Genomic DNA, 60948 nt, shown 5'->3' with positions numbered 1-60948 from the left:
TCCCTTTGTGACTTTGTAATATTTTCTAAGCATACAGAATCCATGCTGCTCATGAAAAATGTTTTAGTTTTTATTTGCTCCCGTAGACTAATACCATGCACTGATTGTATATGCATAAACGTTCTCGTTTGCAATATGGTCGGACATACTAATGCCTTTTGAATTTTTTATGAATATAGATAAACTAAAATGAGAATCAATAAAATTATTGTATGATGACAAGTGACATTTTCAATTAGTGACATTACATTTACACTTCTTACATACTAAAATGTTAACAGCTATAAATTGTGGATAATGTAAATCCCTTGAACGGATAAAACTTTATTAGTGACAATTAAATTGGAAACAAATAGCAATTGATGGATTTCTTAACGAGACTAACAGTCTGTTGTTACAAATTCTGAGTAGCGATATGCAAACACACATAATTGTTCTTTAAGGGGCACTAGCTGTCAAATTCATGTTCCCTGATTAGATTCAAATTATCATATTCAATTTATTACATACTAAAACGTTTATCCAAACTACAATTAGTCTGAAATAAACAGTTTACAAAGCATGTACTCTATTATATATATCAAAATTTCGTTATATATTTAATGGTCCTCGGTAACCAAGCGGTCTAAATAGTTTTACTGCTGTATTCAGTAGCCAGTCAATACTGAGGTTGTGAGTCTGGCCACAACCCCGCCGGGTGCACTCGACTCCAATCTTTAATAATTGACTGAGGTTGTCAGTTTTCCCACACCAATAAAACTGGCCACCGAGAAATAGACTAGAAATAGCGCTTAAAAGTTGCGTTAAAACACCAAAAATCCATCATCTAATTAACAATCGAGAAGGCCTCCGAATACTACCGACGGTCACAAAACCCGTTTGAATTATAAATATAAATAGATTGCGACCTCGTGCAGTTAGATTGTTTTTAGGTCTGTTTAATGTCATGTAATCGGTAAAAAATAAGTCAATTAACGCTTTAACCAGCTGTATAAGAATGATGTTTGTGTGAATCGAATCAGTCAACGAATTGATTTATTTTTGTTTCAATTTCAATGTTGATATTATTTTCTTTTAATGGCTGAATGGGTTTAATTAAAGGTCACATGAATAAGGATTTAATGAGGTCAAATTTTTCACTTGCAAGTGAATGATTGACCAGCGATATTTCTTTGTTTATTTTGACAAAATTGAACTGCTAAAACGAGGTATTACTTCATTATTTCACCATTTTCAATGATGGAACCAAACGAAATCATATTCTATTTTAATTTTTTTCATATCTTGTAGCTAGTGTCCCTCTAAGGTGGTCGTTTTCTTTTTTTTTACAATCAATGGTGAAAAAGGGTTTTTTAAAAGTTTAACTAGCTTTTATGTTTCCACCTCTAACTTTTAATTTGAAAAAAATCAAAGACACAAAAATCACTGAAAATAATGATTTGGAAATTCTTGAATACATTATACGCGAAAGCATTTGTATAATTAGATTGATCTGACCCCAAATAATTAATTTATAATACTATGATTTGAAAAAAGAATTATATATAAATTGCAAAACAAACTAGAAACACCAAAGGAGTTAGTATCATACATTTGAATTTGCACTCATATTATATTTTTTTAAGTTAAACTTAAAGTTCGTCCTGAACATGCATGGAATCTTTGCCACTGGACGTTAAGCAATCAACAATAAATCAATTAACTTTAAGTTCATGCTGATATTTTCAATGTTTGTTTTTGGTTTGTCAGATTATAAAATACTAATGTGTGATACACCTCCTTTTCTATCCCACTGATGATGTAAACAACCACAGGCCATCATCTGGCTTTCAACCATAAACAACATCGATAACAAAGAATTCCATGCCCATGACTTCGAACCAGTCATACAGAATGTGCTAACATTACGTCATTTAGTCTCTGGAAGATATCATAGTTGTCTCATTTTCAATCATATCAAAATATTTACTCATCAATTCAGCAAGATACGCAACATAGCAAATTGACAACATCCAAGATACGCAACATAGCACATTGACAACATCCAAGAACAACAGTCTAAAACGGGGTATTTATTTAACACACAGACGAACGAACAAAGCGATCACTACATGGTTAAATTTTCTTGAGGTGTGTACAAACTTTGCATGTTTGTAACATGAGTGGTGCCACGTGTGGAGCAGGATCTTCTTACCCTTCGGGAGCACCGGAGATCACCCCCAGATTTTTGGTGTGGTTCGTGTTACCAAGTCTTCATTTTTCTATGTTGTTACTTGTGTACTATATTTTATTTGTCTGTTTGTCTTTTTCATTTTTAGCCATTGCGTTGTCAAGTTATTTTCGATTGATGAGTTTGACTTTTCCTCTGGTATCTTTCGCCCCTCCTTTGTAAAACGCGTAACGTGTTATTGTGATGAAAGTAAAAAAGTGAAAAGTTGAACGTCAGCTTCTTTCGAGATATCAACACAGACAAAAATACATGTTTTAAAGTAAAATACTTTTCCAATTGATTTAAAGTTACAATTGAATATTACATCATCAACACTGGTCATATAATTTGATTGTGTTTCTATTAAGTCAAAATTGACTGCTTTTAAAACTCATACGTGCTGAAATTGTACAAAACAGTTGGTATGAAAATGAAAATGAGAAAAACAACTATAATGCAGTGATAATAAAAGTTCAAACAGGCACAGGCGTAATGTGAGCATAATAAATTGAAATTAGGAAAAAAATAGTACAAGTTTAAGAATATGAAGATTGGGTATGATTGGCAAATGACATCTCTACACAAGAGACCAAAATCACAAACAAATATTCTATGTAAACACAAACACAAACAAATATTCTATGTAAACACAAACACAAACAAATATTCTATGTAAACACAAACAAATATTCTATGTAAACACAAACAAATATTCTATGTAAACACAAACAAATATTCTATGTAAACACCAACAAAGATAAATATCAACTATAAATGAATAGTTAACTACCGAACTAGGCTATTTACCGGATTCGAAATAACATAAGAATCACGACGGGTGCCGCATGTGGAGCAGGATCTGCTTACCCTTTCGGAGCACATGAGATATCTCATTTTTTGGTTGGGTACGTGTTGCTTAGTCTTTAGTTTTCTATGTTGTGTCTTCTGTACTATTGTTTGTCTTTTTATTTTTAGCCATGGCGTTGTCAGTTTATTTTCTATCTATGAGTTTACCTGTCCCTCTGGTATCTTTCGTCCCTCTTTTTAAACTAATAAGAGGATATAAAGATGTCCGTCATACAGTGGCTGAAGCTGGTTGCTGTCCATATATATGTTTTGTCATATATTAGACATCCGGGTTTTTGTTGTTGATTTTTTTACATTTTCACATTTTGTCAGTCGGGGCTTTTTATATGCGATGGGGTTTTCCATGGTTAAAGGATGTACCAGACCTTTTGTTGCTTAAATCAGTGTCATTAGGACTCTGTTGGATATAGCTGTCTCATTGGCATTCATGTCACTTCTGTTTTTTTATGGCATGTGATTTGTTAGATCATCATGAACATTTACACTTTGTTTCAACTTGATAGAACAACAACTAAATTACTGCAACAAAAAAGTAACCCGATAACGGGATAGACTAAAACAGGAATGTGTCCTTGGTATACGGATGTCCCATCCGCACTATCCTTTTCTATGTTCAGTTGACAGTGAAAATGGGATAAAAACTCTAATTTGGCATTAAAATTAGAAAGATCATATCATGGGGAACATGTGTACTAAGTTTGAAGTTGATTGCACTTCAACTACATCAAAAACTACCTCGACCAAAACCAACTGACAAACAAGATACAGGTAGTGTCTTCTAAAGCCATTTATTTGAATGTTATTAAGCCAATAAAAATCCGAAGATTTTAGATTCATAAATAGATTGCAACACATACGAACATACTATCATGTTGTCCATATGACATACCTTGCCTTTTCTCTTTCTTTTTAGTACATCCCTCCACTATCTGTAATCAGAGCAAGGTAAAACTTAATGCCCCTCCACTACGGTGGGGGCATAAAAATATATATAAAACGTCTTCTACATGTGTGTGCCTACATTTATTTCGTTGAGACACACAATAGAATTAGTCTGTACATCGTCATATAAGTAGTTATATACACACATAACCCATCACCTATGAGAACATGTTATGTACTATACTGTACACTACATGTTTCCATGTTAAGTGAACTGTGGAATTTAAGTCAAAACTGTAATTTCGCAAACAATAAAATAGTTCACATCACAGTGAACATGTGTACGTCTATGTAACCATAACCTCATTGTAATACACAGGCACTTGTATCAGAATTTTTTTCCTACAAATTTTTTTATGAGTGGTAAATCTACCTGAACCAAAAACTTTAACATGAGAATGAACCTAATGAATCGATCATTTTTCTATGGCCATTAAACCAGGGAGACCAGGATCAAAATTGGCAACTGGGATATAATCAGAAGTACAAATGTGTCCTTAGTACGTGTACACGGACGGATGTCCTACTCACACTATCAATTTTTATGGTCAGTGAACTGTGAAATTGGAGTAAAATCTCTAATTTGACATTAAAAATAAGACTCATCATAAACAAGCGGTTTCACATGTACATCTACTTATATTCTTTTAACTCCCATAAGAACGAATGAATTTAAATAAACAAGTTAGAAAGATTATATCATAGGGAACATGTGTACTTAGTTTCAAGTTGATTGGACTTCAATGTCATCTAAAATACCTTGACCAAAAAATTTAACCTGGATGTGACCTGTATTGAAAACAAATGATGAGAAAGCAATGATAGTGTAGTTTGAGATAATATTTCAAGAGATTTTTCATTTTTTATTTGACAAAAACATAAAAATAATAAATAAATTACAACATTAGAAAAACTACACAGTAATCTAATGCCTTTTGTAACATTAATGATTTATAAGTGAAAAAAACAAAAACAAGACAAAATACAGTAATGCTTATTGTCCTCAATACCGCAAAATAAATAAAGATTCAAGTCTACACCGTTTTGTTAAATATACTGAGTTAACAAAAATCAGCAACATCTATTTTGATAAAGAACTTCCAATAATTTCAAAAGTTGCCTCAATAAATTAAAAACATTGATTATATTTAAGTAAACATTTTATATTCTGTTTTATTGCATAGCAATATAATATTTCCCACAGAACGGAACCAAAAGTTAGCATGCAATAAATTCTAATATTGCACTAGTGCAATAAATCTTCAAAATTCATGACGTCATCAACGACAAAATCTTAGTTTAAACCAATTTTTACTCTCAAATATTATATTGCTATACAATAAAAGGGTTATTGCATGAATATTTGGGAATATTGTCCCTCGTAGAACATATATTGCACTCGCAAGCTCGTGCAATATAAAATTCTACTCGGGACAATATTCCCCAATATTCATGCAATAACCCTATATTATTTTCTTTATAAGTTGTAACAATAATTTATTTATTGTAATGTTAAGAAGTATAGATGTGTTTTTAAATATAAAGTTATAAATATTTGTTGCTTAAAATTTGTGTACACAGTGTACTTGTGTTTTCTTTTTATAAAAAAATGTTAACATGAAAACCAATAAAAAAAAACCAAATATTTACTTTTATAAAAAAAAGTATCATAAATAAATTAAAACAACAAGAATTTTTCAATTTATTTTTAATTTTTTTTAATAAACATGATTTAACATTTCTCTGGAAGCAGATATAACAGAAGCCTCTTTCTATAAATTATTTATCAAAGGGAGACAATTCTCTTTTTTCTTTATTTTTAGTGAGTCTGGGATTTCTTTAAATAGTTTATTTTCCAATTTTGATTTTATGACACAACTGTCCTTGTTGATTAGGGTCGTACAGGGGAAGTCCTTCATTGTAATAATTGTGACATCATGATATTTGTCTTTGACATCAATTTTTTTTTCACAAAATAGCACCAGTTGGAGGATTATGTAATACAAATAATTCAGGATAGTTTAGAAATGAAGTTTTATGTTCAATTATGGTTATAATTATGAACTACATGGATTGTTTGCTTCACATGTTTAATTAAATCAATTTACTTTGGTAGTAAATACAAATCAATACTAATCAATTCATTTAAATATCATTTTCACACTACCTGTAGTTTGTATAAAATGGAAATGACTTTTGCTGCTAAAGGGAGGTAATTTATTATTCCTAAATGGTAATTTGTGTAAAAAGGTAAATAGCTGATTATCATTTCCAGTAAATTCAACACAAATTGCCCTGATTATTTAGTATCATTTAAATATTAACAGATTAATACAGGAATTACTCTTTTTTACTATGAAAGGAAAATGAGGATGAACAAAAATAATGCATATCATTCATATAATTCTGTTAATTTTTGACTATATAAAAAAACCAGCTTGATTTTCTCTAAAAAATCTGTACTTTAAATGAACATCTGTAAATACATAAAAACAAATCAACTAATGGTGTATACATAAAATAATCTTTCAACAAAAAAGTAAAATACAACAAATCTTGAGATTCAAATAAATATATAAACAAATAAACAAACAAAACAAATAAGTAAAGAAGTACACAATGTAATAATATTGCACATATCAAGAAACAACAAAAATATTTGGCAAGAAAAAATTACAACATTATTGCACAATTCATGTTTATAACATAATATCATTAAAAACTTCCATTTCTACTATTGAAATTAACACAGAATTCTCATTCCTTTCTATAAGGATCTGTTTCAAAAGTTAAACACTGGCCCTAAGAACACACACTAAAACAACAGAACTTCAAAAAATAAAAATACAACATTGATAAAATTTCTAAGGCCACCTTTCACAATTGATATTTTTGTAGAAATAACATAAGTTTAAGAAAAGTTCATTAATAATATAACCCATTGATGTATGAATATGTAATAAAAAAATCCATACTTTGTAAAAAAAAATTCTAGAATGAATTTCAAATTAACTTTATGTTTTTTTCATCTGGCCACTCAAAAAATATGTAAAAGTGTATCCAATACTCACAACACGCTTTTCAATAAACGCTGTCATCCAGTTTACCCTAGACTATTGATAAATTTGTATTTCAATTTTTTGGCATGATGAAAGATTTTTGGGCTTGTCGTCCTCAAATTTTCTATCCCATTACATTTTGTACTTTAAAAAACAAACTGTACTGAAAATACTATAATAGCTATATAAGCCACTCATTAAATAACTATATTAAATCCAATATGGTCAAAGTGACCTGCAATCTGAGGTCTAATTTAAAAGGACCTGTCACCTTTAAAAATGTTCAAAACGAGGAATCAGATCCTTATACATGTATATAGTTTGCTTAAAAGTGACATGGTGACCTGAGGCAATTTTTTTAATTGACCTTGTGTCCTATAGGGTCCCCACTACTGACCATGGTATTTTAAGGTAAGAAAATGAAGCAATTATGAAGTGGAATAAGTATATCTAAAACAGTAATCCAACACTTAACCAACTATATCATGTATATAGAAGTCCATTTGGGGATTTTCTCAGGATAGTTTAATTTATTCCTTTGAAAAATTTAGGTATATTATATCGTAACAAAATATTAAAAGTGTTAATTTCAAAATTATTCTTTGTCATAAACAAAAATATACCATTGTTACATTCAGATAATAATCTTAAAATAACTGACACAAATGACACTAAATATCATGATTTTGACATGTAATGTAGTTTCTCTACGGAACAATGGAAAGCAACTGTCTGACCAGCAGACATGTCAATTAGTATCTGGTTATCATGGGATTGCAAAATTTACTGTGGATTATTTCAAGTTTTAAACTAGAACACATCAGTACAAATAAGAGTAGGTAAGGAAATCTAAAACAGACCAAACAAAGTTTTGGCAGAATGTAATTAGAACACACCTTTAAATGAAAGAGATTTTGTTGGTCCTCAAAATGATCAAGAAATCAAATTTCAACAGTTCTATCAATATATAAAATAAAACTGTTCATTTGTCCAGTAAATCCTGCTAACTGAACAATGATAGATAGATATCTGACATAATCTGTTAGTAATAAAATTCATAAAACAGTAAATAACAACATTAACAAGGGAGATAACTGTACAACTGACTGACTCATCTTCCTTTCTTGTTGCCCACAGTAAACTAGTGTCTGGATTTCCATGTCAAAATCTGGAAATAAACGTAAGAATTGATCAAATCTAAAGCTACTGTTTATAGCGATTCCCAAATGAGTTGAATAGATGATTATGCATTGCATCAGTTGATTTATGAAAGGAATCCAGTTTATTACACCATTATACAATGTATGTACAGTGGAGTTTATGTGATGTATGGTACATTGTACAAACATGTGAATGTTAAATTTGTTAATGCTACTGAATGATTATTTTTCAAGTCAATATATATTCAACAGTTTACTATTTAAAATCTCTATTGTTTTCTAAGCATATCTAACCTATTAAGTGGTGTTTGGTGCATTTGATGTGGTATTATTCACCACATTTGACTGTCCTGGTTTAAACGGTGGCATCGTTGTTGTTGATGTTTTCAGCTCTGGTTCCCATATAAAACTGTAGTAGATAGCCAGTACAATAGCTGCCAGGGATACAGCTAGAACGTAAGCAAGAACTGTAGCCAGTCTAACCCATTTCTTATTTGTCTTGGCGGCTGTTTTATTTTTGTTTTTATCTGCACTGAAACTTGTCCCTTTCCCATGACCTCCTGGTCCTGAAGCATTCCCACGATAAGTCGTGGCATTAGGTTCCTTCTCTAATTTGTCTGAATAAAAGAAAAACATCATCATGATCATACTACATTTAAATTTATATCTACATAATGACATTACATGTATGTATATAACTCAATGTGTCTGTCTTTCCTGAACTGTTGAGGCCACAATTAAAAATAGTTTGGTTTGCCCAAACCCTACCCAAGGTTGAGACAGTGGGTAGGTAGGTAGGCGTTTTCTTTTGAAAAAAAAATTGAAGCATCAGGTGTGTATTATTCTTCATGCCTATCTGACATGTCTGATTAAAAAAAAACTTCTTCAAATCAGGACAATAAAAGAATTTGAGTAGGCAGCTTTTTTCTGGATAGGTAGGGTTTGGGCAAACAAACCTACTCTTTTTTATGGCCTGAATTTGCTGTTGACACAGAGATGAACAAAATGCATGAAATTTTTTTATATATCTGTAAACATGGTAAAGAAAACCAACAAAATGACAATGTCACCCTTGCAACACTTGTATTAAAAGCATTTTAAGGTGCCGAAAGCTTCTTTTGATTTAAAAACTTATATGATATTATTAATGAAATTTATAGTTATAGCATGTATAATTTCAATATTAATTATTTTAAAATATGCAGCATGATTTTTTGATTTAGTTGGTTCTTATGTTTGCATGTACTGTTACACCACTATCCCAGGTTATGGGAGAATTGGGAACCTGATAACATGTCTAACCCTACCACATTCTGTATGTATGTATGTGACTGTCAAAAGTCAGGAGCCTATATTTCAGTTGTTGTTGTTTGTTGCTGTGTTACATTTAAGTTTTTTCTTTAATTATTTTGTACATTAATAAGGCAGTTAGTTTTCTCTTTAGAATTGTCATTTCAGGGCTTTATATAGCTGACTTTGCAGTATGGGTTTTGTTCTGACATTGTAAAAGGCGTACAGTGACTTATAGTTGTTAATTTCTTTGTCATTTGTTCTCTTGAGAGGATTAGTCTCATTGACAATCATACCACATCTTCTTTTTTCTTTTTTCTTACATGGCTTAATGTGTATTGTATTTTAAAAAGTCATATTTACATGTAAGCATGCTTTGCTTAAAGGCCAAAAAAAAAATATATGTCACAGTCTGTTTAAGGTTACATCATCAATATAAATAGGGTAGGTAGGTTGATATTTCCATTTATTATTTTTTTCCATTTTATTTTTTTACGCCATGATTTTGAGTTGTGCGGTCCGTCTTGCGGTGGGCCAAGTTTACCCTTATTTTTAATGATTGGATTATTTCCCTTTATTATTGATTGGTAAAAAAATGGCGGCAAAATGTTTATTTCATCACATGAGTCGCGAATTTCCTTAAAACAGCTATCATATTCATGATTATGAACATTTGGATGTATCAGGCAACAATATCTTCACTTTTAACACAAGTTCAGTTTATTTTTCACTTTATGACTGAAATAAAATGGCTAAGGGTCGGCGCTCAAAATAGGGTTGGTCGGGTAACCGTAAACAGACATATTTTTTTTTTGGCCTTACATGTATGTATCATTTTTTAAAGAAGGTATATATCTTAGATGATTGTTATTAAACTGTATGTTTCTATATTTTTTTCTATTCTTAATTAATATAGTACTGGAGACCAGCAAAATAGCAAAACTCTATAATTCCATATCTAATTTACCTACTGGCAAAATAGCTCTAAGGACATAAAGGAGGATATTTTGCTGTAGCAGGTAAAATACTACCAACTATAAATACTACCTTATGTTATAAATTTATAGGACTTATTTTAGCACCTAATATTTCACTAAACTGGTCCGCCGTTCCATCTATAGCTTCTCACCGAAGGAACGGGTTGGAGCTATTACTATTGTCACATTGGCATTAATTGGACGAGTCTTACAAATTCAACGATTCGCTAATAAAATTGGCCAATTAAAGTGATAGGAAACTGACCTCAAATGTTAATACTGCGATGCTGCAAAATAAACAAGTATCTGTTAATTAACCCCATGGTAGAAGCACAGATAAATGACCAATGAGCGTGTTAACATGTTCTTGACAAACTGAGCCGGTATCTTTTATTCCCATAAGAACTCAGTAAGGTAATAAATGTGATAAGAATTCTGACCACAGGATTTAGGCCATACCTGTTGTCAGTGTTGCGATAAGTGAACACAACAGGGGTCCAGTTTAATATTTCACTCACTAAATTACTAATTGTTATCAGAGACATATATACACAGAGATTGGCAACTCCGTGAAATCCCGTAAAAGATCGCGGCCCAGGATGAGATTCTCGTCGATAAATATTAGAACATGTAAATAAGTCAGGGATGAATAACCTCAATAGATTATCAAGAAAAGCAATCGGAAAATGATATCATAATTTTTTCAAAAAAAAATACTTGAATGTTATATTTATATTTTAGTATTTATTGAGAAAAATATTTTTTTTCTGCATTTCATAATTAAAAATTCAAATCTGGTAATAATCAATAGTTATTTAAGAAACTTTTCTGTACCACATTTCTTTGTTACAATAAAAAGGTTTGCTCCTTACAAACAGTGAAATAATGTGTGTCCGGTTTTCCGATAATTAGTTCCTTAGAGTTGTGTACATGTATATATGTCTCTGTTGTTATCTACTCTTCATTTATTCCTTGTTTGCCTATTTTTCCATACCCCCCCTTTTTTCATTATGTTTTATTGCCGTCTTATTTTTGCTGTTAATTCAGTCCAGAGCCTCTTTATATATTGATTCGTGTATTAACTCCTGCTATCACACACTGTCAAAATATAAACATTAAACAAAACAGGGCGTACCCATCTATTCGCTACAAATGTATATTCAGTTAAAATAAAGAGTAAATAATGTTAAAACTTTAACAGTAACGATCGCAGTAGCAAACACTATATAAAGAGAATCAAAAAATTCGTCTTAAATGAACGAAGAACAGTCGAAATCTTACTTTGGTTCATCACTGCAGCTTCATCAACAAAATAAAATTACCGGAAATAATACATAAGGGACGTCACTCTGTTATAATAATCAAAGCACAAAAAGTACTATTTTACGCCACTGGCTATGTCCTCGAGGCTATGTCGGTGTTTTCTCAGACGTCCGCGTCGACTAAGGTCACTAATTGGACACGTGCTCTCCCACAACGATTGTCAATACTATAATTATTCAGTCTCACAGTCTCAGAGCTTCTTTCAAAAAAATTAAAATGTTGTGAATAATATTACTCTTTTGAATATCTCAATTTCTTTTTTTCCAACAATGATCATTCAGTTCCGCTAGTACATTTTAAAGTTCGTGTCACCAGACATATTTTCTACCAGTTACTACTTCGAACACATGTATAATTATATGTCTCTGATTTTAAGTCACTGTGTACGGTTATCCGCAAAAAAGTAACAATAAGTAATGACTAGTATTGTATACTTCCGAAACTACAATAAGAAACAAGCATGCAGGGCTGCCAAGTCTCACGCATGTTCATGCTTTTTTTGGCGGCATTTTCCTTTGATCTATTGTTTTTTCTCTTTGATCTTTTCAATTTTGACCAAATCTCACGCATTTGCTTCATGAAAAGATGGCAGAACTGAATAACTATTGTAACTCCCGAAACTAATTGCCAAAATGTTTTGTTTTCTTTCTAGACAGGGATCAGATTTCATACTGGTATAGTTAACTTATGGCATATGTAGAAGCATTTTATATAATTATCTTTCCTAAAATGACGACAATCCGCTTGAAAATTGCTTATATAAATATAAAGAACATATTTATCTAATTCTAAGTAGTGCTTAAGGGGCTATTTACCTATCATATATTTGGACATTTTACCATAAAGTGCTTATAACATTTTTTCCCTGCGTATTTGCCGCAGTGCTTTAATGTACCTAAAATGCATAGGCGTCTCATGGGGGTGGGGGTGGTTACTGGGGGCCCCGCACCCCTTTTATTGAAAAAAATTTGGTTGATAGGGAATCACTGAAGCATGACTGGAGCGGGGCCCCCTAGGTCAGTCAGCCCCCCCCCCCCCCCCCCTTCTTTATGAAAAGTTCTGAATCCGCCACCGAAATGTTGAACATATTTACATATTCTGCAGCTGAACGCATACATATTCAACAGTAACCGCATATTCAAAATAGAAGAAATCTACCTTCATTAGTTTAATCCTATAAAAGACCGTTGTTATAAAGCTAATGGATAAAATTTATATCCGCCCACCAATATAAAAAAAAAGATGTGGTATGATTCTCAATAAGACAACTCTCCATAAGAGAACAAAATGACACAGAAATTAACAACTATATAGGTCACCGTACGGCCCATTCTGCATAGTCAGCTAAATAAAGGCCCCGAAATGACAATGTAAAACAATTCAAACGAGAAAACTAACGTCCTTATTTATGTACAAAAAACAAAAATGTAACACATAAACAAACGACAACCACTGAATTACAGGCTCCTGACTTGGGACAGGCACATACATACAGAATGTGAAGGAGTTAAACATGTTACCATAATAAAAGCAACCGTAGTATTTTAGGCACGACTCAATGATGGCCATTAGACGCATTACCGAATTAACATCCATCTTAACCGTAGCTGCACTGTACTGCCCGATATATCAACCGTTACAAAAGTGTTTGTATAGCATGCTTTTACCGTATTTACCGTTCTATCTAAATATGCATGAATTGGTGGACCAGTGGCACGTTCCTTTGTGTGTTGATATGAGTTTCTAGAAGGTACGGGTGTATATTTGTATATGTATTAGCCATCTTACTATGTAGAAGTACGTCGACATAGAACAACGATTTATTTCTGTAGAAAGAAAGTCAGTACACACAAAATATATTAAATGTTACAAATTGCAGATAATCGAAGCCAGTGTCTTAAAGTTACCTGGATGTTTCTTGACCTTTTTTTGTTTCTTACTTTTTAACCACAAGGAGCTGACTGGGGCACCCCTGACTCCCTTTCGACAGGTAAAACCTGACTAACTGCCTGAAATATTTGCCACTGATATTGATCAAGTAATCAAGTAAAATTGTTTACCAGATCATGAATTTATCTTTCTTACCCATGAACAAAAGTATAAGAAATTCTTAAGTCCTCTATCATGGAACATGATAAAAAATTATATAAAGAGAGCTGAGGCAGAAATCCTATATTTTTTCCATTTATTCATTTCTTATAGAATTGTTATTTCTGCAGTTTATCATACATTGTGTCATATGACTTGTAAAAGAGAAGATGTGGTACGATTGCCAATAAAAGACAACCCTCCTCAAGAGTGCTTGTTTTTTTGTTGTTGTCACAAACTTATGTTTACAGATCTTTTCATAAGAGAAAAAAACATGTTGATGTTTTTTTTTTTTTGCGGGGGGGATAGAACTGTTTTAATAACACTGACAAATATTTAGAACAAATAAATTTAGTAGACACGGATAAGTTGTCTTGACCATAGTATATGCTTATTACCGATACGATTCTCTCTGTATACGTGCTGTATACCTTAATACTAACCCCCCTTTTTTGTCAGCGAACTTAGTCACGTGATAACTTCCGATTTACCGAGTAGTGTGCGATAGACTAGTCGGATAGACAATCATGGAAGTTATCTCACTACTTGATGTTTTAGTGTCTAAAATGATGGCTGTAGATTATGAAGTGTTAAAATATATATCTTATGTGTATTTTGTTAATTCTGTATTTGTTCTTTTATTATTACAATTTTTAAGCGCACCGTATGGGCGTTATGCAAGATCTGGATGGGGATGTATGTTAAACGCAAAATTCGCCTGGTTTATTCAAGAACTGCCATCTTTTGCGGTTCCAGTAATTTTAATTTTTGCAACAGACACTTGGAAGTCAATATCCGTGTGTAGTAAAGTTACGTTGACATGTTTTCTTGTGCATTATTTTCAAAGGTAAGTGTGCATTCTTTTATTTTGAGGACAGAAAAGTGTATTATTTGTAAACAAAACCACGCTTATCTTGTTGTCAATACAATACATACACGTGTATATCGTACGATACAGATAAGTCTGACACCACCTTTTTACTGTACTAAATTTGCATTATGTTTGTGTGTGATTTATTTGAGGTTTTTAAATCTGACATTGTCATCGCTTCATTCAGCTGTTAAATATTTGTTATTTTTAAAATTTATGTTGCTGAAAGTGAAAGTAGAATTGGTCAAAAAGATAGTAACCCAATTTTTACTTGTTTATCTATACATTTGGTTCATAGAGGGTCACACAAACCTCAACAAACATAACTTTTCATCTAGACAAATTAACTGTTTAAATCAAATGAAATTTGCAGCAGAAATTGCATATATATAATATATCGCATACATATTTGATATATGACGCAACGTCAGATATTGCTACCATTTAGTGTAACAAAAAAATGACGTTAAATTGGAAACGCGCACTATCTAATTCTTCCTGCTTTCCTTTTTGGGCAAATACAAAGTATAATACACAAGTATAAATGCCGGGAGTATCCAATCCAATATGATTTTGTAATTAACATAGGATATTCAATTTTACTGCTAGTAATTGTGTGTTTTTTGAGGAATATTGCTGCAAATATATATTCAACCCGAGTATGATATATTCAAGCAATGACATACAATAGCTTATAGTTATGACACTGAAGTTTTCTTACTTTTTGATCGTCTTTTATTTGTATTTTTAATTTGTATTGTGTGCATCATTTCGTTTTGTTGAAATCAGGACATTTATTTTTAGTGGAGGAAGGAACACGCGAATGCAGTTCATGCCGTCCCTAGCATATTACGCTTGTGGCGACGTCAAATTATGATAACGGACAAACTTGCAAGACATTTTCATTAATCCGTATTTTTTATAGATAACCCTGTAATCTGAATGCTATTTGGTGTACCAAATTCAACTTTAAAAGTACTTTTTATTGGTTAAGTTGTCAAAGCCGAAAATTAATCTTCACGAAATCAAATCTCTGTTTTTTGGGCCGTAAAAGTTTTGTGAAGACATGAAAGCTTAACTCGGACATTTCCGCAAGACATTGCAAATCTACTGTTTTGAATTGAATATGTAGCTCAATTTATTTTTCAATTCGAATTTTGGAAGCTTACACTTAGTACAAAACGATCGTGCTTACAATTTAATGACTTTTCTGTCAAAATTTTATTTTTGAACTGAAATGTTTCAAGTTTCCAAATTAAATTTCCGATGGGACATTTCCGTACATCATATTCTTTTGAAAATATGTATGCAAATTTTAAATAGAGACAGCCATGTAAACCAATACTGAAATATATCACGTCATAGAATGTTCATGCATAATTTCGAAGAGTTGCGTGAACATTTCGCGAATTGTTCGAGTTTTATGTTTCGAGTTTGTTACATGGGACAACGCTTAAGTAAACGTTTTTCGGATAATCTGTGTCTTCCTAAACCTATGAATATTATATTTTTATTCTTTCTCTTGTCATAATGTGAAAATTTAAGAATTCATCTTTATTTTCATGTATTATTTGAAATATTTATTTCACCATTTCTATAAAAATTTCCCAGTCAAATATTTACTTAACCCTATTTTTCGTGGTAGTAGCAATATCTAACGTTGCGTCGAATATATACATGTTATAAATAAATGTATTGTATGTTTATGCCTTGTACAGTTCAGAGCTTATGATATGTCCTTGTTTGTATTATATTCCAACTCTAAATAAAGCTTACTTTTTTTTATTTATTTATAAATTATGTGTTGAAGCATACATTTTAGGTGTTGTTTGAATTTTTTTAATTTTTTTTTGTTGAGAGAGGAAAGTGGCTGAAAAACTCATTAATTTTTTTATAGACTAATTAGTTACATCTATTTTATTCATGAGAATCTAAGCAAGCATTCTCTAACAGCCTCCAATTTTCCCTGAAAAAAACTCCAAGTAATTTTAGAAACAAATTTGAGAGCAGTTTTCAGGTATATAATATAATTATTTTTGGGATAAAGACTGCACTAAATGTTATAAAAATCTTTATGGAACTGGCTTCATAGCTTTATCTTCCAAGTCTTATCTCTAATTTTGTGAGGTAGACAACACTAGGCACTGGAATGGTGAACATAAGATCATATCAATGTCCATTGCAAGTAGTTCAGCGATTTTAATAAACTGAAATACTTAGTATTCAAATAACAAAATGATCAGTATGTCGTTATGTATGTGTACATTTTTTTTTCGTTAGTCGACACATCTCCGTGGAGAGGAGGAGAGTGGGGTGGATCGTTACCCTTGGCTAGCGAAGATGTATAAGACAGTAGGGTATGAATTTATCTGTTCTAAAAATGTTCAAGTTAACACTAAATATTTTGAACGAAGATAGATAACTCCAGTTCAAATGTGCTCCGTTTAATTGCAAAATGTAAGCCATCTCTATCATCAGTGATCATACATGTCATAAGCACTTTATTAAAAAAAAAAATCCCATTTACGAAATTTGGGCATTTGGGATTGTTCATTAGATAATTCAGAAGATTAAGATTTTCGTTTTCGTTAAACATATTAAAACCTTCATAGAATTTTGCTGATTTTTTCAACTCATAGTTTCTCAGAAAACGATAAAACCGGTATTAAAATTACTTTTACTTCCGATTAACCGTAAAAGACTGGAATAATCAAGATATTTGTCCTACTCTCGTCCTGAACAGACATTAAATACTTGCCACTGGACGTTTAGCATCCAAGAACCAATCAATCTCCTTCCTATAATGTCGGCTTTAATTGAAGAGTTAGACGATTCAAACATTTGCAAAACCACGGGTTCCGAATGTGTACCAAGAGAGGCTAAAGATACCAGAGGGCATTCAAAATCAAAAGTCGAAAATAACCGTCAACGCCTTGTCTATATAAAGGAAGAGACCAACAGACAAACAATAGTTCATAACACACATCAAAGAAAACAAAAGACTTAGCAAAATGAACCCAAACCAAGAACTGGTGGAGATCCCAGGTGCTCCTGAAGGGTAGGCAGAACCAGCTCCATATATGGCATCCGTCGTGTTGCTCATGTTGTTACAAACCCGGCCAGTAATAAGTCTAATTCGGTAGGTTAAATTCGGGTTAATGAACAGGATTGCAGCTATTCGACATTATAGAATATCCGCTATCATCTGTGTTAACTGATTTTAGGCATATAATAGTGAATGGAAACGGGGAAAATCTGTCAAAGAGACAATAGCACGACCAAAGAGAAGAAAAAAGCACAAGTTCACAAACGGGTCTTAAAATCGGCGAGAACATTTCGTACACAGTGATTTCGTACCGAAGCAGACTTTTGCTGGTCCATTTTGACTGAGCGTATTGGTTGTCACGTGTCATAATTAAAACGGGCATGTATCATTATTTGAGAGAAGTAAAACAAAGTGTTGACTATAGAGAAATGCTGATATTGGACATGTTTTGATAAATTCATTACCAGTGTAATCCAGCTAGTTCATTTTTACTGTTATATGCGGGTATGTCTATTGTAGAATAAAGGATCATGGGAAAACTGTATTTGTTTACGTTTTGAAAATATCAAGTTAAAGGATTTTAAGTTAAGTTTTAACATATTTTCATTGTGATATGTCTTTATAATATACAAACATAGCATTAAACTTCAAATAAGTGTTATAAAAGCATCATAATATTAGTTACATAGTGTGCTAGTGACCTAATACGGTATATATGGGGTCAGTAAATTCCATATGGGGTGAGAGCGAAGCTCGAATCCCCATATGGAATTTATTGACCCCATATATACCGTATTACGTCACTAGCACACTATGTAACGAATTTATCTTACCGACTATCTTAACGTGTGAAATTAAGGCTAGTGATTCTCAAAATGAACAAGTCTTCAATACTGTTAGCATTAAGAAGATACTTCCAGTGATCCTACAAAAAAGATGCCAACAATAACGACTTGTAAGGTACCGTGTATGAAATAAGCCCCGCCCCCTTCTTACCTAATATGGAATATAAAGGGACGTAACTCCACTACTAACCGTGTATGAGATAAGCCCCGCCTCCCTACTAACCTAATATCAAATATACACGGTTTGCACGCGGACGCTTTTAACCAATCATATTCCTGGAAATGTATAGGAGGTAAGATAATATAGCATATCGATTATTGAAAGCGATCCATTTTAACTATAGATGCGATGAATTATCACTGTTAGTGCAGTCATTATTAATGTAGAATTTTCAAAGATGCGAGGAATTTTTATTGTAGAATTATGTGATAAATGCACTTGCGACAAATGAAAAAAAACTTAGTTGATGACTTTAGGATTTATGATACATGTATTTTCCAATTGAAATACAAACTCCTCATTCATTCTTCATCAAATATATAGCTTTTCAAACTTGTAACAAAAGCGATTCTCAAAATGTCATATTGTATTCTTCAGATTACGTTTCTCCTTGATTTTAACTTATATAGTAAATCACTGGAGCGTGACAGCAGCGGGCCCTCTTAAGCAGTCAGTGGGCCCCTACTTATGAAAAATTCTAGATCCGCGAATGGATACTACCACAGAGGTAAAACCATGCACATTTGGGTTATTGTACACGAAATGCATGCTACAATTCATTTTTGTTGATTTTAGACCCTTTGGAACTCTATGTGGGCTATTTCAGCAACTAGGCAAAAAATCCCCAAACTTGATACATGGTCAGATTCAGCATGTCAACGAATTCCAAATATCTATATTAAAGGACTTTTGTCTATAAATTTGGACCCCACAAAATTGAAAAAGGGACCAAAAATATGAAAAAATGCATGCATCGGATACTTTTGTTATTGAAGGCATGACTGTAACAATAGGATGAATATACAAAAATATCTTTTTCTGGGGTCTCATTGGGGGGTTTTGATCCCGGATCCCGCTTACTGTTTTGGCAGATTCCCGTATTCCGCTTATTGTTTTGTCAGATTCCCGTATCCCGCTTATACTATGCAGTTCTAATTTTTTTGTAATTATCCGTGTCCCGCTAGACTTCATTTCCCGTTTTTCTCTACACAATCATTTGACTTTCACCTGTCACGCTTGCAAAAAATCGGCAATCCGGCGTGACGCTTATACCCAAATGCGACCCACTATTTTACTCTATTATGACTCATATAAAGCCCATTATAAATATATTAAAAAAGTAGCGTAGATTTTTTCATCCCTTTTTATCCCGTCTCGTTTCGTTTTTGAGCCATATAGATGTCGTATGTGACAATGAGACAACTCTCCATCCGAGTCACAATTTATAAAAGTAGACCATTAAACGTCAAAATACGGTCTTCAACATGGAGTCTTGGCTCAAACCGAACAGCAAGTTATAAAGGGCTCCAGTGTAAAACCTTTTAAACGGGAAAACAAAGGTGCAATCTATATCAAGATGTACGTAATTAGTGGTGAAGTGTCATGGAAATGGATAAAAAAAATAAGGATAAAGATCTCTATACGCTTTATAAGAAACTAAATGGAATACATTTGAAATAAATGTTATTTCTATTGAATTTAGTAGAGTGTTTTAAAACCAAACTTTTATCCGTAAGTTAGATTTTATCAAATCTTTCTCTTACTTTATCTATTTTTAGAGCAAGTCGGCTAAATTAAGGCTTTACAGCTAATTTCCTAATGCATGTAAAGCAAAACTTTGGTTGGCTTGCTTGCTTTGTTTGTATAATTGTTTATACAAACTTTGTAAATAAGATTGACATTTTTAAACAATATGAATAGGCATAGTTTAACCTGTATTTTTAATATTTGAATTAAATTGGGTGTTATCATAATGATTATCAAATAAAAAAAGCAAGCAAATCAACTAAAGTCTTGCTCTACATGCTTAAAGAAATGAGCTGTAATAGATAAAAAAAATAATAATTATACAGTGAAAATGCACCGCATATACAATACTAATGATTCGCTCCACAGTTAAAATGAAAGAATAGTATCATTATTCGACAGTAAACATGACTAGCATTACGAAATCATCATAGTGGAATTTAGTTAAATATGAAGAAACTGAATGACAAAACATATTCTACGTTATACAACTTTAATAATTGTATTAAAATGAATATTTTTACTGCAACAACATCTCACCTGTTAGTTATAAAGCACCTGCACGATCTGTTCGTGAAATGTCCTAAAAACTCACCTATTTTGGTATATATTTCACAGTTGGATGGCTTTAGGCGCGATAAATCCCGCTCGCATCTCTTACTTTGTTTTATTAGTATTATGTATTTCTGAACATATACATTTTAACTATTTTTCTTCATTTTCTTCAAAAATTAAAAAAAGTTCGTCTGTTTATTTATCTTTCTACATTAGACATTTATGGCATATACAGTAAAAATGATATTTTAGGATCCGCACTTTACATACACTGATTACAGTCGACCGATGATCATGTTAATTATGTATTCGGTATGAAGAGTGAGTTCGGTTGAAAGTTTTTTATATTTCGTAAATATTAGATCAGGCCCCTTCGAATATCCCTTTTTGGGGAAAACATGGGACCATCCTGACACTTTCAATTGCTTTATCATATTAGTGATTGTAAGTTCACAAGTGACCTACATTCAAATTATTTAATTCCTGGTGTATTTCTAACATTCACCAACTCCGTGCCTCTTAACGTGTGTTTGAGGTCTAAACAAGGCAAATGGACATTAACATCATATGACAATAGCTTTCAAAATCATATTCACCGATTTAACTCAAATTCTCATATTTGATTTATAACATACTAAAACACATATCCAACGGATAATAAGTCTTTTATAAACAGTTCACCGTGCATATACTAGATAATATATATATATATATATATATATATATGAAGCCCAGGTGGTCGAGTGGTCTAGCGGGACGGCTATAGTGCAGGCGATATCGTGTCACAATATATCAGTAGCATGGCGAGGGAAAAACAAAAAAATTGCGAAAGCAAATTTACAGATCTAACATTGTTGGGTTGATGTTTAGACGAGTTGTATGTACATATGTATGTTAGATCTGGAAATTTCAAGTGAGCTTTTCTCATCACTTGGCGTCCGTCGTCCGTAAATTTTTACAAAAATCCTTTCCTCTGACACTACTGGGCCAAATTTAACCAAACTTGGCCACAATCATGCTTGGGGTATCTAGTTTAAAAAATGTGTCCGATGACCTGGCCAACCAACCAAAATGGCCGTCATGGCTAAAGTAGAACACAGGTGGGGGGGGGGGGGGGTAAAATGTATATTTTGGCTTATATCTTTGAAACCAAAGCATTTAGAGCAAATCTGACGTGGGGTAAAATTGTTGATCAGGTCAAGATCTATCTGCCCTGAAATTTTCAGACGAATCGGAAAACTTGTTGTTGGGTTGCTGCCCCTGAATTTGTTATTTTAAGGAAATTTTGCAGTTTTTGGTTATTATCTTGAATATTATTATAGATAAGGATTAACTGTAAACAGCAATAATGTTCAGCAAAGTAAGACCTACAAATAAGTCAAGATGACCGAAATTGTCAGTCAACCCCTTTAGGAGTTATTGCCCTTTATAGTCATTTTTTAACAACTTTTTCGTAATTTTTTGTAACTTGTTCAAAAATCTTCTTCTCTGAAACTATTTGGCCAAATTTAACCAAACTTGGCCATAATTATCATTGTGGTATATAGTTTTAAAAATGTTGCCGATGACCCCCCTACCAAACAAAATGGCCGACATGGCTAAAATTAGAACAGTGGTAAAATGCAATTTTTGCTTTATAACTTTGAAACTAAGACATTTAGGGAAAATCTTTCAAGATTTAAATGTGAATCAAAATAAGATCTATCGCCTCACAAATTTTCAGATGAATCCGACAATCCGTTGTTGGGTTGCTGCCCTAAATTGGTAATTTTAAGGAAATTTTGCAGTTTTTGGTTATTATCTTGAATATTATTATAGATAGAGATAAACTGTAAACAGCAATAATGTTCAGCAAAGTAAGATCTACAAATAAGTCAACACGACCAAAATTGTCAGAGGACCCCTTAAGGAGTTATTGCCCTTTGTAGGCAATATTGAACAACTTTTCGTCATTTTAAGAACTTGTACAAAAATCTTCTTTTCTAAAACTGGGCCAAATTTAACCAAATTGGTGTTACACAATTGTGTAACAATATCCTGAAGCCAATAAATGACCATGTCTACTGTGAAATAACATGTATCCGTCAGGGGTTAATTTCATAGTTTGACAATTAACCACAGACTAGTGATTACTCGATAACCAGACGACTATGTAACCGGCCTACAGCTATAGACATTTGTATGGACCATTGGACTATATAAGATCTCTGGATGGACTTCAAGGACAGAATTCGATTAGACGAGAATTAGATTAGGACAGATTGGGACCGGAGATTCCGCCAAGGTCTCCCCCCCTCGTGGGTAGGCTGGAACTCATGCGCTTAATATCCGAAATACTCTAACAGGAACAAACAGTTATACCACTATACGATCACGTGCCCGTGTGAGATATTGAACATTCGAACAATTCAACTTTAAAGACAGTTTGTGAACATTCGAACAATTGAACTTTAGAAACATTCTTGACTTTGTAATTACATAATAAAATATATTTATCCTATACTGACTTCGTCACATTGGCCACAATCATTACTAGGGTATCTATTTTAAAAAAAAAGTGTCTAATGACCCCGCCTACCAACCAAGATGGCCGACATCAGTAAATACAGTTACAGGTGAGCGACACAGGCTCTTGAGAGCCTCTAGTTTAAAGAAAAATCAACAGGTTAAATTTCTTAAGTATACATGCTGAAATCGTCATTATTGAGAGCCAATATATCATCCAAATATCTAAAAGTATTGTTAAGTTTTTGTATCAAATGTTGTTTCGATAGGTCTTTGCTAATTTTAGTCATAATTTGTAATTCATAACAATACAAAAACAGGTCCGCAATAAGTGGTGCACAGTTAATGCCCATTAGAATTCCAATAACTTGACGATATACGGAATCTCCAAAGCGAACAAAAATGTTATCTAGTAAAAATTCAATCGCAGATATAGTATCAATTGACAAAGTTCTTTTGTTTATTGCTTCTAAAATATTACCTAAAAGAGTTTGAACATATGTACTCGCATTCTGACTTTTTAAATGCCCAGTTTATTAGGGATGTGAATTTATTCTTAATAAGAATATGAGGCAATATGGTATATAGGGTAGAAAAATCAAAACTTTGATCAGATTCAAAATCACCAATATATGCATGCCATTTATCAAGTACTTCCAACGAGTTTTTGACACTCCAAAAGTAATTAATTCCACTATTTTCAAAGGCCTTATTTGAACAATTTATTATCAGGTTTTTTATTGTACCAAGTGTGTAGGTAAGTAGAATAGACAATTTAGTAGTGGAACAATGGCTTGAAGATGAAATAAATCTATATTTGTATACATGTATACAATACAATTGAAGGAAAATTACCTTAATTTGGCTTCTCCAAATCATACATCAGACACAGGCAGACCAGTTTAGTTATTCCATATAAATAGTCATGCAGAGAATAATCACGAAAAATTCACTGACGAATCTGATTCGACTTTCACATTTTATTTTACAATAACACGCCCACTTGTTACAAGTGTACTATTCTAAAAAGACCACTTGCAAATCATCTTGTACAAGTTTCTCCAAATTCCTAAATATGCAATAAATGGAAATTGTATCTTAATCGAGATTGGTTCCAAAACACTATGATATAGTTCGGTTCAAATCTTCTACTAAACTAAACATGACCATGAAAACAATGATAAACACCTCTGAACGTTACAAAATCATACGAAATATTTTGTTTTTCTTCATCTTGAGGACTTGTACCCTTTATCAGAGTGTTACTATGATAACAGTGTTGTTATATGATATTAGACTAGACAGTTAAAGATAACCGACATTCTTGAATTATAAATACAGCAATGGACATGGTGGATGGACGATTGTTGTTGACCGGACAAGGACACACATATAGCCGACATACGGCATGAATATATATTTAAGACTTTTTACAACTTTTCTGCTCGGGTTAGAAATGTGATCTTTTTTTTGTTCTAACTCAGAATCACATGTACTCCTGATAATTTTTTAGCCATCTCTTAAACCCCCATCCCCATAATTTCGATTTCTTTCCTCTACAAAATGTACACCAATATTAATACGTTAATAATCAATTTAGTTTTAAACATAATAAATTCCTTTCTTTTCAGAACTTTTATTTTCTCGTTTCTGATCAGAGGAGGAAAACCAACACCATTTGCAACCTTTTCAATGGCGTTTTTATTCTGTGTAGTTAATGGATATTTGCAAGGAGGATATCTGCTCTTTCACGCCCCACGGGATGACAACAAATGTCTTACATCACTACAGTTTATTGTAGGTAAGTCGTCGTCTATCACACTAGGTAATTATTGGGATAACTGTTGACTCACGAACAAAGTAGGAAAGGAACTGTTTTTGCGATGAAGGTACATACCAATTCGAACTTTTTTTATTCGTTAACAATCATGACAATATTGATCAAATGCTATTTTCATGATTTTGGAACTTATAATATATACTTATGACATTTTCAGTTTCCACCATTCTTTTTTATTAAATGATCCTTAAAACTGGACCACAAACATTCAAAATGCATGTCTGACCATTGTTATACTAATACGATCTATTTTAATCATCATATTTTTATGTTTTAGGTCTAGTCATGTTTTTTACTGGTATGGTAATAAACATTCATTCTGACCATGTTTTAAGAAATTTGAGGAAACCAGGTGAAACTGGATACCAGATACCTCGTGGTAAGTTTATTGACATTTTGATTTCAGCCTTGTTGCTTTTGTGACTGTTTTGAATGCACAGTGTTTAGAATTGTAAATCTGTGCCATGTTTACTGCTTATATTGCTACGCTTGTACTTTTCTCAACCCGTTCCAATGATCAAATTGAACGAGTTCCTGCATTCTGTTATTGACTGAGGGATGATGGTGATTAATTGACAAATGCCCTATCTGGCTGAACGAAGCTCAATTGACACACTGCCAGCAAATGGTATGACACAACTCTGCTGGTCTATATTAACAACAAAACAATTTAAAAAAGCACGAATTGTTAAATAAAAATGTTCAGTTATATACGATGCTTCTTTTATATCTGATTAAATTGTAAACTTTTGCCACTCGGCTGATATGATGCATAGATTAAATTTTCAAATCAGTTCAAAGTCTTCCATTAACATGCACGCAAAAATGTTCTGGGTCATATATCCGATGCTTCAGATTTCTCGTCTGACAGCCGGGCGGCAATGAAACATAATTTTGTAAATGCTAATATACAAATCTGTTTTACAGTTGGAGTGTTAAACTATATCTCAACTTTGCTAATTTCTTTGGTGAGATTTTAGAATGGTGGAGATTCTTTGTTTTATGTCCTTCATTTAGATACTAATATACAAATATGTGTTACAGGTGGAATGTTCAACTATGTCTCAGGTGCTAATTTCTTTGGTGAGATTTTAGAATGGTGGGGATTCTTTGTTTTATGTCCTTCATTACCAAGTTTAGCCTTTGCTGTTTTTACTACTTGTAATATCGGACCACGTGCTATACAGCATCACAGGTATATATAATTTATATAAGTTCAGAAGTATATATATAAAGTAATAAAATGTATTCAAAAATATATGGATATGTTACATTAAAGATTTACAAATATATATAAAAATTGAAATCACAAAAATAGCAATCTCCGAGTTCAAAACGGAAAGTCCCTTATCAAATGGCAAAATCATAAGCTCATGCACATCAAACGAATGGATAACAATAAAAAGTAAAATCACAAAAATACTGAACTCCGAGGAAAATTCAAAACAGAAAGTCGCTAACCAAATGGAAAATCAAAAGCTCCAACACATAAAAAAATGGATAAATAGTTATCAAAGGTACCATCTGGATTATAATTTAATACACCAAACGTTCGTTTAGTCTACATAAGACTCATTAGTACCGCTCAGATCAAAATAGTTATAAAGCCAAACAAGTACAAAGTTGAAGAGCATTTAGGACCTAAAATTCCAAAAAGTTATGCCAAACAAGTCTAAGGTAAACTTTTTCTATTAGTTTTGTAACAGGAAATTTATGAAAATGACCATATAATTGATATTCATGTCAACACCGAATGATAAAAGCTGTCATATTTCTGACTTGGTACAGGCATTTTCTTGTAGAAAATGGTGGATCGAACCTGGTATTGAAGCTAGCTAAACCTCTCTTTTGTATGACAGTCGCATTAAATTCCAGATTTTTACAGGAATTGATTTGTAAACCTTTGATTGAGTCATATATAAAGGCAAAGTTAGTTACAATCAAATTCAAGTATTTGTAAGTAATACTTGATTACCAGAAACCATACATGAATATTTGGAAGCAGACTGTCTAGTTGCCTACAATATATTTGATTAGAAATGATTACAGATAAAACGTCAATCTCTCAGTTTTAGAGGTAGCAATAACCAGAAATTAAAAACATGGTGAATCTTGATTAAGAATACTTCCAGATCACTCTGATATCAATATCACCTTCGGTGCTGTTCGTGTTTCTCAGTAATCCGTTTTCTGTGTTGGCTTTTGATAAAATTGAGAATTGGAATGGGGAATGTATCAAAGAGACAACAACCCGACCATAGAACAGACAACAGCAGAAGGTCACCAAAAGGTCGCCAATGCAGTGAGAAACTCCCGTACCCGGAGGCGTCCTTCAGCTGGCCCCTAAACAAATATATATACTAGTTCAGTGATAATGGACGTCATATTAAACTCCAAATAAAACAGATGACTTGTTTGTCTTTTGTCTTTTTTTTGGGGCGTTTAATGGCTTGGCGTTTCCAGTTTATCTTCAACTTTTGAGTTTGAATATCCTTTTCGTATCATTGTCTGTTTTGGCCTTCTTATTCAATTCAGCTCTTCAATTTTTGAAGAAGTTTTAGATTTTCGAATATATTGACATCGAGCATCACTTTAAAGTGAGAGGTTAAGCGCTATAAAGCCAGGTTTAATCCACCCTTTTCTACATTTGAAAATGCCTGTACCAAGTCAGGAATATGACAGTTCTTGTGAAATTCGTTTTTCATTTGATTTTGCCATGTGATTAGGGACTTTCCGAATTGATTTTCCTCTGAGTTCAGTATTTTTGTGATTTTACTTATTAGATATACCTTTCGTCGATTTTTGCATCTGGTGCATTTAAAGTCGTGCTTTCAATGTTATTTCGACTCTCTTTTAAAAGAATTTGCATTATCATTTCAGATGGTATATACAGAAGTTTGACGATTATCCACAAAATAGAAAAGCTGTTATACCTTTTGTGCTGTAGAGAACGGAAAACAATATTTAATCTCAGCTAAGTAAAAGGAGGACACAACAAATGACGATAGCTTGTGGTATGGAGGTACTAAGTAATTGAAAACACACGACTATCAGGAACTTATGTTAGAAGTGTAGAAGTGTACCATGATCTCATAGCAAGGATATAAAATATAGACTCATGCTTTGTTTGGTCTTTGTTTATTTTATAATGCTAGAAAATTAACTAGTATGCTCGTGTAGGTCTGCTTTTATAAGAAAGGATTTCATGATTCCCCATTCCGATTACACCATGTACACATATTCTTCTCACAGCAACTCAAGTACCAATGTCATCAATATTAAGACGAAATACAAACCAGATGTTATATATATATATAAACAGAAAATGTGGTATGATTGCCAATGAGACAACTCTCCATATAAGCTACTTCAGATGGCCTTAGAAGTTGATTCTTTAACATAACTATAAATTCGCTTTGATTCCGTGTTCGACCGTGTTTACATTTGTTGATGAATCGTCTACTATTGATTGGACTCATAATGTCAAGCGCCATTATTTTGGTAATGAAGAAATCTTCCTTTTATATTTTGCTTTAAATTAAAAATAAACATATTCAGGAGCCTCTGGCGTTTGTTACACTTTTTAGCTCACCTGGCCCGAAGGGCCAAGTGAGCTTTTCCCATCACTTTGCGTCCGTCGTCCGTCGTCCGTCGTCCGTCGTCGTCGTCGTCGTCCGTCGTCGTTAACTTTTACAAAAATCTTCTCCTCTGAAACTACTGGGCCAAATTAAACCAAACTTGGCCACAATCATCATTGGGGTATCTAGTTTAAAAAATATGTGGCGTGACACGGCCAACCAACCAAGATGGCCGCCATGGCTAAAAATAGAACATAGGGGTAAAATGCAGTTTTTGGCTTATAACTCAAAAACCAAAGCATTTAGAGCAAATCTGACATGGGGTAAAATTGTTTATCAGGTCAAGATCTATCTGCCCTGAAATTTGCAGATGAATCGGACAACCTGTTGTTGGGTTGCTGCCCCTGAATTGATAATTTTAAGGAAATTTTGCTGTTTTTGGTTATTATCTTGAATATTATTATAGATAGAGATAAACTGTAAACAGCAATAATGTTCAGCAAAGTAAGATTTACTAATAAGTCAACGTGACCGAAATGGTCAGTTGACCCCTTTAGGAGTTATTGCCCTTTTTAGTCCATTTTTTACCATTTTTAGTAAATCTTAGTTATCCTTTACAAAAATCTTCTCCTCTGAAACTACTGGGACAAATTAATCCAAACTTGGCCACAATCATCATTGGGGTATCTAGTTTAAAAAATGTGTGGCGTGACCCGGCCAACCAACCAAGATGGCCGCCATGGCTAAAAATAGAACATAGGGGGTAAAATGCAGTTTTTGGCTTATAACTCAGAAACCAAAGCATTTAGAGCAAATCTGACATGGATAAAAATTTTTTATCAGGTCAAGATCTATCTGCCCTGAAATTTTCAGATGAATCGAACAACCCGTTGTTGGGTTGCTGCCCCTGAATTGATAATTTTAAGGAAATTTTGCTGTTTTGGTTATTATCTTGAATATTATTATAGATAGAGATAAACTGTAAACAGCAATAATGTTCAGCAAAGTAAGATCTACAAATAAGTGAACATGACCAAAATGGTCAGTTGACCACTTTAGGAGTTATTGTCCTTTATAGTCAATTTTTAACCATTTTTCGTAAATCTTAGTAATCTTTTAGAAAAATCTTCTCCTCTGAAACTACTGGGCCAAATTTAACCACACTTAGCCATAATCATCATTGGGGTATCTAGTTAAAAAAATGTGTCGGGTAACTCGGCCAACAAACCAAGATGGCGGCCATGGCTAAAAATAGAACATGGGGGTAAAATGCAGTTTTTGGCTTATAACTCAAAAACCAAAGCATTAAGAGCAAATCTGACAGGAAGTAAAATTGTTGATCAGGTCACGATCTATCTGCCCTGAAATTTTCAGATGAATCGGATAATCGGTTGTTAGGTTGCTGCCCCTGAATTGGTAATTTTGAGGAAATTTTGCTGTTTTTTTTTGTTATCTTGAATATTATTATAGATAGAGATAAACTGTAAACAGCAATAATGAACAGCAAAGTAAGAACTAAAAATAAGTCACTATGACCAAAATAGTCGATTGACCCCCTAAGGAGTTATGGCCCTTCATAGTAAATTTTTAACAATTTTCTTAAAATTTGAAGATTTTCAATAACATTTTCCACAGAAAGTACTCTTATAGATAGATATAATTGTAAGCAGCAAGAATGTTTAGTAAAGTAAGATCTACAAACACATCACCATCACCAAAACACAATTTTGTCATGAATCCATCTGTGTCCATTGTTTAATATTCACAAAGACCAAGGTGAGCGACACAGGCTCTTTAGAGCCTCTAGTTTTATAGGTCATTTATATGTTTTGGAGATAAGTATGACGTCCATTTTCACATTTTTGTATAGGGCCCGACTAAAGTCCACTCCGGTTGCGGAGTTTTTATCTGTATTGGAGACCAATTGGTAGCCTTCAGCTGTTTGTTTTTTACTCTTTGGTCCAGTTGAACCGTTGTTATCTCTTTGACACATTCCCCATTTCAATTCCCAAGTTTATATATTGCTTACATCATTTTTTTTTTAACTCTGATAGATGTAATCGGAAATTATGCCTAATCTCCTAATGTTTATATAGCAGATTACACCATTATTAATTATAATTAATCCATTCTTTAGAGCAGTATTTGATTGCGGATTTAGCGAATATTAACAAATAAGAAAGCACATTACAATTGGTTTGTTGGTTTCCATTTGTTCAAAGATTTTCCAGATTTTTATATAACATGTATAAGGTAGTAAGTCTACTACTAGCAGTTTACTGGTGACCACACCAAAGTAAGAAAAGCTTCACAATGTGGTCTTTAACATAGTTGTTTCAATATGATCAGAGATTCACAAGAACATTATCTAAATATTTTTAAAACAAATCATTTGTAAATGAATCCAATATTTTGGTTATAAATTCTTTTCACAAAGCCCATATGTACAAAAATATGTTTATAACATTCCTTCAAAGTTCAGTCAGTTTAAATGAACCGGGCGTATCCTGTCTTCCTGAGGACATTTCAATTAAAATAACTGCAAATAAGAAAGCAAACACTATTCCTGGAGATATCATCTATAAACCAAGATTCTAGTGGAATTTAATGCTTTAAAATAGGTATAAAACAATTCTGATTAACTAAAACCCCTATTTGAAACCGTTAAACTAGCTAACTCGATAGGTCTCTGGAGGCAAGTGCCAAATATGAATATGTTGGGAGGGGGCTTGGTTTCAAATCACTAGTAACAGTATAGTAAAACAATCATTACTTGAATATGAATGTAAGCACACCAATCTTGCAGAGTAATTTTATTGAAAAAATACATTGTTTAACAATCATTTCATAAAAACATGACATACAGACCGTGTCATTCATGAATGTTGTGACCAGTTAGTACACTATTGATTGTGTCCATTCTTTGATCTAATGCTACATCGGCGAGTTTTAAATTATAAAAAAAGCCATATTTGCCAGTGGCTATTATTTTCGCTGTATTCTTATGACATGATGGCTTCAAAAATACGTTTAACCTATCAATTGAAAAATTACCATATTATTAAAAAATACTTTTAAGGTCAAATGACCATAGCCTGTAATTCAGTGGTTGTCGTTTGTTGTCGAGCCTTCGACTTTAGTCGAAAAAGCGAGACTAAGCGATCCTACATTCCGTTGTCGTCGCCGTCGTCGTCGTCGGCGGCGGCGGCGTCCACAAATATTCACTCTGTGGTTAAAATTTTAGAAATTTTAATAACTTTCTTAAACTATACTGAATTTCTACCAAACTTGGACAGAAGCTTGTTTATGATTATAAGAAAGTATCCAGAAGTATATTTTGTAAAAATAAAATTCCATTTTTTCCGTATTTTACTTATAAATGGACTTAGTTTTTCTGCAAGGAAACATTACATTCACTCTGTGGTTAAAGTTTTTAAAATTTTAATAACTTTCATAAACTATCCTTGATTTGTACCAAACCTGGACAGAAGCTTGTTTATGATCATAAGATAATATCAAGAAGAAAATTTTGTGAAAATAAATTTATACTTTTCCGTATTTTACTTATAAATGGACTTAGTTTTTCTGCGAGGAAACATAACATTCACTCTGTGGTTAAAGTTTTTAAAATTTTGATAACTTTCATAAACTATCCTTGATTTGTACCAAACTTGGACAGAAGCTTGTTTATGATCATAAGATAGTATCAAGAAGTAAATTTTGTAAAAATAAGTTTCAACTTTTCCGTATTTTACTTATAAATGGACTTAGTTTTTTTGCCAGAAACAAAACATTCACTCTGTGGTTTAAGTTTTTAAAATTTTTATAATGTTCTTAAACTATCCTGGATTTCTACCAAACTTAGATAAAAGTTTGTTTCTGATCATAAGATATAATTCAGAAGTAAATTTTGTAAAAAAAAAATTCACTTTTTCCGTATTTTACTTATAAATGGACTTAGTTTTTCTTCCAGTTAACATTACATACAGTCTGCAGTTAAAGTTTATAAAACATTTATTAGATTCATAAACTATCCTGGATTTTTTTTACCAAACTTGGAAGCTACCCTGACAATATTTGCAATACAAGTATATCTTTTAACTGAACGTGAAACATTAAGAATTTTACATGATTTTCAAATGATTTAAAAGTTAAATCTAATATATAGATGGATGAATAAAAATATCTCAACTATGACTGAAAAATGTATCCATTAAATCAGGTAAAATCATATGTTATATAAATGAAAAAGTATGTATTGACGACCAATCAATAGATATAGGAAGATGTGGTATGAGTGCCAATGAGACAACTCTCCATCCAAGTAACAAGTTATAAAAGTTCATCATTATAGGTCATGGTACGGCCTTCAACACGGAGCCTTGGCTCACACTGAACAGCAACCTCCAAAGGGCCCCAAAATTTACTAGTGTAAACCATTGAAACGAGATAACCAACGGTCTAATCTATATAAAAACGAGAAACACTTATGAACCACATAAACAGACGAAAACCAATAAACATCAGATTTTTTTGTTTTAAATACTTTTTAACCAGAGACATACATGTTAAAAGATGGAATTATAGTTATCCTGTACCATTGTAAACTCGTACCAACGTCAACTCGTACCACTAAAAAAAAACTCGTACCAATGCAAACTCGTACCACTGCTAACTCGAACCAACTTATTTAAATGCATTTTAAATGGTGTTAAATAATGAATATATACTTTACTTTCACTCAATACCTCTTAAGTCTGTAAAATATATATAATTTGAAAGTACAATGACCAATTTGTAGCTAATGTTCCTTGTCTATTGGTCCTTGATAGGAAATACTTCAGAATGGTTTTTTAACTACTTATATTTGTAATATTATTAAAGTTTCACCCCAAGAAAATATTTATTTTTCATGAATAAATCTTAGTAGTTAAAACGGTTAATCAAAATGATTTCAAAAATGAAATTCTTACTGTCTATAAATAACAATGAAATGTAACTGTTTCCTGTTAAGGGGTTTCCCGAATTTTCCCGCCAAAAAGCACATGGCTTTCAACAATTGTAAACATAGCATTCGATTTGTGATCATGGATTACAGCTTTAATTAATTTAATTTGGATATAGATATTCAACTTAAGGTACAGTTAAATTAATGGTTTTTTTTACTTTCTTCTGGATTAGATCAGTTTAAAAAATAAAGCTTATAAAAACATTCGTATGTTTGTCTAAGCTTTCCTTAAAATCCAGTATAAAATTCAAGTAATTCAACTTTATTTTTATTAAGTTCACAAAAAAAACAACATAAAACATTCATGTTTTTAATATATTTTTAATGGTACGACTTCCCAGTGGTACGAGTTTACGTTGGTACGAGTTAACTTTTTTGGTACGAGTTAACGTGGTACGAGTTAACTTGCTTCCAAAAGATGTAGACGCTTAAATTTTTCTTATTTTTTATAAAATGTTGTAATCTTAAACTTTAAAATGACACCTTTAAATTTGCCACCTTTCTTTTCCATTCCTCCTTTGCATATGAACACAGCCCAACGCTTCCTGTCATTCCCATATTATGTGGTTAAGATTAATGATTAATTGCGCCTATCTGTCATTTTAAGGCAGTTAAGCTGACTTATGCGAGCACCTTGATTTGTGTTCTACCCAATACATGCTGAAATACGTGCCATTGTTATTATCTAGCTGGATATTATGTTATTTATAACTAATTGAACAGTTTTTTCATGCTTTTAATTCTGGATTAGAAAAAATATGACCAGAAAAAACTTAAATGATCGTCGAATCACCCAAAAATTTTGAAGTTGCACATAGGAAGTAGAGCACGTTAGGAATCCTTTATATGTAGTTTATAACCTCCGGAGTTTTTGGCTAAGATGTCAGAGAACAAATGTATGAAATATTTAATCGCCGAAAATCTTTGAAGACAAGAAGGTCAGATTTCCCAAATGGCAACAGTCGTAGGAATATTGTTTGTCGTCAATACGTAGTCAACTACATCAGAAGAGTTCAACTATTCATGCTATTGGCGGCAATTTTGAATTATAAGACAACATTTTCGTATCTTTTCTATTTAGAGGCAGGGTTTCAAATAAGCGGTGGTCCGAGGTCTGCGACCTTCCACTTTTGCAGTCGGACTTTCGACTTGGTTACTAGCTATGCCCGACAGACCTACCACTTGAAGTAAAATAAAAAATTACTTTGCAAACCTTTTTACCAAAGTCTCCAAATAAACGATATCAAAACTTATTTTCATCATTATTATTCATGATAGCGATGCTCATTTTGTTCACCTGCTAGCTTTATACAAAAAATCGCCGACAAATAATGTGTTAATTCGAGTAACATCGTGTCTGACAAAAACAACATTGAAAACAAAATGGCTGCCGTGAGAAGACAATTATAATTTCAGATCCGATTCCGGATGCGGATAAGGGTAATTCCGGGTCTTGGCAATGAACTAAAAAAAAATCCAGACGCGTGGAAAAATACATCTATGCATGGTAAATAAGTATAAACACTAGAATTCAGAAACCAAAAGATATATGTAAAAGAAAGAAAAAGCAGAAAATATTTCGTACAGAAACTCATAATTTCTTTTTGACAAATTTTAATGTCAAAGTCCAATGCAATGTGACAGCTGGGAACAGTATATCCAAAGAAGTAATTACCATATATGCTCATGTATGGGAGTATATAACAAATAAAATGAAATATAGGGGGAGTTCCTGCAGTCACCCAACCCCTCCTGTTTGACAATTTGGAAACAGTTGAGATCCTCACCTCTAAATTAAATTAAATATAGGGGTGTCCCTGCGGTCACCCCACCCGTCCTATTTGAGAATTAAGTAACAATCGAGATCCCCACCTTTAAATTAAACCATATATATTCATGTATGGGACAAAAGAAGTAATGAAATGAAATATAAGGAGAGTCCTTAGGGTCACCCTATCCCCTCCTGTTTGTTAACTTGGAAACAGATCAGATCCCCACCCCTCAACCATATATACTCATGTATTTGACAATATAATAAATCAAATAAAATATAGGGGAAGTCACTAGGGTAACACTACCTCCTCCTGTTTGAAAACTTGATAACGGTTGAGATCCCCACCCCTTTACCATATATATTCATGTATTGAACAATATAAAAAATCAAATGAAATATAGGGGAAGTCCCCAGGGTCACCCCACCCTCCTGTTTGAAAACTTTATAACGGTCGAGATCCCCACCCCTAAACCATATATATTCATATATGGGACAATATAAAAAAATTAAATGAAATATAGGGGTCGTCCCTGGGGTCACCCTACCCCCTCTTGTGTGTGTTTTGAGAACTTGCAAAAAAAAATTAGAGATACCAACTCCAAAACCATATTCATTCCTGTTTGTCATTTCAATAAGATTGAATGACATACAAGGTCAATCTCATAGGCGTCACATACGAATATCACTTTGCTAGACCTAACCAATGTGTACTACAATTCGCCCAATGTTAAGCGACCATGGGAATGAATAATTATGGGCGCTTTGTTTGGGAGACTTCGTTACAGCATAATGTTACAATTATTTCTTGTTTGTTATGAAATTTTATTGATGGAAAAAAATTACCAGACACAAGTTGGTTCCTTTTTCCTTTTTCCTTTTTCGATATTCAAATTTTGAAAAATATTACAAGTCCAAACTGAATTTTTTTTCCTTCAAAATTTTTTTTCCTAAAAAATGTTTTTTTCCCTCAAAATTTTTTTTCCTCAAATTTTTTTTTTCCTCAAAATTTTTTTTTCCTCAAAATGTTGTTTCCTCAAATTATTTTTTTCCTCAAATTTTTTTCCTCAATTTTTTTTCCTCAAATTTTTTTTTCCTCAAAATATTTTTCCTCAAAAAGTTTTTCTTCAAATTTTTTTTTCGTTTCCTTATTCGTTTTTTTTTTTCCTTTTTCGATTATCATCCTTATTCGATTGCCATTTCCTTATTCGATTTTCATTTCCTAATTCGGTTTCTTTTTCCTTTTTCAATATTCATTTCCTTTTTCAGTTTCTAGTTCCTTATTGGGTTTCTATTTCCTTATTGGATTTTCATTTTCTTATTCAATTTCCATTTCCTTATTCGGTTTCTTTTTCCTTATTAGGTTTCTTTTTCCTTATTCGGTTTCTTTTTCCTTTTTCAATATTCATTTCCTTTTTCGGTTTCTATTTCCTTATTCGGTTTCTATTTCCTTTTTCGATTTTCACTTCCTTATTCGGTTTCCATTGCCTTTTTTGATATTCAAATTTTGAAAAATATTACAAGACCAAACTGAATTTTTTTTTTCCTTCAAAATTTTTCTTCCTCAAAATTTTTTTTTCCTCAAATTTTTTTTTCCTCAAAATTTTTTTTCCTCAAAATTTTTTTTTCCTCAATTTTTTTTTCCTCAAAATTTTTTTCCTCAAATTTTTTTTTTCCTCAAAATATTTTTCCTCAAAAAGTTTTTCTTCAAATTTTTTTTCATTTCCTTATTCGTTTTCTTTTCCTTATTCGGTTTCTTCTTCCTTTTTCAATATTCATTTCCTTTTTCTATTTCCTTATTCGGTTTCTTTTTCCTTTTTCAATATTCATTTCCTTTTTCGGTTTCTATTTCCTTATTCAGTTTCTATTTCCTAATTGGATTTTTGTTTCCTTATTCGATTTCCATTTCCTTATTCGATTTTCATTTCCTAATTCGGTTTCTTTTTCCTTTTTCAATATTCATTTCCTTTTTCGGTTTCTAGTTCCTTATTGGGTTTCTATTTCCTTATTGGATTTTCATTTCCTTATTCAATTTCCATTTCCTTATTCGATTTTCATTTCCTTATTCGGTTTCTTTTTCCTTTTTCAATATTCATTTCCTTTTTCGGTTTCTATTTCCTTATTCAGTTTCTATTTCCTAATTGGATTTTCGTTTCCTTATTCGATTTCCATTTCCTTATTCGATTTTCATTTCCTAATTCGGTTTCTTTTTCCTTTTTCAATATTCATTTCCTTTTTCGGTTTCTAGTTCCTTATTGGGTTTCTATTTCCTTATTGGATTTTCATTTCCTTATTCAATTTCCATTTCCTTATTCGGGTTTCTTTTTCCTTATTCGGTTTCTTTTTCCTTTTTCAATATTCATTTCCTTTTTCGGTTTCTATTTCCTTATTCGGTTTCTATTTCCTTTTTCGAATTCGGTTTCCATTTCCTTTTTCGATATTCAAATTTTGAAAAATATTACAAGTCCAAACTGAATTTTTTTTTTCCTTCAAAATTTTTTTTCCTCAAATTTTTTTTCCTCAAAATTTTTTTCCTCAAAATTTGTTTTTCCTCAAATTTTTTTTTCCTCAAATGTTTTTTTTCCTCAAAATTTTTTTCACAAGACTTTTTTTCGTTTCCTTATTCGTTTTCTTTTTCCTTTTTCGATTTTCATTTCCTTATTCGGAAATGAAAATTGAATAAGGAAATGGAAATCCAATAAGGAAATGAAAATCCAATAAGGAAATAGAAAACGAATAAGGAAATAGAAACCGAAAAAGGAAATGAATATTGAAAAAGGAAGAAGAAACCGAATAGGGAAAAGAAAATCGAATAAGGAAATGAAAATCGAATAAGGAAATGGAAATCGAATAAGGATGATAATCGAAAAAGGAAAAAGAAAACGAATAAGGAAATGAAAAAAAAATTTGAAGAAAAACTTTTTGAGGAAAAATATTTTGAGGAAAAAAAAAAATTTGAGGAAAAAAAAATTTGAGGAAAAAAAAAATGAGGAAAAAAAAATTTGAAGGAAAAAAAAAAATTCAGTTTGGACTTGTAATATTTTTCAAAATTTGAATATCGAAAAAGGAAATGGAAACCGAATAAGGAAATGAAAATCGAAAAAGGAAATAGAAACCTAATAAGGAAATAGAAACCGAAAAAGGAAATGAATATTGAAAAAGGAAAAAGAAACTGAAAAGGAAAAAGAAACCGAATAAGGAAAAAGAAACCGAATAAGGAAATGGAAATTGAATAAAGAAATGAAAATCCAATAAGGAAATAGAAACCAAATAAGGAACTAGAAAATGAAAAAGGAAATGAATATTGAAAAAGGAAAAAGAAACCGAATTAGGAAATGATAATCGAATAAGGAAATGGAAATCAAATAAGGAAACGAAAATCCAATTAGGAAATAGAAACCGAATAAGGAAATAGAAACCGAAAAAGGAAATGAATATTGAAAAAGGAAAAAGAAACCAAATAAGGAAATGAAAATCGAATAAGGAAATGGAAATCGAATAGGGAAATGAAAATCCAATAAGGAAATAGAAACTGAATAAGGAAATAGAAACCAAATAAGGAAATAGAAACCAAATAAGGAAATGAATATTGAAAAAGGAAAACGAAACCGAATAAGGAAATGAAAATTGAATAAGGAAATGGAAATCGAATAAGGAAATGAAAATCCAATAAGGAAATAGAAACCGAATAAGGAAATAGAAACCGAAAAAGGAAATGAATATTGAAAAAGGAAGAAGAAACCGAATAAGGAAAAGAAAATCGAATAAGGAAATGAAAATTGAATAAGGAAATGGAAATCAAATAAGGATGATAATCGAAAAAGGAAAAAGAAAACGAATAAGGAAATGACAAAAAAATTTGAAGAAAAACTTTTTGAGGAAAAATATTTTGAGGAAAAAAAAAATTTGAGGAAAAAAAATTTTGAGGAAAAAAAAATTGATGAAAAAAAAAATTGAGGAAAAAAAATTTTGAGGAAAAAAAAATTTTGAGGAAAAAAAAAATTTTGAGGAAAAAAAAATTTGAGGAAAAAAAATTTTGGTGGAAAAAAAAAATTCAGTTTGGACTTGTAATATTTTTCAAAATTTGAATATCGAAAAAGGAAAAAGGAAAAAGGAACCAACTTGTGTCTGGTAAAAAAATTAGTAGGTTAAAAGATTTTACTTGTATTATGTTTTGAATTATTTCTGGTCCTATAAAAATTATCATTTTAATATGGCTCATTTTGAAGAAAACATATCTTTCAAGCCCAAGAATTTTTAACCAACTGTTTTATAATTACCTGTCATTTTATTCCAAACATAGACATCATCACTGATCATGGACTTGGGGTGAAGGTGGGGGTCATTTTCATTTACTATGGACAGGTCAGTCAGACCTCACCTTTTATCCCGGTTGTAATTAATATTTCTCTGATTTGTGTCTCATAACTTTTGTACTGTAGAACACAAACTCAGTTTTTTTTTAGGGAAGGAAATCCATTCATACTTTTACAAGCTCGTACTAAAGTCAACTTGAACAACTAAAAGTTAACTAATACCAACGTTAACTTTCAACTAGAACAACTGCAATCATTGCGAACTTGTACCACTGCAGTCTCATGTCCATGAAAAAATATACTTGATATATGCGTTGCTTTTGAAAACCTTGATAAAATATGAATTATTTGCCTTACTGATTGATTCATCAAATGAACATAAATGTATAATATATGAATGTATCATGTTTATTCTATTAAATCTTTAAAAACAATTGAAGCAACATTGCCACAGTTTTCATAATATACCACTTTCGAGTTTGTCTGTCACCGGAAATAACTTAAATTATGCACACTTTTATGACGTCAATTAACAGATAGAGGGGAACGCCTGTATCCCTGCACTTTAAACGTTCATCAAGCGAACTAGTGATCGTCATTGTGCAGGATAAACTAGAAATAATATTTGTTCTGTAGGTACTTAATCGCAATTCCCTATTAATTACGGAAGTGCTGAAGACAGATATGAGAAATCAATTTGCCGAAAAATTTATGCAATATAGCTTTATAGTTTTCCAAGCACTCGTTCAACATTGAAACTGAAGCAACGACGCCCCTAAACGCACGAATGATGTTAACTAAAACCAGTTTTTGACGGAAATGCATCGAACTCGAAAGTTGTCTATTATGTTTGCGTTGGTTTTTGGTTAACTGCCTACAGCGCTTACAGTGCTTTGTTTTAACCTGTATGCACGTTTTTTAATACAATTATCTGGTTGGTTCCATTGTTGATATTAGGGTTAAAATCATAGATAAGAGTATATGTGTAAATTGTTCTCATCAGCCAGCCAAATATTTCCCACTGAATCTCTCGTGATGTCCACTATACTGGACATTCCCTGCACTGGCACGTAATGTAAAAAGTCACCATTGGAATTAAACAAACAAATTTTGCTCGAATTATAATCAACTATGAATATATTACCATATGGATCACCACATATACCCCTGAATTCTGAACCTTTGTTCTCATGAATATTGTATATCATATAGTTTCTGTCGAGTGTGATAACTTTGTCCTTACAAGTAAGTATTATGTGTTTCGATAAGGTTTGTGTTATCCTGTAAGGCTTTTCCGTTATAAGGACAGCAAGTTTATCCTCGACAGGTTTGGTTTTTAATGTTTCCTTAATGTCGACTGTCGAATCTTTATCCATGTTCACCTCATGAAAACATTTACCTTGGACGGAATACGCAACAATGTAGTTGTCGTCAACCACAAAGCCATTGATACCCTCAAATTCATTATCATACAAAGGCATTACCGTCTCATAGTTGGTGGTATTACCAACGGTTATCTCATTGATGAAATCATCGGACTTTACCCAAATAGCATTATGCGTTGCTCGTAATATATGCTCGGCACAATCACGTGGAATTGAACGTCCGAGTTTTGAACCATTAGCAGAATGAAGTTGTATATAATACCCGGACCATGGATTTTCATGAATTATCCATGCCTTATTTTCACAAGTACCGAATAGACTTCGAACGTAGTTGGATTTATAGGAGTGTATTTTCTTCAACTCAGTTACATCGGAAAGAATTGGTAATGAATAAATGTGAGACTCCATTTCACCTATGATGTAGGGATGTTCCCCTCTCTTTACAAAGCCAAAACAGTTTTTAATATATTTGTGATCGAGTTGATTTCCAAAGCAAAACTGCGGTGCAAAAACCTCTAACTGATTGTTCTCCTTAACGGCATTGCTTAATGTTTGGTAAAGGAATGCATAATCATTCAACAATTCTCCACCGTAACTGTGTTTTACAATGTCTTCAGTGCTTCGAAGCAAACATTGCAAAGACAATTTCTTTGTTTCAAGTTCGTTTTGAAAATTGTCAAATAATTTTATAGCTTGCTTTTGCATTTCATCAATTTGAGCCAAATTCACATCTGCGAAAAGATCCATTATTTTGCACACAGTTTCTTTGGATCTTTTTGTGTGTTCTCTTATCTCTTCCTTCCATAGTCTACACTGTTTATAGTGGTTGTTTTCTTTGTATTTCGACATTTCTCTCTCTTGGTCTATTCCAGCGATTTTTGATTTTAATACGCTTATAGCAGATCGAAGGAGGTCTCTCCGTCGATTGGTTTGAAACATGATTGGCTCACATTTATGAAATTTGTGATTCTGTGTAACACATTCTTTACAAATTGCTCTTTTGCAAGATTCGCAGTATAATGAAAATTCTATATTGTGAATTTCACAAGTGTCAGGTTTAGGAACTTTTGTCTCTGGTGGTATTATGTCTGTACATTCAATTTCTATGGTTTCTGTTTTATGAGACTTAAATATGTTATGCTTCAGATGATACGATGAACATTCGACACACATTTTGCTATTGCAATCTATACAATTAGAAATTGCATTGTTTTCAGTGTTACACATCTGACATATAATTTTAACATTTGATTTAGGCGGAGATCCTTCTTGAACGTACGGATAAAGAGATAAACCACCAACCCCTTTGTCTGGAAGTATATGTACCGCTCGACATAACGGACATATTAATGTCTCCTTACCTTCGACAAGTTTAGTAACACACGGAGTACAGTATATATGAAAGCAATCCAGAAGAATAGGTTTAGTAAAAGCCGAAAGACAAATTCCGCACTTTACATTATCAACTTCTTGTTTACTGTTTAAACATTCAGCCATTTTGTTGTCATTAAAAGGATTTATATTGTAAATTTCCAGACGTTAATCACACCTGTTTTATCGAGATTTAAATTTTGTGTCTACTTGAAACTAAAAATAGTTTGTAAACATGGTAAAGGTAGAACTAAACTTCACAATAAACAAAGGGGTTATCATAGTTGAGATGTCGCGCCAGGATTTGCCCAATTTATCATAACGTACGATTATTTATTGGAAGTAAACGTTTTAAAGATAAACTTTAATGTTCTTCTGAAAGAGAGAGAAAAGGTACAAAAATTATACACGTAAAAGTCTATATGCATAAGGATGAAAACATATCTTAAAACGTAACCATGAAATAACTTTTATACAAACAATATGAATGAAGTATATTTTAAAGCTGAATTTATTAATATGTGTTTTCAAAAATGAAATATGCTGTTTAAAGAAAAAATTATAGCTCAACATAGAGTGTCTTAAAGACTGTCAATCTTAACTGCATACTTTTCTCCTTGTTTAAAAAAAAAGAAATATCAGACATTAATAATGTAGCGTTTTGAGTATTTAATTTTACCGTGTTCCAAATTGTAGTCTCGCCACAAATATAAATCAAAGCTATGTCATTCTGTCTATGAATGTCGGTAAATTCGTATGATCGAGCACACCGACAAGCTACAATCAAAACTCAAGCATTAGTACTTTAGTAATACTTGACTACCACAAACCGTTGGAAGAAGCTGGTACGTTTGGTATATGAAGACAACTTTATAGTATAGTACCCATATGTTATTCAGGAGATGTTTGAAATAGTAATAGTTTAAAAGTTGAGTAGATGAGAACAAACTGATGAAAAATCAGATAATAATGGCTGGCGAGTGAATCAATGATTACGATTATTACACTTTATTTGAACTAGATTATTTTCTTGTTTTCCACCGAATATTGATAGCATTTAGCTTTTTGATTTGTTTAATAAGTAGACCTTATACTGTACAACTAACTTGTTTGGTTCATTCTGGTGCATCACATCAGAAGAGCCCCGTTTATTTCTTGTGTTACCGGTATGTTATAGAATATTCGAATATGACGACCTATTTTCGTCAACCAGTATAATCATAATATATCTATCTTTGCCTCAAACGCAGTAATACACAAACAAAATTTTCGACATCAAAACCCCAAGTTTGCGTTGGCCAAGATTCAGATACAAGATATTAATCTCTATTCTACAGCAAAATAAACAAGTTAATCCATTTCAATTTATTTTTCATGGTAAAATTTGATAAAACGACAATTCCGCGAAATGATATTATTGTCTTGGCATAGCAACGAAACAATGTGACATCACAACTTTGTTTCCATAAACAAAACTTCAAATGTAAATACCGGGCTTTTTTTAAAAGGCTTCTTGTACGCCTCAGAACTAATAAATTACATTGGAAGAAAATATATAAGTGAAAATTGCGATTAAAAAGAATAATCATTGAAAAATATAATATTACTAATATTATCAAAATTGCTAAAAATTGCTAACGTTCAGGGTAAAATAATCGAAAATAAATGTCCAACCCATGTTTAATCCTTTCGCTGCCGGAGGGACAGATAGGTCCACGGTTAAATTTATGCAAGCTTCTCATCATTGCGGTATCTCTTTCAATTAAAAGATCGAAGATTAAACAGTGTTAGATTTTTCTTCAATAGGTCCCAAATGTTACGGTCATTATGTCATGACGTCAAATATTGAATGACGTCATTGTTGGCATCTTACGTCACAGACGTCGAGCTGTCGTATTGTCTTGTACAGGAAATGCAACCTTGAAAAACGTTCGGCTGCAAGAGGTTTAATGAAAACAAATGTGCGGCTGCCATGAATTATTTCTTAAATGAAATTCCTCTTATACAGATTTTATTTATCAGAAACTACAAAGAAAGTTAGGACTTGTACTTTTTGAGTTAATTAGCAAGTCGAACATCATATATACAACATACCTGTAAAGATAAAAATAACAAATCCAGATAGGTAAACAAAAATACTAGGTAGGTGGTCAAAAAGACAAAAACAGCTATAAAAAAACCCAAAATACATTAAAGGTAAAACACAAAAAATAAAAAAAACAAGATCGAGTTAAAATGGGAAATAATAGCAGGACGGTATTTAGGTAAACAATAATCTGTTTCAATGGAAGTTGAGTAAAAAAAGAGTAATGTCCAAATATGAGAGAAGGTAGTGATTTGGTAAGTAGTTATCAAAGGTACAAGGATTATAATTTAGTACGCCAAACCCGCATTTCGTCTACATAAAGACTCACCAGTGACGCTCATATCAAAATACTTATAAAGCCATACAAGTACAAAGTTGAAGAGCATTGAGGATCCAAAATTCCAAAACGTTTTGCCAAATACGGCTAAGATAATCTATGCATGGGATAAGAACATCCTTAGTTTTTCGAAAATTTAAAGTTTTGTTAACAGAAAATTGATAAAATTACCACATTATTGATATTCATGTCAACACCGAAGTATTGACTACTGGGCTGGTGATACCCTCGGGCGTTTCGTCTACATAAGACTCATCAGTGACGCTCATATCAAAATATAAAGCCAAACAAGTTCATAAGACATACGTGATGATCGCTAACAATATATTTAAAATCATTAAAGATAATAAGTCAATCTCACAGCTCTAGATCTTGTCTTAGGGAGGAATAAATCCTACTTTGTAAAGGATCACTCTGATTCAAACAAAAAGTTCTCTGAAACTGATATTATCAAGATGCTTGATTTCTTGATTGACAACATATTTGTTACGTTCGGAGGACGTGTTTTTCAACAGACTGTCGGCATTCCAATGGGAACAAACTGTGCCCCTCTACTTGACGACTTATTTCTTTATTATTATGAGGCTGACTTCATGCAGGAACTTCTTAGGAAGAAAGATAAGAAGTTAGCAATATCCTTTAACTCTACTTTCCGCTATATAGATGATGTTCTTTCACTAAATAATTCAAAATTTGGTGACTATGTGGAACGCATCTATCCCATCGAACTAGAGATAAAGGATGATACTACAGATACAGTTAAGTCTGCTTCATATCTTGACTTACATCTAGAAATTGACAATGAGGGTCGGTTGAAATCAAAACTTTACGACAAAAGAGATGATTTCAGCTTTCCAATTATGAACTTTCCATTTCTAAGTAGCAACATTCCAGCAGCACCTGTATACGGGGTATATCTCCCAATTGATACGATATTCCCGTGCTTGCATTTCCTATCATGATCATCTTGATAGAGGGGTGCTGCTTACAAGGAAGCTATTAAACCAAGAGTTCCAAATGGTGAAGTTGAAATCATCCCTTCGTAAATTTTACGGACACCATCACGATTTGGTTGACCGTTATGGAATAACCGTTTCACAAATGATATCGGATATGTTCCTCACGTCGTAACTACAATACCCCCTCCCCTTTCATGAATGTGACCTACCGAATTAGACTATTTACCGGATTTGTTATCACATAAGCAACACGACGGATGCCACATGTGAAGCAGGATCTGCTTACCCTTCCGGAGCACCTGAGATTACCCCTTGTGTTTGGTGAGGTTCGTGTTGTTTATTCTTTAGTTTTCTATAATGTGTCATGTGTACTATTGTTTGTCTGTTTGTCTTTTTCATTTTTAGCCTTGGCGTTGTCAGTTTGTTTTAGATTTATGAGTTTGACTGTCCCTTTGGTATCTTTCGTCCCTCTTCTAGAAAAAACAATGACCAGGAATTGGAAATATTCATGAAAAAGGTGATAATTGATTCAGAATATTTCCGGATCACCTGATTTCTCCCAAGTAATTTGATGGTGTTCGTTTAGGTCAGTTTTTAATTTTTTACTGTGTGAAGCCTGTTGTAACACTTATACATACAAATTGACCATACGAGACTTCAAGTAATGACGACAAACTTTTAAAAACCGTCTTAACACTCGGTTGTCGTATTACGTGAACAGATATTATTGCAATTGTTCAGTAATAAACCTTCCAAAACTTGGTGTCCGATCGGAACCAAGGAAATAATAAATAGTAAGTACTATTCCTGTCAAGCTGGTGATCCTGTTACTTTTCATGGGAATATTATTGCAATTAGTTGCGCACTGTTAAAGAGCATATTCGTTTAATTGTAAGTTAAAATTGCATTCATATTTGTCTGATTTGAAGATGCAGCTTATTTTTTGTTTCAAATAATCTAATTTGAGTGTTACTTATGAAGGTATATACTTTTTTTTCTAATTTGTACAACCATATAGAATGATGAAACAGCATACACTCAAGCAAAAAATACCGAATTCTATGAAAAACTCCTCACAGAAAGTTCCTCATCAAATGGCAAAATCAGAGCGCACACATATCAATTTGTTGTTGCTGAATTTCCTTCTGTTAAAAATAGTGGATTAAACCTGGTTTAATAGCTAGCTTAACCTCTCACTTGTACGACAGTCCATTAAATTAACAATAATGTGTGAGCAAAACAATCATACGAAGTAAAAATATCAAAAATGGGGTAACCATAAAAACAAATTACTAATTAAATTATCATGTCCACCGTTTGATCTAAAGCAATGTCGGCAAAATCTTAAGTTTCCAATGTTGCTATTCTTTTTACTATATTGTAATGATTCATTCAGAGACTTCAAAAAAAATATCTTTTACTTATTATTGATTTATTACCAAATAAGAAGATACTGTAAATTACAAATGAATGTTGAGCAAATAACAATTAATCATTTGATTTAAAATATAACTGCGAAAATGGGATCAATTTAAAATCATCATAGCAACGAAACAATGACACACATCATTAAATGTCTATCACAGGTTTGTATTATTTTAGCACTTATACTTGTCAAAATCGGCGTATCTGTGTTTACTTAACAAACATTCAAGAAAATTGTTTAACTTCTAACAGAGAAAAAGATTTATGCAGAAATTCATATTTTTGATACACCAAAAGATACCGATGTGAATCAAGGCGACAGTAGTATACTGCTATACGAAAAGAGAAATGGCTTTTTCTTAACACGGGTCCGCAATTTATCGTCCCCTTCCGACGAACAATTTTCGCAAATGGTATCAAAAGAGTTGTGTGAAGAGACCAATCAGTTTATATGTTAATAAATAAACTGTTATCACAGAGATATGTCTCGCCTTTTTGTAATTTTGATTACGCAAATGTTGAAATTAAAATGGCAATACTTTAACCTCTTACACAAATATTTTTTATGCGAATATTCAAAGTCAATGAACCATGTCTGAGTTACAAGGCTAAACAATCTCCATGTAAATGAGATGTGCCAATATTAATATAACTGCATACTAAATACCATTGACTTATTATAAGTCGTTTCAAAACCTAAATACAAAAATTAACTTGTAAACTATGTAAAAGTTTCATAGTCAATAAAGCATGAAGAGGGGGTGGGGCTATACAATCTCCATGTGAACAATACTTGCAAGAGTAAATAAATTTGCATACCAAATATCATTGATTTAACATTAGCAGTTCATCCTAAACTGATCTTATAAAAAGAACCTAATAAATGTAAACTAAGATAAGTTTCAAAGTCTTTAGACTGTAACTGAGGGGTGAGGCCAAATTCTCCATGGAAAATAGATTTGCTAATGCTTATAGAACTGAATACCAATTAACATTTGCCTACCACTAATGGTTCCCCTTGAACTGACTTAATCACAAACTAATACACGATGACTTACAAAAAAAATCAAAGTCAATAGACTATGAATAAGGGGTGGAGCCAAATCATCTCCATGGAAATGAGATATGTCAATGCTTATACAACTGCATACCAAATATTATTGACCTACCACTTGTGGTTCCTAAAAAAACTGACATAATCACAAAGTAACACATGTAAAATAGGCAAACGTTTCGAAGTCAATAGACCATGACTGAGGGGGCAGGGCCAAATAATCTCTATGGAAAAGAGATGTGCCAATGCTTACACAACTGCATACCAAATATGATTGACCTACCACTTGTGGTCACCATAAATCACAAACACATACATTATTAATACATTGTTGACGTCAAGGCGTGCCAAAAACTGATATTAAAATGAATTCCTGTATGCCAAATTCCGGGAATGAGACACTATCTTATTAAAATCAGATTAACTATTAGTTGTAAAGGTTTAAAAAGAAACAGGAGATGTAAAGGGGCAATACAAAAAGTACAAGATCGTGTAACACAGAGGGAAAAATAACAAATGAAAAAAAAATAACAGCCCACATAGCACTGCACCAAAAATTACCGTGAACAACATAAACCAAAAAAAGATCATTTAAACTTGTGCACATTTTCAAATCTTTCTAATTTCAAACTCGAATGTCACTTCCCGATAGAACAGAGTAAAGATAAGAATGCTGCAGTACTCCGCTAGTATAGAAACGAAAAATTAAAATTCGACAGTTCAGCAGAGAATTTTACTGTACTTACTTTTACTGAATTTTTAATGATACACATTGTTTTCAATCAGAGTCGATGATATTAATTCTAAAAAAAAGCGGAAAAAAACAACAAATAATGACAAATTCATATTCAACATTTCTTGGCAGCAACAAGTGATTTAGACAACACTAATAATATACATTCATTTAGGAAATTCATGCAAAGGTTCCATAAATGAAAATTTAATTCTAGATCAATTAAGAGTTAGAATTATAATTTAATTAAAACAGATATAAAATCAATACCCACAAGACAAAATCGGACAGTTTACAAAATTCTACTGGCTATATTTTTTATATATGAAAAAGTTGCTTTATTTCATTTCTTAACATGTTTTTGTTTTCGTGATTGAATACTGTAGTATTACCCAGTGCTTCTGTTTAAATAAGTTCTGGTCATGGTTAAAATAATATGTCAGAATTTGTTGAGTTGTTGAATTACCAAGTGATTATCCATTTACAACTTCACCTCCCGCAAATTGCAGGTGAACGGAGAGCAATAAATTGCGTAATATAGTGAATCCACAGTCATAACTTTTAGGACCTAATTACCGGATCGGACACACATAATTTCACTGTGTAAGTAAGAAGCACACTTGCACAAAGAAATGCGGTACAGAAATGCTTCTTGTAATATCAAGTGATCACTACCAGATTATAATTGTTAGGTGAATAAACACACCGATATCAAGTAGGTATTTAGCATGTTTAGAAAAGAAATTATTTGATCTAAAATAATTTTCCCATTGCTTTTCTTGAATAGCTATCCAGATTTGTAGAATAATTGTCGACGAGAATCTCATTCCGGGCCGCGTGATTTCACGGAGTTGTATGCGTATATATGTACAAAATAAAACGGAGGGAAACATATCAACTATAAGAAGAAAATGTGGGAACAACAGTAACACTGCTATGCAACAAAAACAGAAACTAATGCAACACACATAGAAACGAATCATTTGATAACAAATGCCATATTCCTGACTTGGTACAGGACATTTTTAGAAACAAATGGTTGGCTAAACCTGTTTTATATCAAACTAAACCTCCTGTTTTAAGGCAATGTTAAAAAAAATCGCTAAAATGACATCACTACGTGACAGAAATACAGAACAAATAAATGCAAGAACACCCAGCACAGAGAAACGCTTAAAAATAAAATCAAACATTATCAACCACTGAAACGAATGGAAACCCAACTGTCATATTTCTATGTTGGTTCCGTAGAAAAAAGTGGTGAAACCTGGCTTTATAGCTACTAAATGTTATTGCTTGTTATAATTAACTAGAGGTTCTTAAGAGCCTGTGTCGCTCACCTTTGTCTATGTGCATATTAAACAAAGGACACATATGGATTCATCACACAATTGTGTTTTGGTGATGGTGATGTGTTTGTAGATCTTACTCTACTGAACATTCTTGCTACTTATAATTTTCACTATCTGTAATAAACTTGGCCCTTAGGTACAGGGGAAAATATTTTGTAAAAACTGACCAAAATTTACCAAATTCATGAAAATTGTTAAAAATTTCCATAAAGGGCAATTACTCCATAAGGGGTCAACTGACCATTTTCTGCATGTTGACTTATTTGTAGATCTTACTTTGCTGAACAATATTGCTGTTTACAGTTTATCTCTATCTATAATAGTATTTAAGATAATAACTGAAAACGGCCAAATTTCCTTAAAAATTACCAAATTTTTTTTTTTTTGGGGGGGGAGGGGCAGCAACCCAACAACCAGTTGTCCAATACAGATGAAAATTTCAGGGCAAATAGATCTTGACTTAATAAACAATTTTTTCCAGTCAGATTTGCTCTAAATGCTTTGGTTTCAGAGTTATAATCCAAAATATACATTTTACCCCTATGTTCTATTTTTAGCCATGGCGCCCATCTTGGTTGGTTTGTAGGGTCGACGGACAAATTTTCTTAATTAGATACCCCAATGATGATTGTGGCAAAGTATGGTTAAATTTGACCCAGTAGTTTCAGAAAAGAAGATTTTTGTAAAAGTTAACGACAACGGACGCAAAGTGATGAGAAAAGCTCACTTGGACCTTCAGGCCAGGTGAGCTAAAAATATACAAAACAATTTGACATTCATTTACACAGAAAAGATTTCACAACTGATGATATATTTAAAAAAAATACACCCACAAAAGAAAAAAAAATACATATTCCAACCCTGTATTACATAAATTAACAGACAGTGTTAACAACAGTAAGGTCTGCATTTATGTCTTAATTGGCTTCCCGTAGTTGATGCCAGGTAGTACCAAATAGGATTTAACTCTTGATGATATCCTATTAGAACCATTGATACTACATGGTTCCATTATAATTGTGTTTTAATGCATAAACTGCAAATGTAACTTTTAAAAAAGTTGACGGCATTTGTTTATAGCAGTATATTTATCCAATAAAAAATATTTATCTAGGATATCACTTAAAGTTCAAATATTGTGCCTCCTATTTTAATACTATTTTTTAAATACTTGCTTAAAAAAAAATTCTGCAGCTACTTCGACAGCTTTAAGCCCTCAAAAAGATCCTTTTGAAATGAGGTCTTAGTTTCCCGTATACATTTTTGTTTACACTTCCCCTTTGTGACTAAAAAATCTTAGTCTAGAAAAAGGACAACTACTGCTGATTGTATTCGAATGTTTTTAAATACGTAAGTAAAACAAATTTATTAATTATCGATAAAAGTTCTTATTTCATCAAGTATAAAATTGAATCAAGACGGATCTTAACTGTCTTTGGCCCTAAAATACTAGTAGCTTGAATATCAGGTAAAAATATTTATTTTCAAATGCTTATTGTACAGAAAGTTGCGACTGTCATACAAGTGAGAGGTTTAGCTAGCTATAAAACCAGGTTCAATCAACCGTTTTCTAAGAAAATGACTGTACCAAATCAGGACTATGACCTTTGTTATCCATTCGTTTGATATGTTTGAGCTTTGGATTTTGCTATTTGATTAGGGACTTTCCGTTTTGAATTTTCCGTGGAGTTCACTATTTTTGTGATTTTACTTTTGAACATAATCTATGGAAGATCTAATGATAACCTGATTATTTGTATCCGTGTGCATAACTACATTCTTCCTATAAAAATAATCACTGTAAATGAAAAAAAGATTAAAACTGTTTGCAAACTGAGATTTTTACACATAAGCGTATATGCACAAAAATTTATAAGACAACTTATATACAATGAAGACTAACATTGATGACAGTCTACATACGAATTGTACATAGTCGTTTATATACGATACAGATCCACCCTTGCATCACTCCAATGTTGTTTTGAAAGTATTTGTAATACTACCAGCTGGATTAACTGAACATATAACATCTTCATAACTGTTTTCACATAAATGTCAAATAAATTTAAAGAAAAATATAACATATAATCGTGTCAATAAAAAAACATCACAATTTTGACTGTTACAAATGTATCCCTTAAATCAGGAAAACATATAAGTACTATAGATAAAAAAAAATATGTATTGATGACATATGAAGACTTGTTGCCTCTTCAATTTTGCCTGTTTTTCCAATTTCATATTGAATGTTTGAATGCATAAACTTAATAGTAATGCCAATTGTAAATATACTTGGTATCTATTCTTAAAACTTGTTTTAATTCTATATTTCTTAATATATAAAAGAAGATGTGGTATGATTGCCAATGAGACAACTCTCTACAAGAGACCAAATTGACATAGAAATTAACAACATTTAGTCACCGTACGGCCTTCAACTATGTACAAAGCCCATATCGCATAGTCAGCTGTAAAAAGCCCTCGAGGCCTTATTACACATTTAATAATTTTGACTTTGTCAAACCTTCATGGAGTTTTATGAATTCGGACAGAAGCTTGTTTATGACCCAGATACTGCTTCTACAGCAAAATCATGAACAAATTTATAATCATTTTCTGTATACGTATTTTATACCTATCCCAGGCATAGATTACCTTAGACGTATTTGGTACAACATTTTGGAATTTTGGATCCTCAATGCTTTTCAACTTTGTACTAGTTTGGCTTTATAAATATTTTGAAATGAGCGTCACTGATGAGTCTTATGTAGACGAAACGCGCGTCTGGTGTCTAAATTATAATCCTGGTACCTTTGATAACTATTTACACCACTGGGTCGATGCCACTGCTGGTGGACGTTTCGTCCCCGAGGGTATCACCAGCCCAGTAGTCAACACTTCGGTGTTGACATGAATATCAATAATGTGGTCATTTTTCTAAATTTCCTGTTTACAAAACTTTGAATTTTTCGAAAAACTAAGGATTTACCTATCCCAGGCATAGATTACCTTAGACGTATTTGGTACAACTTTTTGGAATTTTGGATCCTCAATGCTCTTCAACTTTGTACTAGTTTGGCTTTATAAATATTTTGATATGAGCGTCACTGATGAGTCTTATGTAGACGAAACGCGCGTCTGGCGTACTAAATTATAATCCTGGTACCTTTGATAACTATAATAGATAAACAGACTTTTCTTCTTTTGTTTTTAAATTCAGACAAAACACATCGAGCTTGATTGACCATGTACAGTTTCAAGTATGACCTTTAAGATATTTCCTTTTAAGTCTCCTCTATTACATCAACGCTACATAACAGACATAAACTAGAGGCTCTAAAGAGTCTGTGTCGCTGACCTTGGTCTGTGTGCATTTCAAACAAGGGCACTCTCCAACATTGTAGACAAGAACAGACCATGACAAAAATCTCTATTTTGTTGATCTATTAATACCGATTTTTAGTTTATTTAGTTTATCTCTATCTTCTTGAGTTTTTGCTCAAAACACAAAAAAGGGTTACAAAATCATCATTTAAGGGCAACCACTCCTATGGAGAGTTACAGTCTACAAACTGTATCTGCCAAAAAATTGACTTTTTGATAGATCTTGACTTGCTGATCATTCTGGTGATTTAAAGTGTTTATTGATCTATTATGATTGAAATCATATAAGACATAACTAAAAAAAATGTGTCTATCTAAATGTCATAGTTTTCATGATAGAAGGCAAAAATGGTAAAATTTTTCTTTTTTGGGCAATAACTTCTATAAAAATTTGTTTGACATTTTTGACGTATGTATGGAGGTTTTGTAGAGCTAATTATTCTGAACTTTTTTGCTTTTAACAGATTTTCTCTATTTTTTACGGTTTAAAAAAATGGCCCAGTAAGTTCAGAGAGGAGAATTTTTTGTAAAAAAAATCAAAAATTTACGAAAATTTGAGAAAAATGACTTTAAAAGGGTCAATTGACCATTTTGGTCATGTTGACCTATTTTTAGATCTTTCTTTGAACATATTTGCTGTTTACAGTATATCTCTTATTATATTATTCAAGATGATAACCAAAAACTGCAAAATTTCCTTAAAATAACTTTAGGAGCAGTGACTCATCAACGGGTTGTCTGATGCTTCCGAAAAATTTAGGGAAGATAGTTCTTGACCCAATGAAACTTTTTATCCCATTTCAGATGTATTTAAGTGGTCAAAAATGTCCCCAGTACCACAAATGCATCCCTTGTATGTATCTGTTTCAGGCTAATTCCACTTTTTAAAAATACGTTTGCAAGTACCATCCAAATATTTCTAATGTATGCAAATTCCCAAAACAAGACAAACAATAGACTTCCTATTGGCTCAGCGCAAAAAGTGCACGTTTCTGTTTCTGTTTAACTTCATTTATAAAGAAAAGACTTTGTATTTATACTTTTATGTAATAACTTGAACTTAAAAGGAGTAGGTTCAGTAAGACCCCTTTTTGGCCCCAAAATAAAGCAGTTGTTTAAATGTAAACCTTTAGTTATTTATTGGACAGTAGAATGATTCTGCTACATAAATATGGGCTGTTTTTGACAATACAATACACATATATCCGGTACTAGCATCATTAAGTCATGCTAAATTACTGAAATCCTCATAATTCTAGCATTTTAGATAAATTTTAGACGGTTTTCGTGTAAAACGAAAGTGGCCGCATTCGTGTTCATCCTTAATATTGAAATGTAAGTTGTATTTTATGATAATACATAACATATATAAAGGTTGAGGATGAACACGGATGCGGCCAATTTCATTTTTACCAAAAACTACCTGAAAAGTGAAATTTTTCGGCATATTAGGTAGATTTTTCATATTTGAGCTTGAATCGGATCGTTTTTAGCGACTAAATCTGTTAAAATCTTTCACATAAACTAATTAATTCAAATAAAATAGACACTTAAGTGTTTAAAAAGTGGTTAAAATCTTTCGTCAGATGAACCTGAAATTTGAGGCCAAAATCGGTCCTTACCGGACCTACTCCTTTTGGAGTTTAGTGTTTTTGTTGCTTGAAATGCAATGAAGTAGATTTCCACATTTTTAATAATAAAACATAAATCCTCGGACCATTGATATTGGGATCTTGAAGGATTTCTTTAATACTGTGAAGAAAGAATTAATAAAAATATTCATGGTTTTTTTTTCTCATTATTTTTTAGTTTTTCTACAGTATCATTTTCAACAAATCTAATCTACCCTGCTCTGAAATAGTTTTGCCTCAAGATACCTGGGATTGCACTAACAAGATCATAATATTCAACAAAATTAGCTTTAACTGGATATTGAGATTTAAACTGTTCAAACGTCATAATGTTTTTCCCAGTCTGTAATTAGATCATTTATAAAAACAATAATTTTCATAAATAAATGACGTTCCACATGCTTTAATGTTAATATTTAGATTTAGTTTGAGGTTAAAAAATTTTAAAACAAAAATCAATAAATGTTTCCAATTTTCATTAAAGTTAATTAATCTTTAGCAAAAGCTCTTAAATGATTGAGAGTTGAGAGATAATGTCTAAAAAAAAAAATTTTTTTTTTTTTATAGATGAAATGTCTTTTTAAAGACAATATTGACAGTCTGAGATAAATGTTTTTTGCCATACCAAATTTGTAAACCTTCATTGAATGTCATAAAACTGGGACAAAAGCTTTAAAAAAAAGACCAAAAACCAGCATCTAAGGAAAACAATTTGATTTAACTGATAAATATAGTCGCTTTGTTAGTCATTATTACACTTTAATACTGACATCTACAATCGCAGACGAGACACAGCGTTCCGCGGAACATCATTCGATATTTGTTCTTTAAGACGTTATACTGCAACATTTATTGTGTACATAGACATCTAAAGGTTAAATTTTGTTTGTCTAAAATCGAGAACAGTTTGACAAACAAAAAAATGGAACCGCATCCACGAAAGCGGTTATTTAACAGTTAATATGTAAAACTGAAATCGAAACATGTTTGGGCATCACCAACTATGTTATGTTTTCAACCTTAGAGAGGGAAATATTGCCGTTTCCTCTTCATTTTCCCTTCTCCACATTGCCTTTGTACAAAAGCCCCATGCTACTTGTCATTTCCATGTGGTGTTGAGATTAATTATGTCTTCTAATCGTGACAGAATGTTTTTATATACAAGTACTTTAGTTAAAACTTTCAGTTTAAATTCAAAGATAAGACAATATGTGTACCTGATTTTTCTTATCGGCCAACCAAATATTTCCCACGGAATCTCTCGTGATGTCCACTGGACTAGATATTCCTTGTACTGACACATTACGTAAAAAGTTACCGTTCGAATTAAACAGACAAATGTTGCCCAAATTATAATCAACTATGAATATATTACCATATGGATCGCCACATATGCTCCTGAAATCTGAACCTTTGTTCTCATGAACGTAACAGATCCTAAAGTTTTTGTCAAGAGTGACAACTTTGTTCTGGCATGTTAGTATGATGCGTTTCAAACAGGTTTCAGTTATCATGAAAGGTTCAGTGGTTATAAAATTCCTCAATTTTTTGTCTGCATGGGTTACTTTTAACGTTGTTTTATTTAAAGTGACTGGCCAGTTTCCATCAATATTCACCTCATTAAAACAATTATCTCTAACACAATAGGTAACAACGCGGTTGTCATCAAACACACAACATGTGTCCTTCTCGGACCTGGGCATACGTACTATCTCTATAGTTCTGACTTGATAACCTACGATTATTTTTTTGAAAAGTTCACCACACTTTACCAAAAGTTCATCTAGTGTCGCTCGTAAAATGTGATGTTCATTATTAATATTAACCTTATACATGTTATACGCGTAGCTATAAAATTCAGAACCTTCAGTGGAATAACGTTGTATGCATTCTCCACCCATATGAGCCGTGTGCTGTATCCATGCCTTATTTTCACAGGTACCATATAAACGTAGAGTCTTTTCGAAAGTAAACGAGCGTTTTTTTGTAAATTTAGTTACGTTGCATACAACTGGAAGGGAATATATTTGAATCTCCGATGTGCCTACGATACTAGGTTTTTCTCGTCTTGTAACAAGACCAAACCATTGTTCAATACAATTGCGTTCGATTTGATTACCAAAGCAGAACTGTGGAGCAAATATCACTAACCTATTTTCCTGCGTAACAGCATTTTGTAATGTGTTGTAAAGAAATGCATAATCAGTTAGCAATTTCCCGTCTCCACATTGTTTGACAATGTCATTAGTGCTTTTAAGCAAGCAACGTAGAGACAATTTCTTTGTCTCCAGTTCATCTTGAAAATTGTTAATTGATTTGATATCACAATTCATCATTTCATCAATTGAATGCAAATTTAAATCTGCTAAAACATCAATTATTCTGCAGACCGTTTCTTTTGACCTCTTTGCATGTGTTTTAATTTCTTCTTTCCATTGGGTACATAATTTGTAGTGATTATTGTCTGCACATTTCGATATTTCTATCTCATGGTCTATTTCAGTGATCTTCGATTTTATTGTTCCAATAGCCGACTGCAAAAGGCCTCTCATTCTCTGCGCTGAAAACATTATTGGCTCGCTTTTGTGTAATTTATGTTTAAATGTAAGACATTTAGTACAAATTCCTATATTACAAGATGCACAGAATAATGAAAGATCTTGTTCGTGTGATTTACACGTCACATCTTCAATAATTATTATTTCTGGTAATTTAATCTCGGAACAATCAATTTCAATTTTTTCAATTTTGTGAGTTTTAAATGTTAAGTGTTTAAGATGATATGCATTACATTCCAAACACATGTTGTTGTCACAATTAATACATTTGGAAACTGCATTTTTGCCGTTACCACACATCTGACATAGAATGTTTTCGTTTGCATGAGGCGGAGCTCCCTCTTGGACGTACGGATAAGTGGTTAAGCCATCTACACCATTATCTGGAAGTGCATGTACCGCTTTACATAACGGACAAATTATTCCATTCTTACCTTCAACCAGCTTTGCAACACATGGTGTACAAAATATATGAAAGCAGTTAAGGAGAATAGGTTTGGTAAATGCTGAAAGACAAATTCCACATTTTACAATATTATTTTCCTGCTTACTGCTTGCGCATTCAGCCATGTTATAATCCTTCCAACAATTTTAACTTTCAGGTGTAAACCACACAAAATATGCAGGCAGATCAATACATTTATTTGTACTTTAAAACAAATCATAGGTGGAAAGATAAGTTATTTTATTTTAGGAGAACTATAACCAGAAGTGGTTGTTATTTTTAGACGAAGGTTATTACAAAATATCAACGCATTGTTCTGCGACAGGCATTATCTATGAGTTCGTGAAAGAATCGAATATGATTATTGTAAACAATTAAAAATAAAAGTATGAAACGCTGAATATTATAACGAGCACATCCGTTGTTAACTGTGTCTTTTAGACTTTTTGTAATTAAGTGTTATTATGTTAAAAATAAAATATGAGAGTAGGACAAATTGGTGAACATAAATTTGACAGCTAATTCCTCTTTCTAAAAAAAAGCTAATGAAAATATTGTATGTTAATTTCATGTTAAAATTAGTTCGAACCTGTTCCTTCTGGTATAATTTTCGATATGTGCCACACTTATCAATTAGTTTTTAATATAAAGGTGAAAAATCTTCAGCTGAAAATCTCAAGTGAAGGTACAATAAAAGGCGTAAGACGTGTTCACAAGGCCTTTTGTTGTATGACGTCAGAGTTTAATTCACATGTGAAATTGTTGGGGTTTTTTTTCACTAGAAAATGAATGTAATTCATTGCCACCAATTTCATAATTCATTTTATTATCAAAAGTATGTTAAATGTTAAGGCGATCTTTGATATGTGGTTTTTCTACCTTATGTTACACGGGTCCTGCATTCAAAACACAGTCGGTACTTAAATGATATTTGAAGACTATAGTATCACACTATATGTAAAAACTTTATGTTATGCTATTGTAAAGTGTTATTCGACTAATTGCCAAGTTATGTTGTGTAGAGTTTAATATTAGATTATGAGAATATTTATAATGTATTTCTTGTGAGGGCATATACATTTTCTTTTTAATTCAAAGACTAATTTTAGTACCTCATTTTGGCCTTTTAAACATTTTGTGATAGGAGCGTCACTGATGCGTCTTTTGTAGACGAAACGCGCGTCTGGCGTAAGTGTAAAATTTAAGTCCTGGTATCGATGATGTGTTTATTTATAATTTATTTTGACATTTTGAATAACGCAGTATTTTTTGAAAATACAATATTTAAAGAATGATGTCAAAACCCAGACTTATTTGTTGGCAATTTAACATGAAGAATTTCACTTACTCTATCATCCAACAATCCTAGAATCAAAAATGGTTTTGAATGAAAATTAAATTATTTAAATTCGTGCTTTCGAAGCTCTTTTCTAAATTTGTCTTTTTTCTGGAACATTCATAATGGTGTTTTTTTTCAGAAAAATATAATTCTTATTTGATTTTAAATCAATCTTGCCTCCGAAAGTTTGACTCTTATCTTACTAGTAATTTATTGATTTATTTCCTAAAAATTTGTAAAAATTATCGAGCTTGAAATAAAGATTTTTATTGTATGACATATCTTTTAGGTACACACATTTTGTCATGTTAGGCCTTTAATAGCAGAAAAAAATAATGGGTTTTGTTTATTGTTAAAGGCAATTGGACTCTGTTGGTTAGTTGTTTCATTGGAAATCACAGCACTCCTCCTTATTCTAGAAACAAACCAGTAAAAAAAACGATAATAAGATATTACAACTATTGTGAGCTGTAGTGATTTTTTGGGGATTCTATAATTTAGGGAAAATATTGAATGCGAAAAATTAAGTAAAAATCTGAACTAAAAGTCTACATAGAAGCGTCATGTCTCAAATGCAGGAGGTCAGGATTTCTATTATCCGGAGGATCAATGCAAATACCATATATGTTGGTTTTTTTCTTTTTATACATATTTCGTTGAAAATTAAAACAAAAGTTTGGCTGCGAGTCAACTAAGGGGAAAGAACTATTTGTCTAAAAATACCATACAGTGTGTTTGCGTGGTAGAAATCCGTGTTCACATGCAAACACATATGTTATAAAATTTGACTTGTTCAAAGTTTATGCTAGACGATAAGTGTAGAAATCTGCCAATAAAAACAGTTGATAGCAAATTGTAGTCAAGAATCGCTTAGTGTGCGACTTCTGAC

The 60948-nt window shown here is 32.2% G+C and overlaps 2 protein-coding genes across 2 annotated transcripts; one reads left to right on the top strand and one right to left on the bottom strand.

Moving 5' to 3' along the window:
* Positions 1 to 4860: 4860 nt before the first annotated feature.
* LOC143069488 (putative transmembrane protein INAFM2) lies at positions 4861 to 11848 on the bottom strand. Its single transcript, XM_076244155.1, has 3 exons — positions 11786 to 11848; positions 8532 to 8854; positions 4861 to 8245 (listed from the first exon to the last, which is right to left on the bottom strand). The coding sequence occupies exons 1-2, from the start codon at positions 11793 to 11795 to the stop codon at positions 8535 to 8537; spliced, it is 330 nt and encodes a 109-aa protein (XP_076100270.1). The 5' UTR covers positions 11796 to 11848; the 3' UTR covers positions 4861 to 8245; positions 8532 to 8534.
* Positions 11849 to 14401: 2553 nt separating this feature from the next.
* On the top strand, positions 14402 to 28444 carry LOC143069487 (3-oxo-5-alpha-steroid 4-dehydrogenase 1-like). The gene is made up of 5 exons (XM_076244154.1): positions 14402 to 14762; positions 25116 to 25285; positions 25602 to 25703; positions 26369 to 26519; positions 28205 to 28444. Exons 1-5 carry the CDS (start codon positions 14443 to 14445, stop codon positions 28269 to 28271), a joined length of 810 nt encoding a protein of 269 aa, XP_076100269.1. The 5' UTR covers positions 14402 to 14442; the 3' UTR covers positions 28272 to 28444.
* Positions 28445 to 60948: the final 32504 nt, after the last annotated feature.

This window comes from Mytilus galloprovincialis, chromosome 3, assembly GCF_965363235.1.
Source record: "Mytilus galloprovincialis chromosome 3, xbMytGall1.hap1.1, whole genome shotgun sequence".
In the NCBI taxonomy this organism is placed as follows: domain Eukaryota; kingdom Metazoa; phylum Mollusca; class Bivalvia; order Mytilida; family Mytilidae; genus Mytilus; species Mytilus galloprovincialis.
The sequence above is the reverse complement of the archived record's forward strand: the minus strand, read 5'-3'. Positions and strand labels throughout refer to the sequence as shown.

What these genes read in the sequence shown, in the direction of transcription:
- LOC143069487 (XM_076244154.1), top strand. Translation starts at nt 14,443, where the DNA reads ATGGAAGTTATCTCACTACTTGATGTTTTAGTGTCTAAAATGATGGCT. An exon ending in ATCACTACAGTTTATTGTAG is followed by an intron (nt 25,286 to 25,601) that starts GTAAGTCGTCGT and finishes TTTATGTTTTAG; the next exon opens with GTCTAGTCATGTTTTTTACT. An exon ending in TGGATACCAGATACCTCGTG is followed by an intron (nt 25,704 to 26,368) that starts GTAAGTTTATTG and finishes TATGTGTTACAG; the next exon opens with GTGGAATGTTCAACTATGTC.